The 71860-nt window shown below is 34.3% G+C and overlaps 6 protein-coding genes across 9 annotated transcripts; 5 read left to right on the top strand and 1 right to left on the bottom strand.

The window, feature by feature from the left end:
- The first annotated feature begins 36768 nt into the window (after positions 1-36768).
- LOC109147198 (magnesium transporter MRS2-11, chloroplastic-like) lies at positions 36769-44626 on the top strand. Its single transcript, XM_019294834.1, has 3 exons — positions 36769-37143; positions 43950-44022; positions 44303-44626. The coding sequence occupies exons 1-3, from the start codon at positions 36769-36771 to the stop codon at positions 44353-44355; spliced, it is 501 nt and encodes a 166-aa protein (XP_019150379.1). The 3' UTR covers positions 44356-44626.
- Positions 44627-45704: 1078 nt separating this feature from the next.
- On the top strand, positions 45705-48725 carry LOC109147187 (GDSL esterase/lipase At5g22810-like). Its single transcript, XM_019294823.1, has 5 exons — positions 45705-45979; positions 46488-46618; positions 46848-47081; positions 47499-47757; positions 48319-48725. Exons 1-5 carry the CDS (start codon positions 45736-45738, stop codon positions 48510-48512), a joined length of 1062 nt encoding a protein of 353 aa, XP_019150368.1. The 5' UTR covers positions 45705-45735; the 3' UTR covers positions 48513-48725.
- Positions 48726-49986: 1261 nt separating this feature from the next.
- LOC109147270 (magnesium transporter MRS2-11, chloroplastic-like) lies at positions 49987-51875 on the top strand. Of its 2 annotated transcripts, none has more exons than XM_019294922.1 (3): positions 49987-50505; positions 51197-51269; positions 51550-51875. In XM_019294922.1, exons 1-3 carry the CDS (start codon positions 50131-50133, stop codon positions 51600-51602), a joined length of 501 nt encoding a protein of 166 aa, XP_019150467.1. In that variant the 5' UTR covers positions 49987-50130; the 3' UTR covers positions 51603-51875. The 2 variants fall into 2 exon arrangements, with proteins under 2 accessions (XP_019150467.1, XP_019150466.1); XM_019294921.1 differs by lacking the exon at positions 51550-51875 and adding an exon at positions 51424-51543 and having other exon boundaries at positions 49991-50505.
- Positions 51876-52953: 1078 nt separating this feature from the next.
- LOC109147269 (GDSL esterase/lipase At5g22810-like) lies at positions 52954-55940 on the top strand. The gene is made up of 5 exons (XM_019294920.1): positions 52954-53228; positions 53737-53867; positions 54097-54330; positions 54748-55006; positions 55568-55940. Exons 1-5 carry the CDS (start codon positions 52985-52987, stop codon positions 55759-55761), a joined length of 1062 nt encoding a protein of 353 aa, XP_019150465.1. The 5' UTR covers positions 52954-52984; the 3' UTR covers positions 55762-55940.
- Positions 55941-57288: 1348 nt separating this feature from the next.
- LOC109147267 (magnesium transporter MRS2-11, chloroplastic-like) lies at positions 57289-64194 on the top strand. Of its 2 annotated transcripts, none has more exons than XR_002048615.1 (14): positions 57289-57756; positions 58448-58520; positions 58675-58745; positions 58968-59053; positions 59147-59237; positions 59349-59417; positions 60037-60117; positions 60208-60387; positions 60479-60524; positions 60979-61059; positions 62398-62480; positions 63057-63100; positions 63206-63320; positions 63837-64194. XR_002048615.1 is itself a non-coding variant. In XM_019294919.1 (14 exons), exons 1-13 carry the CDS (start codon positions 57382-57384, stop codon positions 63299-63301), a joined length of 1362 nt encoding a protein of 453 aa, XP_019150464.1. In that variant the 5' UTR covers positions 57289-57381; the 3' UTR covers positions 63302-63320; positions 63837-64194. The 2 variants fall into 2 exon arrangements, 1 of the variants encoding a protein (XP_019150464.1); XM_019294919.1 differs by having other exon boundaries at positions 60208-60373.
- LOC109147266 (SRSF protein kinase 1-like) lies at positions 64152-67596 on the bottom strand. 2 transcript variants are annotated; one of them, XM_019294917.1, is made up of 4 exons: positions 67259-67591; positions 65920-66903; positions 64871-64918; positions 64152-64762 (listed from the first exon to the last, which is right to left on the bottom strand). In XM_019294917.1, exons 1-4 carry the CDS (start codon positions 67472-67474, stop codon positions 64346-64348), a joined length of 1665 nt encoding a protein of 554 aa, XP_019150462.1. In that variant the 5' UTR covers positions 67475-67591; the 3' UTR covers positions 64152-64345. The 2 variants fall into 2 exon arrangements, with proteins under 2 accessions (XP_019150462.1, XP_019150463.1); XM_019294918.1 differs by lacking the exon at positions 64871-64918 and having other exon boundaries at positions 64152-64565; positions 65918-66903; positions 67259-67596.
- Between the last annotated feature and the right edge of the window lie 4264 nt (positions 67597-71860).

Here is a 71860-nt window from a genome sequence, read left to right as displayed (position 1 = left end):
AATGGTATTGTCAGGTAACATAGTTACTTTATCAATCAATTTTGATTTATTTGATTATTATTAGATGTTTGATTTGGTTAAACAATCAATATGAGTGTTTGATTAATTGAGACAGCTTATTGCTCCGAAATGTCAAAATTCAAAAAGTTGTTCAAAATAACTTTTTCGATCATTTTTTTAAAAAAGTCCTTTTGCATGTAATCAATTATTAGCTAACAGTTAATTTACTAAACACTTTTCTACAACCAGCTAATGTTATCAAGTAGTCAAACCCATTAACACAATCAGCTAACAACTATTTACCACACACTCTCAATATTAAGAAAATATTTTCATATTAGAATATAATATTTTGAGTTTTTAAAATTTGTACTACGTTGTGGATTATTTAGTCACTTTTTAGTTTTTTTTTTTTTAGTTTTTTAGTTTTTTTTTTTAATGATTTGTATTTTTAAGTCATTACAGAAGTGATTTTTTAGTTTAAAACTTTGTATTCATATTTGTTTAAACTATGTAAACTATTTCGTATCCAATTATTAATTTTTTAAATTAGTCTTTAATTAAATTAATTTTAAAAAACTATGTAAACTTTGTATTCATATTTGTTTAAACTATGTAAACTATGGGTTAATTGGCGCACTATGGCATGTGGATCTTGATCGGACAAATTATATTGTGGACCATGGTCTGAAATTCACGAGCATTGTGAATCTTAATTCAAATTATGTACATATTGTTAATATATTATGTACTTTTAATTAATAAATTATATACATTTAGTTATTATGTTCATAGTTAACATATTATATTATATATATCAAATAATAACTGAATATACTTAATTTATTAACTAAAAATACATAATATATTGACAATATGTACATATATAATTTAAAACATGTTTAACAATGTGCATGGTAAACCCTAATCAACGATATAATAACTGCCTTGGTATGGTGAAGCGGGCTATCAATTTTTAGACATGCGCGACTAGCCTATTTTGATAACTATAGTTAATAAAAGAATTTTAAAAATTATTTTTAAAAAATAAATATTATGTAGTAATTTTTTTTAGATCAATAAGGGGAACACCTACAAATCCAATTATGTAGTAATTTTAAGAGAAAATACCTAAAATATTTCCTCGACAATAGCTAAATTCACAAATTGGTCATCGACTTTCAATTTCAACCAATTAAGTCCTTAATTTTGCAATTTTGACACGATTTGGTCCTTCATCTATTTGACCATTTATTGACCGTGATCTACGATCTCCAGAAGAACCTTCAGCTCTCGCCGGAGCACGTAGAGGCCTCCAGGATGACGTTGCACCGGTTCGGGAACACGTCGTCTTCTTCGTCCTGGTACGAACTCAACTACATTAATCCAAAGGGAGGATGAAAAAAGGCGACTGGATGGTAGATTGCTTTCGACAGTGGATTCAAATGTAACAGTGCGGTCTGGAAATGCAACCGGAACCTTAAAAACTCGACGATGGACCATGAAATTACATATATATCCTCAAAAATCGCAGTCAACAAACGGTCAAATAGACAGAGGACAAAATTGTGTTCAAATTGCAAAGTTAAGGACTTAATTAGTTGAAATTGAAAGTCGATGACCAATTTGTGAATTCAGCTATAGTCGAGGGACCATTTTGGGTATTTACTCTAATTTTAATTAGAGAAAATGGTCAAATAGGTCCTTAAATATTTCGCTAAAAGTCAATTAGCCCCATGAACTTTTAAAAAGTTCAATTGAACACATGAACACACGATTTTTAGTCAATTGACCTTATTAGCTTGTAACTTCTCCAGTAAAATGACACCAAAATTGAACTCTCATATGAGAGGTTGTGAGTTTGAACCTTAATGGATATGGTATTGATTTTTTGTGCTTCAATAGATTGAGAAAGTAGTTATAAACAAATTGGGTTATAAGAAAGAAATAGTGTAGTAAATAAAAAAGGAGTAAAACAAGAAAAGAAAAAACCATGCGGCTAAAACCGACAGTTTAGGACTTTACCCATGCCGGACAAAAGAGAACAGGCAAATAGCGAAATACGCAGTACGGGGGTAGTACTCTAGTATGAACTGAAGACTAGAACAGAAACGTGTGATTTCCAACGCTCCTTTAAGCGCGTGAGACTGCTGTCAATCCATAATAACTTTGTAAATTCCCAGACGGGAGCGCAAAATGTCAGCTCCGACGACCGACAAAAACTTGCATGACGCCGGGCCCCACACCGACACACATGTTCTTTGCTTGGAGCGGCACGCAACCGCCAGCAAATCTGCTCCCACTCTTGGTTGTCCATTACTCAGCAAACACCATTATATTATTTCATTCAAATCTTTATATACATTTAATTTGCTGGATAGATACAGAAATAGATTTTACTAAAAAGTTCAAAACAATTACATAAACCATATCCCCGAATTGGAACTCCCAATTGGAAGTCCCACTAAGGAGTTGAGGGGGTGTTTGGTTGGAATTAGTTAAGATAATATGGGAAGTTTGGTTCAGGTTATATAAAATAATTGAAAATATAATATTTTTAGAGTTAATACCTAAAATCGTCCTCGACTATAAGGGTTTTTCTCAATTTCGTCCTAAACGATTTTGGTGACCTAATATAATCCCAGACTTTTGTGTTTCGCTCAATTTAGTTCCAATTTTTTGTGTTTTTGCTCAATTTAGTCCTTCATTTGTTATTCTGTCTATTTGGTGTTAAATAAATAGACAATTCAGTAATTTTAATATTGGCATCTCTTTACACATAGACATGTGAACTGCGAAATCCCTTTTTTTTTTTTTTTACGAATTACTCCCAGAATTACTCCTAAAACTACAAATATAAAATTTGATTTGCAGGTCCGGGAGTATTTATGGGTGTAATTCGTACAAGAAAGAGGAATTTCGCACTTCACAAGTTGAGAGTAAAGAGAGATCAATATTGACATTACTGAATTGTCCCTTTATTTAACACCAATTTGACGAAATAACAAATGGAGGACTAAATTGAGCGAAACACAAAAATCTGGGACGATATTAGGTCACCAAAGTCGATCAGGACGAAATTGAGAAAAACCACTATAGTCGAGGACGATTTTGGGTATTAACTCTTTCATATTTGGTTAAGTTATACAATTTATTTTTCTGGTAATGTAACATAACCTTCACATAAAGATTTTTTTGTAGTTATTACAAGGGATTGTGAGATATCTTTCCCTTTCTTAAGTATTCCACATTTCATTGTCTTATTGCTAATTTTGTCATTTTAGTCAATCGTCTTAGTTAATTATTGTTCAAACTCTTAGTTAATTAATTTTAAATCATTTACTTCTATATTTTAGTTTTTACCATTGTCTTATTTTTTTGAATACACCATTGTTGTTTACAAAGATTATGTGGTCCAATGGTATCCGGGTTGGACTTTCTTTTGGAAGGTTGTGAGTTCGAGCCTCAGTGGATGCTTTGTTAGCTTTTTGTGTTTCAGTAGGTTGAGAAAGTATATGACCAGATACTACATTGTAATAGAGCTAGTATCATTCTAAAAAAGAATACACCATTGTTTTATTTATTTTATTTTAAATTTATTAAAATACATAAAAATAGGTTAATAGTATTCAAGTAAAAATAATCATCATATCATAAAAAAATAACTCTTCAACCAAACAGATTTATATTACATACCTCAATTTTAAACCAAACACATAACATTCACAGTAATCTAACATTCGCAGCAATCTAACAATCTCTGAGGTAATATAATATTACGTGAACCAAACACGCCTAAGGGTTATATTTGATTGCTATATATGGAGTAATATTTTTATGGAATAAGGTTCAAATTGGCCACTGAACGTAACCTGAAAGTGCAATTAGGCCACTGAACGAAAAAAAAGTGCAATTAGGCCACTGAACACTCCAAAAATGTGCAATTTCACCTGATAGCAGGTTACCCTCAATTTTAGCAGGTTATCTGCTTACGTGGCAGCTGAGTTGGCATTTTTAATAAATTTTAATTAATTTTTAATAAATTTTAATAATAAATTTTTATTAAATTTTTTTTTAAAAAAATAAAAACGACTTTATTTTATTTTTTATTTAATTTTTTCCAATTTTTTATAAAATTTATTATTAAAATTAATTATTAAAAATTATATAAAAATTATTAAAAATGCCAACTAAGCTGCCATGTAAGCAGGTAACCTGCTAAAATTGATGGTAACCTGCTATTTGGTAAAATTGCATACGTTTGGAGAGTTCAGTGGCCTAATTGCACATTTTTTGAGTGTTCAATGCTCTAATTGCACTTTTTTTTCGTTCAGTGGCCTAATTGCATTTTCAAGTTACGTTCAGTGGCCAAGTTGAACCTTATTCATATTTTTATATTTGATTGAAGTAATTGATGTAATATATTTATAGAATAAAATTTATCTTCCACATTTTTTAATAGACACAATGTGATACTCTTGACTTTATTAAGTATTATCATATTTTCTTGGTTGTTTTGCTTATTTTGTCCTTTGTTTTTTCTTATCTTTCACAAAACATATTAGTTTCTCAAGTTTTGACATGACCATCTTCATCTTATCTTAATCTAAGATTCCTATCTTCTCAATCTCACAAGTAATACTCAAATACCATTCTTCTTTTGTTTTCTATTTATTCACAAATTTGAGGATTGTGCTAAGAATCTCAAAAACATCATTACTATTTGAAAATTAATTTTTTCCTTTGCTTTTTATCTTCCTCAAAACACACACGGTTTGGAGCAAAGCAAGAATAAAGATTAGAATTGTTTCATTTTTATGATTTTTGATTCGATGCATGACTTTGATGGTTGTCATTGTTATTTTTTGGAAATTGGCTACCATTAGAATAATGACATTATCTAATATAAATGGTTTAGAAATTAGGCTTTTTTTTTTGTAAATTAAAAAGAAAGTTGTCAATGATATTTTTTGTTTAGTATTGGTGACATTTGTATAATAAGTATATATGTATAGAAAACATGGGACTAGGTGATGTCTTTTTTGAAACTAACTGCTATTACCAATAAATGGAATTTTGCAATGAAGATTGCTAGAAAGGAATTTCCAACTTTTGACTTTTCTTTAAATTTTGACTGTCATAATTTGATTTGTAAGATGATATGTAATTTGAGTTGTCATAATTTGATGATGATGTGTAGAAGAATAACATTTTTTTTAAAAAAAAGGAAAAGCAACACATTCTAATTAAATTAAATCAAATTCGAAATACAACTAAAGAGTAAGAGTCCCACACCTCAAGAATAGAAGAAAAATTCGTCACCTGTGCAAGCACATGAGCCACGTGACGTGATTCATGTATATAAAAATAACAAAATTGCATATTGTTAAACAGTCTAATAAAAGACAAGAACCCAAACTTAAACCAACCCCTTTTGTCAGATAATGCATGATATGATGCTTGGGGTTAAAAGTTAAATGCAAAAACTTTACTGATTAGAGTAATGCAACACAAGAAGATTCTTGCAATCCTGTTGTACAGAAAACAAGGTAGATCTTCAATTTAGTTATCATATTCTCCAGAGACAAATTAAAAGGACCACCTTAGGCTGTCCTTACCCCTGCAAATATGGTATTGACAAAGTGAAGTGGAAAATGACATGTCATTACTCAAGTTATTTTTCTTTTGTTTTAATGCCAACTGGCTTGCAAATTTGCAAGCCAGTCTTTTGGCAGCTTTTGCTGAGCAAAAGCTGCGGAGCAATTGACTTTTTATTTTTTGTTTAATTTTTAATTTTGTTTATTATTATATTTATAATATAATATGAATGTGGGACCTATTTTTTAGAGTGAGATGAATTTGTAGGGATGTAGTGTGAATAGTAGATGATTTGCAAATGGAATGATGTGGAAGTGGGACCCATTTTTTAGAGTGGGAGATGTTTGCAGGGATAAGGACATCCTTAGTTGGTTAAAGAGGACTGTGATATTGTCACAGAAAATAGAATAGAAACCATTAGAAGATTTTTCTTTCACAGAAGATGGCAACCTAAACTTTGTGGACAAAAGAAATAAACTACAACATTTTGAACTTCATACATTGAAATTCATCATCAAATATGTTGAGGGTATTAAAGTAAACTAACCATTATAACATAAATAACCCCTCAATGAAACATGTTTATATTACATATATCTCAGTTTTAACCAAACACATAATCTAACATCTCAACAATATAATATTCTCTAAGATAATATAACATGCATCGAGTGAACTAAACGATCTCTAAAGAGTTATCAAACAAGTGAAGGGCCAAGATTTCTATGCCCACAATTTATTTATTTTTTTTAGAACTCAAATTTTATGCTTCGCTATCTATATCTTAAACCCTATAATTTCAGTTTCAAGCTCAAAATTCATACCAAATTGTATCATTCTGCACACAAACAACCTAACACCAACAGATTCTACCTCTGATCTCACCCTATTACTGAAAGAAAATTTCAAGACTAGTTGTTTATCTACTAAATCACTGCTTTAGAAGGTAAATGCCCAAATTTATTGTACATCTATTTATCTCATGATGACAAATCTTGATACTGCATTGCTAACCCTTAGCTTCTCCATAGTTCCTAAAATGGCATTAGATAAGTAGAGGTATGGGTCCTTATCATTAGCTCCCCTTCTCTATTATATTGCAATTGTGAAGTCACTTCTGAACTTCACGCTTTTGAAGTCTTTATTTCCAACATAGCAAGAATTCATGATAGTTTGCCCACAATATAATTATGTAGTCAAGCTCGTGGTTGTACCAATGTTGTAGTGAAAACCATACATCCAATCCTCATTCTCCCTTAAAATTAAATACCATATGATGTCACTGCACACTACTAGCCATGGGCGGATCCAAAAATATTGTTAAATAAGGACACAAATTTAAAAAAAAAAAAATTAGAACACCATAAAAAAATATTTATGATAAAATATGAAATAGTTAGATTAAGTTATATATCATCTCTATTAATATGATATTCATAAACATTTTTTATTTTAATTACATTAACTCTATGTATTTCTAAATTAATATGAATATGATGACGCACAATTGAAACTTTTACAGGGCGTTTGGTTGGAGAGAGGGAATTACGTGGGAAAGGATTTGCAATTCTGTGGGAGATGAATTACTGGGAATAAAGTGAAAATTTAAATTTCAGTGTTTGGTTTACGGGAATAAAATTACTGGGAATTTCAATTCCAATGTTTGGTATACATGGGAATTGAAAGGGAATAAGTAGTATAAAGTCAAAAATATCCATTGTTGTTGTTAGGCATTAGCTTTAGGTTAAAAAAGGGAGGGGTAATTTTGACTCATCACTATCTTTTTTTCTTCCTAAAATCCCACCCCCCCCGGGGGGGGGGGAGGGGGACATGGGATTTTAATCGCAAATTATGCTGTGCAATCGTGGTGCACACAGTTGCAAAAACGACATCTTTTTTACTAAAAAACGCGCGTCACACTTTAAAAAAAAAATCAAGTTCGATTTCCGGCAATAGCATTTTTTTGTGCATAATTTGAAATATATATCCACAAATTCATAACTATATATCCACAAGTTTATGACTATATATCCACAAATTCATAACTATATATCCATAGTGAATGAATAACAGAAAATCCACAATGAATGAACTAAATATCCACAATGAATGAACTAAATATCCACAAATTCATAACTATATGTCCAATAATTCATAACTATATATCCACAATAATGCTGTTGAGGGGAATCGAAACTGATTTTTTTTTTTTTTTAAATGGGACACGCGTTTTTAGTCAAAACGACGTCGTTTTGCAACCGTGTGCACCATGCATGGTGCACACAGTTGCACAACATAACTATTGGATTTTAATTCCATGAAAATGGGGGAATTGCAATTCCATTCAACCAAACAAGAGAATTTTGTGACCTTTGGAATTAGGTGGGAATTAAGTGGGAAGGGAATTTAAATTCCCTTCAACCAAACGCCCTGTTAGAGTACATTAATTAGATAATTCACACAAATATTACATTGTGCTTATATGGCATGTAGTGACTCTCCCATATGGGAGGTAATGAGATCGAAGCCTTAATGGAGGCGGTGTTGACTATTTGTGCTTCAACAGGTCGAGAAAGTAAAGATGAGCAAATATTACAACCTAATAGAGTCAGTAGCTTAAAAAAAAAAACTAGATAATTCACACAAAGTATATTTTCTTTTATAATCGAATTACAAAACATATTTTGTATAAATTAATTAATCAATTTAAATAATTATTACCACACATAACACATTATAAATTCTACAATTAATATAAAAATGAAGGAATTTACAAAATGAAAAATATAATTAAAGTACAATCAACATTTATCCTTTTACACTTATTCTTATTAAAATTTTGATGATGACACTTAGGTACGGTAACCTTTCTCATTTAATCAAGATCTTGTACCTTGAGCACAACACATACTTTCCCAAATCCTTCGTAAATCTTTTTAATCACTTAAGAGTAGCACATTGTGTTAATATTTAGAAAAATTTTAATAATAATATTTTTTTGTTTCATTCTTTATTCTTAAGCTAAGAATACAACAATCAGAAAACCACATCAACTAACTTGGTTGGACTATTGACTTAGTAATCACAAAATTACAAGTTTGACTCCTAACAAGATCGGTCTATTTGAAGTAATCAGATTACCTTAATTAGAAATATTATTGCTACATCAGTTTTATTAATATAAGATTACCAAAGTAATGATATTTGAACCAAGCAAGTAATATAACATTATCATATTCACATTATATCTCTAAGTTAAAGTCATTTAATAATGTGATCTAGTTAATTAATGTTATATTCTATGCCATTATGGATGAAATATCTTATATTCTAAATACAGTAAGATACTAAAATTGAAAAGAAAAACGGGGATAGAAAGAGAGAAGATATTTGCCCAGAATTTAAATGCCTCTCGGGCACATGTCCACATAGATGTTTGTCACATTGATGCATAAGTTTTAACTAATTTATTAATTTCATATGTCTCATTTGCTGTTTATTGAGCATTCAATGCTTCATTTTATAATTATATATATATATATATACTAGTATTTGCCCCGTGCGCTGCACGGTATGTAAATTAAAAAGTATTAATTATGTGGTTGTTATATTATAAATTGTGTGAAATAATGCGGTTATAATTTATAACATATAAATGAAATATGTGTGGGAATTCAACAAAAATAATATATAAATGGTATATTACAAATAGTTGCAATTAATGTTATGGTATTAAAAAAAAAAAAAGAAAACTTATCAAAATTACAAATTATTGAAAACATCATGATATACAACATTAGTAATGTATCTAATTACATGATTTCAATAAATATTAGAACGAACTTAATTTTGTATACAATATAACTTATAAAATATAATGTTATAAGGATTTTAAGTACATAATTAAACAATTGAATGTTTATTATATAATTTATTAATTTATTATTTGGAACTACATTCGATGATCCTTATGTAAATAAATACTATGTATACATATAATTTAACTATATATATAATTTTTTTTTTACCATATTTCGAAGTTGGGTAACTATATATATACATAAAATATACGGAGTATAATATTATATATTATATATTACATATAATACATACATATATTGTGGTTGGAAGGAGTTAGACTGCGATTCTAGAAACCACGCCACCTCTGCTCTCATTCTTTTGCATTTTTACTTGCAAGCAAGTTGACTTCTCAGACACATTTATGGGCCGGAGAAGTTCTATTCGAAGCTCTGTCGCGCATCAGTACACTCCGTCATTGATTAAATTTTGTGTTCATGTTAGCCTAATTTGAACAATAAAAATTTATGAGTGTTGAATGATTATGCAAAAAGAAATTAACAGTATAAATATTAAACACTATATGCATATTTGAACGCTAGTTATATAATTTGAACGCTAGTTATCCATCCCCGCTCCGGTGAACAATATGTTGTTATTGAAGTAAAGTAAATAATTGTGCAATATGTTATGTAATAAAATACACATATTACATGTTAAACACTATTCAAGTATATTGCAATTTACACATAAAGAAATGATTAAATTGTAAATTGGTATTTTATTTACAAATTATTGAAAACTCCATGATACACAACATTAGTTGTTGAAGTACAACTCTTGTTAAGCTCATTACAAATTATAATCTTTAGACCTTTAAGAGTGTTAACTCTAGATGCAACAACATACAATTGGTTATGTACAAACACTGATTTCTTCAAGAGCAACCCAATATGAGATAGTGTTTGACCTTGACTTTTATTTATTGTCATTGCATATGACAATATTAATGGGAATTGTCTCCTTTGAAATTTGAAAGGCAATCTTGTATCCGATGGAGTCATGACATTCTTGGTATCAACATGAACTCCCAACATTGTCACCCGTCATTATTTTAGCCTCAATAACATGCTCGGACAATCTTGTAATGACTAATCTCGTACCATTACATAAACTCAATGAGTGATCTATATTGTGTAACAAAATATATTGCAAATTTGGTGGCCAAAAATTAGAACTCGATTTGCTATAAAATTAATTGAGATTTAACTTTCTATATATGTTATTAGCAATAAGAACTTACCAATCGTATAATTTGTTATTTGAAAAATATTTGATCTGCCAATAATACCTTGCGATTAGATTTTCTTATACTTGTGTGATATGATGTGTAATTAAATTGATATAATATCACATTCATATCAACTTAGATAATTTAAACAATTAAAACAATGAGCATATACAATAGATATTCGTTTATAAAAATTTGACAAAATACAATAAAATGACAAACTCATATTCAATACTAATGTTAGTAAGTAGTAAAAATATATTATATCCTAAATATTATAAATTAAAAATATTATCCATAAATAGGAATTAATAATCTCTAATCTCTAATAATAATAATAATAATAATAATAATAATAATAATAATAATAATAATAATAATAATAATAATAATAATAATAATAATAATAGTAAATAATATGAATAATAATAATAATAATAATAATAATAATAATATAATAATAATAATAATAATAATAATAATAATAATAATAATAACCCTAATAATCGGATTTCTATTACTATGGTTGCCTAATCAACGTTGTTGACTTCATCGTCCTCTACCTCTGTCTCTATCGCTCTCGGTTTCCAGCAGCTTCCACCGGTGGATTCTAGCGAATCCACCAGTTATTCTTCTACATCTCCATCTCTGCTCTATCACTCGCTCTACCTACACCTCTGCACTGTGAGCCTAGATCTTTTATATAGAAAGCTTAGAAATCCGAGAGGCCATCTGGGAATCTGAGTGTAATTTATACCTCTTAAAGTCCATTTTTTTGGTTATTTCATTTCGGAAAAAGGCTTTCTATGGTTCTTTCTTTCATCTTTTTATGGGAGTTTTGAACACACCTAGAAACACCTTCACGATGAAGATGATGAAGTTTTGATCACAAAATTTCGACATGCAATACTGTACGATTCCAACTTCAATCTGAGTGTAGGGTTACAGTGAGATCAAATCGCCGAGGTCCGATTCTTGACTGAGATCTACCAGAGGTTGGCGATAAGCATGGTAGAAGGTGGAATCGTAGATTTGATCTCAAATCAGTTCACTTTTTCCCCAAATTTTGAGCTAAGTATTCAAACTACTTATTTTATTATTGTTTTATACAGATTTGTATCCATGTCTCCTACTATTTTTGTATTTAATTACAAATCGCAGGGTTTAGGGTTAGTGTTGATATCATTTTTGTTGTTGTTATTGCAGTCTAAGAAATCTGGAGGCCACTGTTCCGAATAAACTCAATTTTGGCATAGTCCAGACTAAATTTTGGCCCAAGATAAGTTGTTTCTAACCCTAAACTTTGATGTAATCAGTGTATTTAAGCATTTTGACATGAGAAATACCTTTGTTTTGATGATAATGCTTCCTCTTTGCTCCAATGGTGCATGAAGATGTAATCTTCCTCACTGTCTGTAACCCAAATGCTTGCCCTTCTGTGGTTTTGATAGAAAGATTTCTTTGTCTTCAGAAAAATAGGTGTAAATTCAATCCTGTTGTTAAGGTTGTGCTATTTATTGAGAAATTCCTTTGGCTTGTCTTGTAGAACACATCTGATGCACTTAATTATTCATGTTTCCAATTACCTCGAGAAGTTGAAAGGTTTACTTGTGTTCCTTGAACCTAATCATAAAATAGGTTACACCTAGAACAAATTCTGATATACCTTTTTGTGGTTAATATGTCCTCAAATATTTTGGTAGACTAAATTTTGGTATACCCTAAACCACTACTACACCTCATTTGCTAACCATTCTGTTTGTTATTACATGATCAACACTGCTAGTTAAGCTCTGTTAGTGTAAATTGGTTACTTGAATTGAATTTTAATTACTTGAAATTAAGTTTAGCATAGATAACCTCTTTGAGCCGGTGTTTAACTAACTGTAATTTATTTTTGCAAGACAACTTGGATATTTATACTCAAGCTTAATATGAAATTCCTTTGTAAGGATTACCCTTCTTTGGATTAAGCTTGAGAAACTTATAATATTACTTATAACTAAATTATTTTTTATTTTGCAGCAAATAATAGGTTCTTGAAGATTTGTTTTTCATCTCAAATCTACCTATCCTTAAGGGTATGTATTTAATTTCAGTGTGTGACATTACAACTGATTTTTGATTACTTGTATTACAACTGATACTGTGTCCAATCTACCATTGCTAAGAGGAATACATTTACATTTTAAACTTCATTGCAGTTCACACAATTATTATTAGACAATAAAATTCATCCCCTACACTATTCTATAGAATATGAACATTTTTTTTTTTATCACATGGCCTACACTATTCTATAGAAAAATAGAAACTACCAATTAGCACTTGCTTATATTTTATTGGCCTATGAATTTAACTGATACTATATATTAAACTGTGATATTAAAACTGTTATTTTTATTTGTTTTGAAATTCAGATATTTGGATAGACATAGGAATACACACTTGGAAACATATACTATGAGGATGATGCCCAACTGTCTAAGCAGAAGGAAAGCGACATGCTTATTTTAAAAGACAATTAAGGTAACAATTCCATTTCAGGAGAGATTTTTGGAGTATTAAGGAGATGGTTGCATTCTTATGATTACTTTATAAACTGATGTGATGTGTTTTTTTTTTTTCTGTGCTAAGGGTATTACATTTTCAAAACTTATATACTTGCGTCATGTGTTTTACATGTTATATGAATAGAAAGTATTTTATAAAAACAACTTTTTTACATGTATTTTTACATTTTAAAGAAACAAAAGTATCATTCGGTTTACATGCACTAAACTACTCTCTAGAAAAAAATACAATCTTTTATATCTTCGTTCATGATATATGTTGCTTATGCTTGGTTGATTCCATATGTTTGCAATGCTACTATTATTTGTGTTGTGTGATTACTTCTTATATGTATAGGCCAAATCCCTGAAAAATAGAAAAAAAAATACAAAGTTAAGGGAATCTGAGTAGCCCTCTAATTTAATTTGCAGCAGAATAGGCATAGTCTGATGCCTTATTCTTTGTATATATCTGAGTATGTAAGAGGAGAATTTTCAGGGTGTCACCTGCAATTTTTGTAGACTCTTTACGTGATTACTCATTATATTTGTAGGCCAAAAATATTTGTAGGCCAAATATCTTACAGAAATTTTTTTTTTAGGCCAAATATCTTACAGAAATTTTTTTTTTTTTTTAAAAAAAAGGACTGATATTTCAAAATAGGAAATTAGGATTAGCAATAATTTGGAGCTGCTATATCTGTTCTGAAGCCCTCTGATTTACTAAAGAATAGACAAATGATGATGATGCCTTGTTAGGTGAATTTTCGTAGGGTCACCTGCAAATTATTCACAAAATACCATAGAAAGTAGTAATAAAAACCAAAACCGGCATTAAATTTGTCTAATCACATTTCATCCACACAAGTTAGAAAACCCGCATCAAACCATTCGATTGTTTAAATTAGCTAACACACCATCAGCTCTTTAGCAATTCTTTAGGTGAATTTTCGTAGGGTCACCTGCAAATTATTCACAAAATACCATAGAAAGTAGTAATAAAAACCAAAACCGGTATTAAATTTGTCCAATCACATTTCATCCACACAAGTTAGAAAACCCGCATCAAATCATTCGATTGTTTAAATTAGCTAACACACCAACCACCTCCTTGCTCTTTTTGAAACTTTTGAGTACTTCCCTCTTGACTGCACTGCTTCATATCCTCACCAGTAAGATTTACTATGCATTTAGGAGTTCTGGGCAGTGTTCCATCACCAGGTTTTGAAAATGATTAAACTGCTCTTTCCTTGCTGCAATCCTGAATATTATAGACATTGCATCCAATGCTAAATCCTTTTGTACATATAAAAGTATGCAATGACAAAAAAAATCTTGACACAATAAACATTTTGCTCTTGGGAATAAACGATCAAACTATAGGACTTAAATATATGATAAATCTGGTTTTGTGTTTCACAGTCTGTGAATACCAATTAAGAAATACACTGACTAAAGCTTGATTGTGAGATAATACTCCTCTTGGAGTGTGCTCATGACATAGACTGTGAGACAAAGAATAAAAACACAGATTATGGAGTAATTTAGAAAACTTAGAAATAATTTAGTTAACAAATAGATGATTTAAAATATACCTTTCTCTGAATTCAAAGAATTCAGGAGTTTCGTGGTTGGAAAGAAGTTGTGGGGCATCATAGGAACTACAAATCTTGATCTCCCCAGCTTCAAAAGGTCACGCTTTGTTGGTATAAGAATACAGACCATAGAATACAGACAATTAGTGATTATTATAGATGGTGATAGGCAGTGTTACAACTACAGTTTAGGTGTGATTGGTGCGTGCAAGAAGGTGCCATGTATATGTAAGAATATGAGATATAGTATACGATCCAATACCAAAATAGTAGAGTAGTATTTATTCATGAAACTCACCTCCTGGTCATGAAACGACCTATTTAGATTTGATTTGCGATGAAGCTTTTTTTGTTTGATTTGCGATGAAGCTTTTTCTGTCAGGTATGTCGTATACTTGTGTTCATTGGAGAAATCCGAGTGGCAAGAATGAGCATTGTTCTTCAGTATACGCAGGGATTTAATCTTGGCAGAGTTTGTATTGAATATTGAGACTTGTTAGTGTTTGTATTGAAGAGAATGTGATGTATATATAGGACTTTAGATCTGATTTCTGCCCTTTCGTTTACTAACAAAAGGTTTCAAACGATTAGTTGCAATTAATTATCTTGGAAAAAAGAATCCGGCTAATGGGTTTAATTATGTAAATAAATTTCGTATTGGAAACTGAAGAGTATAATAGGTTTAATAGAATGCTTTAATATCATTGGCTTAGAAATAAAAAAGATTGGCTAAAATCTAGGGAACTGATAAGGTAACACGTTTTTTAACACAAAGCCTAATAAATTTTCGGCCATCTATGGAACGGCGTCGTTGGGTTTGGGCGGGAAGTTTTTGCTCCCTTTATTTTGCTTTAATATATATATATATATATATATATATATATATATATATATGTATGTATGTATGTATGTATGTATGTATGTATGTATGTATGGATTTGATCAAATGAGAACAAGTCCTTAGTCTTTTGGAGAGAAATAAGAACAAATCTCAGCCTTACATCTGGAAAAATCGGACGGATCATATCAATTTTTTTTAAAAAAACGCAGTGACATTTTCATAATTATCACCAATACTACTATGTAAACTTGAACACTAAAATATGCAATTCTCGAACTTTTTTCAAGTTTGCACATTTAGTATTAACGTTTTGCATATTTAGTATTAAAAGATTGCACTTTTATAAATGCGAAAGTGCATTGCACTTAGGGTTTCGATTTTAGAGTTTATGACTGAGTTTTTTGTTTTATTTGACTGGTTCACTTTTACTGCTTAAGGTCTACCATTTATGGTTTAGATTTAAATTTTAGCTCTTTCTTTGATTTTATAAAATTTACCAAGTTTATAAAATTTAACAACTGAATATGCTAACCTAGTAAATTTTAAAAAATCAACGAAAAAGTTAAATTTTAAATCTAAACCATAAATATTATACTTTAAGCAGTAAAAAGTGAACTACTAAATCAAATAAAACAAAAAACGCAGTCATAAACTCTAAAATTGAAATCCTAAGTGCACTTTTGCATTTGTGGAAGTGCAATCTTTTAATACTAAATATGCAAAATGTTACTACTAAATGTGCAAATTGTTAATACAAAATGCACAAACCTGAAAAAGTTTGAGAATTACATATTTTAGTGTTCAAGTTTGCTTAGTAAAGGTTGTGATAATTATGAAAATGTCACCGCATTTTTTTTTTTTAAATTTGATATGATCCGTCTGATTTTTTTTTTTTTTTACAGATGTAAGGCTAAGATTGGTTCTTATTTTTCTCATGAGAACTTGTTCTCATTTGATCCAATACATGTGTATGAGTGTATAATTTGAATCAAATAAGAACTTGCGCGCATGAGAGAACTAAAAACCAACTAGAGCTGTCCATTTGAAAAGATTTAATGTCTTTAAAACATGGAGAGGTGAAAAAATGTGATAATATTTTTGTAAATAATTTGAACTTTAATTTAAATGCAAATAATAGCACTATGGAGTGCACTTAGCAAGTTAACAACACCATGGAGTGTTACTTTTATAGGGTCTAGACCCCTTATCTTTATTGCCAAGTGGGTGGTGGTCTTCATTTGCTTTTAACTTTGCTTATCCACGTGTCTTGCTTTCCATACCCACACCTCCATTACATACCTATTCCTCAGTCCTTACATCGCTCCATCACCCATTTTACGCACCCCATTCTTACCCCCTACGTATCACGCCCAACAACCCCGCTTGACCCTTATTAGCCACGCCTCGACCTAAGGTGTTTGGTGAGCCCTCATCGGTAAGGCGATGGCTGATCATGACCGTACCCCTTCATCTCACTTAATAAGTATAGCCGACTATCCCTTGATACACAATGTGTAAGGTGTTGGGAACATTTAAGAGTTAAGCTTTGTCCCACATTGCTTATCTATCTCACTTTCTCTCACTATTTATACTACCACTCAATTTAGAAGGCTTGAAGTGTTATGGAGAGGAAACAAGGGGAGATCTCGCACGCCGTCGCACGCGTGGTGGGGTTAAAGTTTTGTCCCGCACATCTTTTTTATTCCCCTAATTTTAAGGGGTTTTGACCACCTTGTCCGCACACTATTCACAATCTGTGAACGTGCTTAGAGTATAAGTGGTACTCCTTCCCTTGCTCTCCTTAATTCTAGCATTTCATTGGATGGGGTGTCTTATACTCTTAGTATATAAAACACACTCCTTCTCTGTCAGAAAAATACACTGAAATCCTTCTTTCCCTGAGAAACTCTGAACTCATACGTTCATAGCAAATCTGTGTTTCCTGTCGAGAGCATGCGATACCCTGGTCGCAAATGCTTTTAAGGGAGTGATTCGTATACACGCCACAGATATATTATTGTTATTCTAAATTATTATTCTAGTTGTTCAACAATGCTTCAATCTTGTTCGAAATCAAGGTTACTGCTATGCCATAATCATTGCCATAATTATGCCATAATCATTGCCATAATCATGCCATAATCATTGCTGCATGCTGAGTCAAACCAAGGCTGCCACGCACCATTTGTTGCTATATTGCGAAACCGAAGCTGCTTGTTTATTATTTGTTGCTACTGTGCTAAACCGAAGCTGCTTGTTCATTTTTGTTGCTGCTGTTCAAAATTGAAGCTGCTACGCACTTCATTACTGCCATTCGAATCATTGTTGCTATCCAGGTTGGTTCATATATACGCAATCAATATTCAACAATTAAAAGCATTTGCGTTAATCAACAATGTCGAACACTCACTCCAACATCACGCCGGTTGAACCTCTCACTGGGGGCTTGAACTACAAGCGATGGGCTGGTAAGGTGATGATGATTCTTGAATCCAAAGATGTAGATTATGTCATCTTTGAGGATTCTGAGAAGAGTACGGAAACAGTGGCGCAAGTTCCTGCTCAAACTGACAAAACAGCTGCAACGGAAAAGCAAGCATCCTCTGCAAACTCAACAGCTGAAAAAACAACTCAGGTTCAGGTCACTACAGCGTTACAGACAACTCGAACAAAATTCGAGAAAGATAATAAAACTGCACGGGCAGAAATTCTTCAACGAGTAAGTAATCCGCTTTTTGACATTTACTCGCCGTACCGGTCTGCTAAAGTGATATGGGAGCTAATGAAAGCCAAGTTTGGCGTTGATGATGTTGGAAGGCGAAAATATGCTGTGCATAGATGGCTACACTTCGTGATGACGGACGACAAAACCGTTACTGAACAGGTACACGACTTTGAAAACCTGGTAGCTGACATGAAATCTGAAGGAGCACTGGTGAATGATGCATTTCTGTTGGACGCATTGGTTGATAAGCTGCCTGATTCGTGGCTAGACTTCAAAAACAAGACGAAGCACGAACTGAGCTGATTAACATTGCATTAATCATCTCCTTGAGAGTTCTATTTTTCCTCTCAGCAATGCCATTTTGTTGAGGAGTGTATGGTGCTGTTACTTCATGAATAATCCCAGAAATTTCACACAGAGATTTAAGAGAATTAGATTCATATTCTCCGCCTCTATCAGATCGAAGCCTTTTTATCTTTTTGTCTAACTGGTTTTCAACTTCATTTTTAAAGACCACAAACTTTTGTTCTGCTTCGTCTTTTGATCTCAACAAATAAAGTTTAGTGAAACGCGAAAAATCATCTATAAACGTGATGTAATAACGTTTTCCACCTCTACTTTCAGTGGTTTTAAAATCAGCTAAGTCCGTGTGAATTAGTTCTAAAACAGATGTCTTTCTTTTACATACTGTAGAAAACGAACTTCTAGCAAATTTAGATTCAACGCAAATTTCACATTGTGTGCATGCTTCTCTTGCCATTGTAGACACTGTTTTGCGCAACACTGATGGCAGTTTGTGAGTCACAGTGTATAGGCACTGCAGGTGCTGGATACCCCCACAACGGCACGTCTGCCAATAGGTTTCTCAGCCACTCTGCTTCCTGACTTGCTAGATCTAAAGCTATAAACTCAGCTTCCATCGTTGATCTGGCAATGCAGGATTGTTTTGATGATTTCCATGAGACAGCGGCTCCACACATAGTGAATACATATCCACTTGTTGAGCTTGCATCATCGACACCGTTTACCCAGTTCGCATCACAATACCCTTCCAGCACAGCTGGAGACCCTTTGTAATATAGGCCCCAGTCTATTGTGCCTCTCAGGTATCTCAGTACCCGTTTTAGTGCATCCCAATGTGAGACACCTGGGCTGTGGGTATAGCGACTGAGTTTGTTTACTGCGTATGCAATGTCGGGTCTAGTGTAATTCATTAGAAACATCAGACTACCGATTATTTTTGCATACTCTTCTTGTGACACACTATTTTCCATGTTCTTTGACAATTTTACACTGGGATCGTAAGGGGTTTTGGCTGGAGTTACATCATAACTCCCAAACTTCTTTAGAAGTTTCTCTGTATAATGACCTTGAGATAAGAGGTAACCCTCTTCGGTTTTTGTGACTTTTATCCCAAGTATTACATCGGCCTCCCCTAGATCTTTCATGTCAAATTTGTCACATAGACTTCTTTTTGTGTCGTTTATAGCCTCAATATTAGGGCTAAAAATCAACATGTCATCTACATAGAGACAGATGATTACAATGCTAGACTTTATCTCTTTAGTATATAAGCAGGCATCTGACCGGTTTGTAGTATAACCCAGGTCTAATAAAGTTTTTTGAAATTTTTCATACCACTGCTTGGGAGCTTGTTTCAAGCCATACAAAGATCTCTTAAGTCTGCATACTTTTCCTTCTTGGCCAGGATCTACGCATCCAGGAGGTTGTTCCATATAGATTTCTTCTTCTAGTTCACCATTGAGAAACGCAGTCTTCACATCCATTTGGTGAACTAACAACCTGTGTAAAGAAGCCAAAGCAAATAGAACACGAATGGTTGCTATTTTTGTTACCGGTGAATAGCCTAACTAGTTAGTATCATATTGCACGTTACGAGTTTGATTCTTCCTAACCGCTCCTTAGCAACTCGGAATATTTAACTAAATCATGTGTGTGTGTGTGTGTGTGTATATATATATATATATATATATATATATATATATATATATATATATACACACACAAATAATAATAAAAATAAAATTATTATTATTATTATTATTATTATTATTATTATTATTATTATTATTATTATTATTATTATTATTATGCATAGATACACACATGTATGTTTGTTTATATTTGTGTTATCCTTAATTAATAACTCTTTAATATAAATATGTATTTTATTATAATATGGAGTAATAATAATAATAATATTTATTATTATAATTATTAACGTTGTTGTAGTTGTTATTCTAACTCTCTCACACACGCACGTACATGTGTGTGTGTGTGTGTGTGTGTGTGTGTGTGTGTATATATATATATATATATATATATATATATATATATATATATATATATATATATAATTACATTCAAGTAAAAACACCCCTTAAAATAAAAACATGCGGATTTGATGAGACCGTTGGATGATTTGGTTGGGTGGCTAGGATTTGTTGATGGATTTTGCGTGTGTTTATTTTCATTTTGTTAAGTTTTTATGTTAAGGGGGTAATTGTGGTATTTGCCTCAATTAATAACCTAGTCAGGCTAGTCTTTCAGTTTCATGCGCCCATCTTTTTTGCTTCCTATGCCATTCTCTCATTCTCCATTCACAGAAGGTGAGACGTCAATATCCAGCACTCGCGTCGTCTGGGGTTCATTCCTTCGTCATTCTCCTCATCCATGTAGCAATCGGTGGAGACCGTGGCACAGCGAAGCGTCGGGGACCACCTGTTCGGGGTATCAGCCATGGTATTTTTTTCCTCTATGACCAGTGTTTCGCATTTCTTTTGGGGGTTCTTGTGTTTTATGTGGGTTTTGTCATTTTCGTTGGGGGTTTGCTTGTTTGTAGACATCTTAGTCGACTTGTGGGTTGAGGGGTGTGGTTGGTTGCTAGATTTTGGCCGGAATTTCTAGCTATGGCGGTTTTTTTTTTCTTTAACCTGTTCAAGGTTTTGTGTATTGTTCTTTGGTTTGTTGCTTCTATTCACGGTATTGGGCGTCCGATTTTTGACAGGGGATGCAGGTTTGTTTTTTCTTTTCATTTTTATATTCTAGTTAGGGATTTTGTTTGGAGGCTTAGTTCTTCTTCTACCTGTTGTTAACTTGGACTTTATTTTCATCATTTTTAGGTTTCAGTAATGTTCTATTTTTTTTTTCCAGTTTTGTGTTTAATTTGGTATTGTTTAGCTATGTGATGTGTTCTGTTTATGTGCCTTTGCATTTGTTTTGTCCAATTATTTTATCTCCATTTTTAGTGTGTGTGTGCAGTTCCTATTGCTTTTAGGCTGTTAGTTGCCGCGGGGTGAAGTGTGTGCAAATATGTGTCACCGTGGCTGGTTGGTTGGGGTAGTTCCCTAATATGTGTGCATATGCGTGTAGCACTGTGTGCATTATATTGGTGTGTCATTTTTTCCACACCTCTTTGATTTTTTTGTTCCAGAGCCTGAGTGTTTGTGACTCTGGATAGGTGTGTGCATGTATTGGTCGGGGTGTGTGCTCACCATTTAGATGATTTATGTGCCTTGTGAGAGTTGTGCGCATGTTTTGGCCTAGGTGTGTGCTCGTCTTTTTTCTCAATCAAGTTATTGTCGGGTGTTGGTCCCAAAAGAGGTAAGGTGAAAGTCTAGGGTGGGGTGAATAGACTTTCAAACTTTTTCGCACAGCACAACAATTGCTAAGGTGGCTGATCCAGTGGAGTAGAATCTCTGAAATTGCTGAAAATAAAATAAATAAAACACTCATTTATTTTTGAATATATTTTTAAATCTTTTGTTAAAATATTTTTCACCTCACTTATGCCACAAAGACGATCCTTGAACCAACACACTACACCACAATTTATAGCACTCAAGAATTATTTAAGAATTTAAAAAAGGTAATATAAGGTGAAATCAACATATAAACTATTAAAGAAAATACATAAAACATATAAGGGTATTTGTGATTTTGCAAACTCTAATTATGATATCTTTTTGTTTTTGTCTTTTTTTTTTTTTTTTTTTGGTTTTTTTTTTTTTTTGGTTTTTTTTTTTGGTTTTTTTTTTTTTTGGTTTATTTATTTTTTTTTTTTTTTTGATTTGACAAGGATATAAAATTAAAGAAATTAACAACTAGTCAAAAGCAATATACACACTAAGAGTTGACAAAAACATGCATTATTTCTATCAGCGAATATTTAAAAGACTCATAGGGGTAAAGCTCAAGCTAATGCTAGAATTTTAAAATAAAAAAGTTTAAGAAAATATACATAAGAAAATTAAAAAGTTTGAATTTTTTTAATTTTTTACGATTTGTGGGTAGAACCCCTTCCCCACACTTATTTTCAACATTGTCCTCAATGTTGTGAGAGGAAAGAAAAGAAGACAAAGAGAGTCCTCCTTTATTAGATTTTGTTTTTGTGCAATTTTCATTCAGCCAAGCAGTTTGAAAATAACAAGAATAACATTCTTCATTATCAACGTCATTTAAAAGATTCTCCTTTTGGAGTTTATTGAAACCCAACTTACCATCCTCAGCAAGATTCAACCCCTTAACGACAAAAACTAGGTTAGATCTAGCAGACAAATTCATAGATGTAAAAATTGAAAACTCAGCAGTTTCAGCAAGCACATTTTTGGTAAATTTATCTGCTTGAGAATCAAAAGGGATTAGGGGCAAATCTTTTTGTAACTCTGCACCTACCATTTCAGGCACACAACTTTTGAGCCTATTTGGAAACGGAATTGGGGGCACATAAAGCTCGAGAGGCTCATAACCGTTATCAGATTTATGCAATTGAGGCTCATCTTTTTCAACAACAATATCATCAACATCATTATTCAATTTTTCAATCATTTCAGTTTGTTGACAAATGATATTATCTTTTAACTTGTTTTCATCATTCAGAGCATCCTCAGGTTGATTAGGTAACTTACCTGGCACATGCCCTTGCACAAATTTAGCAATTTTCTCTAAATGTGCTTCCAATCTTTTAAAGCAAGTCTCATTTTGTTGCAATCGTTGTTCATCTTCTTCTTGTTGCATCTGGTGCTCATAAGCTTCTTGTTGCATTTGGTGCTCATAAGCTTCTTGTTGCCTCTGGAACCATGAATCATGTGCTTCTGATCGCCTATTGCAAGCCTGTATATAATCATTCAAGGAGTCCTCCAAAGATGATTTTTCAAGTTGGGGTGGAGTTAATTGAAAATCATTTTGATTATTAACAAAATAAAAATTGGAGTAGTTTGGTTGAAAATCATTTTGATTATCAACCCAAGAGGGTGGAGGAAGTGCATCTATGGTTGTAGTTGTTTCTTGCGGTTCAAAAATTGGGTTTTCAAAAAGTAATATTTTTTGCGGTTCAAAAATTGGGTTTTCAAAAAGTAATATTTCTTTCTTTTTCCTATCAATATGATCGTCTAAAGGCAACAACTTATGATAGAAAGAACGACGACCCTCCATCAAATAAATAAACAAAATAACAAAAATAAATAAATAAAGAAGTAAATAAAATCAAACAAGTAAAGAAATAAATAAACAGGATAATCAATAAAGAGTAGTAAAAGGAAAATGGAGAACATTAAACAATTATTAAGCACTTCTTTTGTTTTTAAGGTAATATTAAGAAAAAGGGAAAACACAAACTTGAGTAGGATCAACTCAAACAAATTATTTGGAATTCGGAAAGTGGAAGAATTGAATTGGAAGGAAGGAAGAAAAAAATAGCAAACGAAAGTAAGGGAAAAGAAATTAAGATAGGGAAAAATAAACAACGGGAATAGGGAAAGCAAAAACAAATAGTAAGCAGTTTTTAAATGAACTAATGACTTGAATAAATACCAATATTAAAAAGGTTAATCAAACGACAATAATAATAAAGTAATAGAATTAAAGAATCAAGCAGTTAAAGGAATGAGAAAAATAAAGAGAATAGTGAAAGTAAAAACAAGTATAAAGCAATTTTTAAATGAACGAATGAATTAAATAAAATCCAAGATTAAAAATGAAAGAGAAGACAATAATGAAGGGATAGGAAAAAAAAATATCAAGCAATTAAGGGGAAAAAACAGAAAATTAAATTGCAAGTTAAACAATTCCCCGACAACTGCGCCAAAATTGATGGACAATTTAAATATATGTCCTCGCAAGTGCACGAGTCACTGTAGCAATAGCGTGCAAAGGCAAGGGTCGATCCCACAGGGAATTATACGATGCAATTTAATAAATTGAAAATAAAACAATTAACTTTAATGATCCAAAAGTGCTAAAAGCGAATATAAAAGATCGATCAGCTTAAATGCAAACTAATATTAAAAGATAAAACTTAATTTGATTAGCAAAATTAAACAAATTAATACGAAGTTTTAATAGCAAAAAGTATCGTATTCCTAGAATAAAATATTTAGCAAAACATAAAGAAATTTGCAAAAATTATCTTATGCAACATCATCTTTCAAGAATTAAACACAAAAATAAATTAAATAAATAAACAGGACACAAAATAAATTAAACAACTAAAAAGAATTAAAGAGATCTAAGCCAAATGAAATTGTTTCATGCAATTGCAGCTTCCAAAGAGTAATCCAAAGTGAAGTGTGCTGCTGCCGAGCAGAATGACGCCACTAGAAACAAAGTTGTCCAAAACTGCTACGCCGAAGACAGATTAGCCGAGAGCATAAGTTTTGACGCCGAACCAAGTTCGCCGCCTTCGTCTCCGGAATCGCTCCGGGGTGAATTTGATGATCTTTCTTCTTCACAAAAGCCTTCCATTTATACTGCTTCCTTAACTGAACTCCACCGTAATTTTTGTTCTAAATCTTTGACTATAGCCGATGAAGAACCTCTTCTCTCGCAGTGTTGTTGACGGCTTCGGTTGAATCACCGCATAAAGAGCTTCGACCGAGACTCAAAAGTAATTATTCTTTTAACTTAAATAAATTAGAACTCAATTATAATTAGTCTTATGTTTATTAAAACTCCTATTATACTACTAAGACTATTATTATTAAATTAGGACCAAGGAATTATTTTATTGATAGAATTCAAATAATAAAATAAAATTAATAAAAACAACCTACAAATGAATAATATTAACAAAGTTACTTAATCAAAATAATAAATAAAATAGATATAAAATTAATCAATTATTGAAAATTAACTATAAAAATATCATTAAAAATAACACTAAAATAATGTTTATCAGCTACTATCGCAGGATTTCACGACTCCGCGTTACTTTCCCCCCCGTCTTCCACACTCCGGTAGAAACATATCCCGTGACCTAGTGCTTTGATCACAAAGCCCGCACTAATCACGCCCAGTGCCTCCGACACTACTACTTCGGATCTCACAGCTCTGTGTGACAATCCAGGATTTCACAACTCCGTGCTACTTTCCTCCCTTTTCTTGTTTTGCTCCAAAACAAGTTTTTGTCTTGCTTCCAACTTCAAGACTCTGTAGTTGATCTTCAATGATGCGCTTAGTCTCTTGTAGATGATGAAGATTCTAACACTCTTGGATATCTCTTTTGTAAGCTCTGTATCACTCTGAGTGTATATCTCACTAAGAATATATCAGTTTAAGCTCTTGAGATGGAAAACTTTCTTGAATTTTGTATGCTCTGTTTAGCTCTGTTTTTTGCTCTTTTGTATTCTTGCTTCAGCTTTCCTCAGCTTCAATCTTCATCCTTTTATAGCTGGTAATGAGAATCTGTCCGTTGGAAAGAAACGATCTCATTTTTGAATTCTTGTATCTTTTGTCAGAGATCTTATCTCATCTTCTGGCAAAGTGTCAGAAGAGATAAGCTAGCCGTTGGTAGAGCTTCAACTTCATGCAAATGAGTTCCCAAACTTCATCCGATATTCATCTGGTCTTCTCACGTTTCTTGGGAATATCTGGGTCTCAGTTTTGTGTAGAATGACTTCTCTGATCCGCTCTGAAGTGGTTCTTGTGATTTAAATACTTCAAAAATATTCTTCAATTTAATCCCATACTAGTTAGACTAGTATTTTTCTTTCTGAGAAATTCTTCACTGTAAGTTTTCTCATCTTCTTCGTTTGGGTGTTCTGATATTTCAAACTGGCTTTGAACTTCTTCCCAATTTGAATTTCTCCATTGTAATTGACACCCAATGAAGTATGAATCTACAACGATTGATGTAATGGAGTTAAAAAGGATTGTTGAAAGTTTAAGAGATCAAGTTGTGGTGGTCCAAACAAGATTGGGGAGGATTGAATAAGCCACGAAGAAAATTGGTAGAATTGACCATCATAATTGTTTTAAGATGGTTAAACTTGTAGGTGTTGGAGTTGTAATTGTTTTAGCTGCATTTGTATGGTTTAACCTGTTAGGTTAAAAAAAAAAAAAAAAACTAGACTTGCTTGTATTATGTAGATAATGTGTTTATATCTATAAAAATTGGTTGTTTATTCATTTGGATGTGTTCACTAGGGATGTGTTAAATAATTGGGATGTGTTAAATGGTTTATGAATGTTTGTGTTCACTGGTTTAACCATACTGTAAGCCATTCACAGCCACTCAAAGCATAAAACCAAACAAAAGCATACTGTAAGCATAAGCATAAAACCAAACTGTAAGCATAAGCATAAAACCATATCCATACTCAGAGCACTGTCCACTGGTTTAACCATATTGTAAGCCATACTCAAAGCTAAAACCATAAACCATAAGATAAAACCATAAGTCAAACTCGAAGCTAAAACCATAAGCCATGAAGTCAAAAGATAAACCATTAACCATAAACCATTCACATGTGTTCACTGGCTGTTTACATCACTGTCAAAAAATGAAAGCATTAACCATATACATTAGGCCACACACAGTTTACTAAGTTAAGCCATTCACAACCACTAACAAAAGATTAGGCCACATGCAGTTTACTAAGTGAAGTCATTCACAGCCACTAACAAAAGATTAGGCCACAGCCAGTTTACTAAGTTAGGCCATTCACAAGTTACTTAATAGACAAAAACAACTCTCAGGCTTAGTTGAACTTGTTTTTCCCAGGCCATTCACTGTTTCTTCTTGGCAGCAGTTGCACTTGTTTTCCCTCGTACTGATAGCACTTGTTATCCTCTTCTTCCAGGCTACAAAATGCAAACAAAAGGTTAATACATTATGCATGTTATTTATAACCATGAATAGTACATAAATTTCAGAACCATGGATTAACTTATTTGTGCTCCAGTATTTGGGTTTATGTATACACAAAATCCACCACCAGATGTTTTCCTTTGTTTAATTTTCCTAGTAGTTGATGCAGAACCAGAGGCTGAAGCACCAACAGAGGTTGAAGCAGCAACAGAGGCTGAGGCACTAGCTGGAATAGAAGTTGAGGCAGCAACAGAGGCTGAGGCACTAGCAGGAATAGAAGTTGAGGCAACAACAGAAACTAAGGCAGTAGGTGGCATAGAACTCTTTGCAGGACAAACTTTCTTTTGATGTCCCTTTTGTTTACAAATCGAACATGTCATCACTCTACCTTGCCTTGAAATTTTCCCAATTCGAGGTTCTGTAGGCCCTCTGGTTCTTTTTTTCTTGGGCCTACCAGTCATTGGCCTTGGTAAGGGAGCTAAGATTTTTTCACAATTAGTCCTAGGCCAGCTGATTTCCCCATTGAGAGGCTGGATAGTATGACTATAAATTCTCTTGTAAACTTCCTTGGAGTAGCATTGATCAATATACTCTTCTGGATCTTTGCCTAGATCAAATATGTCACAACATGTAACACCCCGAAATTTTTCAACTTTTAAGACTTATATAATAAAGGTAAATTCTCATTAAATCCCAAAACATAATATAAAGAGTACGGGGTGCTATGCCACACCTGAGCTAGAGAACTCAGGTGCACAGGCTAACTAACTAATATCCTCAATAATGTAAATGCATAAGCGTGGCACGCAGGCCGAAAGGGAAACTATCTACTTCTACGCTCCAAGACTCTAGCGCGCTCCAGTGTCTACCCCTCTGTGCCTGAAAGCCAAATATATCTGTTCAGCGAGAGATGCTGGTAACCCACTCCAACGCGTTTGAAATACAATACATATAGGCATATATATATATATATATATATATATATATATATATATATATATATATATATATATATATATAAAAGAAAAACCATTTCGAAGCATGAAGATATATCCTAAGAGACTCTAGCTTTTAAAACAGGGAACAGACTCGACAGACAGGGATAAGCACAGTCAATAGTCATATAATTCACAAGCATAGGGAACAGACTCGACAGATAGAGATAAGCACAGCCAATAGTCATAACCAAGCATATACGGTTTACTAGCATGTATCCTATGGTCACACTTTCATAACATTCGTAACATCAAACCATCCATATCTCATCACATCGCACACTTTGTTGGCGCCACAGGACCAATCGCATGCCCATACATGAGGGTCAGCGCATATAGCTCTGACACGGCCCCGCAGCACCCTGCCCCGTATCGCAACACGGAGGGGTCGATCGCAACCGACCGATGAACCGCAGCTCATCATAATGTTTGATCGCAACCAAACAGTGGACCGCAGCCCAAGAGTAGTCATCTGACCGTAGCCAGGAATATGAACCGCAGCTCATGTAAAACGTTTGATCGCAACCAAACGGTGGACCGCAGCCCAAGAGTAGTCATCTGACCGCAGCCAGGAATATGAACCGCAGCTCATGTAAAACGTTTGATCGCAACCAAACGGTGGACCGCAGCCTGAGAGTGTAAATCTGACCACAGCCTGAGAGTGTAAATCTGACCGCAGCCAGCTTCTGAACCGCAGCTCAGGAATAACCAATTTGATCACAACCAAATTGGGGTATCATGCACACATAACACATAGCAAGCACATGCAGCCCATATTGACACATTGGGAAGGGGGAGAAATCGTATAACGAAACCTATGCGTGATTATCCACATACTAAGAATAATCTTGAGGGGTTCATACTTCTTACACCTAGGCCAACGGGATACCAATTCAACTAGCATGTAATATATAAGACTCGTTCATCCTACGAATGGCACCCGAAACATCAAACTAGACATAGGCACGATAGACGGAGTCCGTTGGGACACCACGGGGGTCGGGGGAACATCAAACGGGGAAGCCGGGATCCCGAAGTGGGACAATTTCCAGCGGGTAGCCGGTGGGTGAAGGGTCACCCGCCGGCGACGAATTTCCGGGCAGTCGCCTGCCCGCCGGCTGCCCGCTACCGGCGACGTCAAAACTGGCCGCGGGTAGGTGGCGGGTCCCCTACCCCACCTACCCCCCACTGACTCTTTTTCACAAATAACGCCCTGGGAACCTTTGTGGAACCCGAAACCATGCTTAGACACCTTTAAACGTAATTGATGATAACACGTAGACAATTAACGGATCAAAAGTAAGAAACATACGGCACATATCCTATCATGCTTTCTAAACATAATTAACACCCAAACATACAAATTCCCACCCAATATATCAAGAATAACACCATACGAGTTTCACGATACATCCTAGGGCTCTAATTATATTTAAATCATCAAGAACGTAATTCATCTTTTAACACCAAGAAACAATACGATTTATCAAGAATATCACACAATCATTAGGAATCTAGGTTTATCAAGAATATCACACAATCATCAAGAATCTCTTTCCTTGGCTATGAAGGGTCTTTCTCTAAGTCTTTCTTCTTTCTTGATTTCTCCTAGGGGAATTCTTGGAATTCCTTGTGTGGTGAGAGATTATTGTGGTGGGGGTTCTAGGTGCCTCCTATGTCCCCTATTTATATATCTAAGAGTCCTAATTAGGGCCCAATTACTATAGGCTTGCTAACTCTATTCCTTTTAGGACTAGGGGTTGGGTTTAGAGGTGAGGGCCCACGGACTATGGTGAGCCTCTTCCTAATTAATTACTGTAATTTAATTCTTTCTTTTGGGTAATTGGTTAAATGATTAATTGGTTTTAGGGGTCGTAACACGGGGTGTTACACAACATGCATGTGCACAAGGTATACCTGTGAGGTCCCAAGATCTACATGAACATGTTTTTCCTTGTAGCTTCACCTTGAATTGCTGCCTGTCGTTCTTGATCTCATAGCTATCATTCCCGTTGAAGTCAACATGCCAACCTATACTTTCAACTATGTTCTCATTCAGTTTTTTCATTATCCTAGGCCCAAAGTTATCAGGCCATTTCTCTACTTGTTTTCTACACCTTGCAATCCTTGTCATGTTAGCTACCCTTATATATTCCAACATCTTCACTATTGGTTTGCTCCTTGCTTTAACAATTGTTCCATTAAAGGCCTCACACATGTTGTTATCCACTGAATCGCACTTCACTTCTGTTCTCATAAAAGCCTTGCACCAGAATTTTGCTGGGTAGTTATCCAAATCTGCTTTAGCTTGTGCATCCTTTAACCCCATTTGGTCAACCATTGCATTGAATTTCTCTGTAGTGGTTGTATTAGCACACATCCAAAAGTGTTTTTTCAGAAGTTTTCCTCTATGTTTCTTGCTCCAATTTGCATGTATATGCCTTGCACAATTCCTATGTTCCACATTTGGGAGAAGCTCCTGGATGACACTGACTAAACCCTACAAAAAACCAAACAGAAACTGTGATTATTGTCCAAAATCAGCTAGTATATAAGTATGTAAATTAGTAATGTCTTATCATTTTAAAATTACCTTTTGTTGATCTGAAATTATTGTCCAATTCCAGCTATTGTTAATACCCAAGTCTTGAATCAATAACAGTAAAAACCATCTCCAAGACTCTGTATTTTCTATCTCAACCACTGCCCAAGCTATTGGATACATCTAGTTATTAGCATCCCTCCCAACAACAGCTAAGAGCTCTCCCTTCATAATCCCTTTGAGAAAACAACCATCCAAACCTATTACATGCCTACACCCATCCAGAAAGCCAGTTTTCAATGCGTGGAAGCAAACATATATCCTCTGAAATGTACAGGGTGCTGTTGGAACTGTTTTAGCAATATCGATCAATACATTGCTTCCAATGTTAGAGTTTAAACACTCCTGAGCATAATCTCTTATTCTCTTGAACTGTTCTGAGTACCCTAGATTCACCCTGTGTAGAACTGCTTTCTGTGCCCTTCTCACCATACTGATTGTGAGGTTAATTTTCAAGTCATGGATATGTTCCCTAAGCTTTGTATTTGGCATGGTTGGGTCTTTCACAATTACATCTTCATATTTTTCTTCCAACCATTTTTGAGTAACCAATTTCAGCGTGTATTTGTTGTTGCACCTATGATCAAGAAGGCATGTCTTTAACTGGAAACACATATACCTTTCTTCCCAACTACAGTGGCAAAGAAAAGGACATCCCTCAACACATTTCACCCTCACCTTCATATTCTCATTTTTGTAAAAGTAAATATCCCTTTTAAAGTGGACTGCATACTTGATCATGGCAGTCTTAAACTGCCTTGCATCCTCAAAAAGCATCCCTTTTTCCAACTCAGGAAAATCACAATCTGGATTATAAGATGGCAACCTATATTTCTTAGATGGAGGCGTGATATGTTGTGTAACTTCCTCTTCTTCAGATTCTTGAGTTGGTGGGTCTGCTGAGTCATAATAGTAGTCATCACTACATGCATCTCTTTCAGTTTTTTTTTTTTTTGGTACTCTCATCTAGGTTAGCTTCAATTTCTTTAGCTTTGGTGGTCTTAACCTTTCCCTTAATTCCCTTCCCATTTCCCCTAACAGTAGGCTCAGCTTCCCCTTTCATTCTCTTGTGTAACTCCTCCAATATCATTTTCCAAATCAGTAAAGTCATTGTCCTCACCCTCATAGTCATTATCTTCTCCATCACCTTCATTGCCTTCATCACCATTCCCTTCATCATCAGTCCCTTCATCACCATCTCCTTCATCGTCAGTCCCTTCATCACCATTCCCCTCACACCCAGGCAACAGGTAGCTTGGAATTAAATCAGTCTCATCTATTCCATGATCCACATATATATCACATGACTTAAATCTAACTGCTATGCCAGTAAGGTCTAACACAGTTGCATCATTCCACAAAACTCTTAGTTTGTCTAATGGCTCATGGACTGCTTTATAATATAGTGTCTATATTTTTCCATACTGCCCTTCTTTTATAAACTTAACTAACAGCACGTTTGGTTCACGGAATGAATTTTGAGGTAATAGGAATGATATTCCATAAGGAATGGAATAGGCAAGGAATAGAATAAGAATTGTATTCTATTGTTTGGTTCACATAAGGAATACACTTTAGGAATTATAGTATAGTGTTTGGTTGATTTAAGGAATAGAAATGAAATATGTTTTAAAAGACATAAATACCCTTATAAAATATGTGATGGTTGCGATGATGGTGGTGGTGGTGGCGATGGTGGTGGTGGTGGTGCTGGGTGGTAGTGGTGGTGGTGGTGGTGGTGCTGGGGTGGTAGTGGTGGTGGTGACGGTGGCAGTGGTGGGGCGGCGGTGCTGGGGTGGTAGTGGTGGTGGTGGTGGCGATGGTGGTGGCGGTGGCGATGGTGGTGGTGGTGCTGGGGTGGTAGTGGTGGTGGTGGCGGTGGCAGTGGTGGGGGTGGCGGTGGTGGTGGGGGCGGCGACGGTTGTGATGGTGGCGATGGTGGTGGTGGTGGCGGCGGCGGCGGTGATGGTGATGTGGTTGGCAATGGTGGTGGGGGCGGCGACGGTTGTGGCAGTGGTGGTGGTGGTGGTGGCGGCGGTGGTGCTCCTGGGTGGTGGTTCTGGTGGCGGTGGTAGTGGTGGCGGCGGCGGCAATGGTGGTGGCGGTGGCGGTGATGGTGGTTGTGGTGGTGGTGGCGGCGACGATGGTGGTGGCGGTGGTGGGGATGGTGGTGGTGGCGGTGGTGGTGCTGGGGTGGTAGTGGTGGTGGTGGCGGTGGCAGTGGTGGGGGCGGCGACGGTTGTGGCGATGGTGGTGGTGGCGGCGGCAGCGGTGATGGTGGTGGTGGTGGTGGCGACAACGGTGGTGAAATAGGATAAATTTATATATAGGATAAAAAAAATTAGGTTAAAGAAAGGGTAAAAAGGGAAATAGATTCTAAAATCTATTCCTGAGCGTTCAGTAATAGGCTAATACCAGGGGGGCCCTAGTAATAGCTATTACCTTATTTGAGGTAATAGGCTATTACCAGGAATATTATTCCTGGTAATAGAAATGGTTACCAAACAAAGGAATAGTCCTATTACTGGGAATGCTATGTCATTCTCGGCCTATTCCGTGAACCAAACGGGCCATAAGTGTGGGAATGAAAGCAAATCAGGGTCTGTGTCAACATGCCGAACATCCCCATTTATGTACTGCAATTGTGATGAATCCTTAACAAAATTTCCCCCATGGTGTATTATTAGTTCAACGCTGCCCATCACTACAGAACCTAACAACAAACAACTCATTCTCAGCATTTAAAATAGCAATTGAATTAAACAAGTTATCCAATTAAATTAAACATAATCTAACCACTTTTCTACTTTTTTTCTGGGTTTAGGGACCAGAATGCTAACTAAATATTCCATTCAACAATGCAAGCAATTTTCTACTTTATTTTTAGAGTTTAGGGACCACAAATCTGACTCATTGTTCCATTCAAAAACAAAAGCATTATTTAACTGTATTCTTAGGGTTTAGGGACCACAGAAATTACTATATGCTACATTAACATTTCTGTACAACAATCCTCACCAAACGACAATGATGGACCACATAATACAACAACAAAATCATGTTCAGGGTGCAAACTCAGCTATCACCTAATACCACTGAACAAGTTATAGTAAAATATTACATGTGCAAAAGCATAATCAAGAAGACAAGCTTCTTTGCATATCATTCTGCAGAGAGTTACTAACCAAAATCGTCTTGGACTATGTCATAATTTATAAATTAATCCTGACTATCAATTTTACCAAATTAAGTCTTCAAGTATTCAATTCTTACGGTACTTAATTTATTCAATTCTTACTCAATAAGGTCCGGCCTTAATTTGGTAAAATTGATAATGGATGACTAATTTGTCAATTATGTCATAGTCGAGGAAGGATTTTGGTTATTAACTCTTCTGCAGACAGATAGTTCTAAAGCAGTGCAACTGTGCAAGTGGATTAACAATGAAAAAGAGTACTTGAAAAACAGCAGCATCAAGTTCATATACATCAACATAATAAGATAGTTAATACTAACTATTTTAACAGCCAGGCTGCGATTTCGAACCAAAAACCAAAGTTCATATATTCGCATGCTTTTCACAAAAACCCAACACCACCCAACTAAAAATTAACTCAGAAAAACATACCTACAGTCCACAAATTGAAAAAGGCGCAGTAAAAGGCTAGAACGTCTTCAAACAACGAATCAGTTTCGCTTCTTCAAACTCTGCGATTTGGAGATTTCGAACATTGGATTTGAGAATCGCTCACAAATTAGGGATTGCAGTCGGCTTTGTGTCATTTTCATTACATGACAAATTTGGAGATTTCGAACATTGGACTATTTTATTACACACTGGAAGAGAAAAAAATTAAGCAAAATACAGTAGTTGTCTACTAATGCCAAGTGTACTGCCACATCAGCGCTCAACCGGGAAGAAGGTGTGAATATCGGCTGGCAGTGAAATTGGACGAATTTGGGCTGTTGAATAGGCTAATTGACCTTTTTTTAGGTTGAGTGGCCTGATTGCACAATTGCGTTACGTTCAGTGGCTAATTTGGTCCTTATTCTATTTAAATGAAGTGGTAACGGAAAAATTTTTAACATTGAAAAATAATGGAAATCAAAAATATATGTGGTGTGGAAGCAGCTTTACCAGAGACGTTAACTGACGGAATGCACCAACCATTCACAACCACCAGCTTCATGGCCTGGTACACGTGTTTCGTTTGATCAGAAAAAGCACAGAGAACAGGAACGGAAGCAGCTGCCCCCACTGCCCAAAATTATACAGCCCAAAACGACGTCATTTTAGAGTTGTTATATATAAATATATATATTTTTTTTATTTTCTTTTTACCTTCATTTCCGGATGCGACGCGAGACTCCTTCAGGGCTCGTTTGGTTCGCGGAAAATATTTTAAGGGAAGTGGAATTGGAATTCCATGGAAAAACAATTACTAGGAAGATGAATTTCATTGTTTGGTTGGTGGAAAAAGAATTACTCGGAATACTAATTCTATTGTTTGATTAGATTTGGAATTGTAAGGAATAATGAGTATAAAGACCTATATGCCCCTACAAATTAATAAGAGTAATATAATTAAAAAAGAAAGTAAGGGTAAAATAGGCATTCCATCTCAACTTTTCTTCCCATTCTCCATGGAAAACAAAATCCTTGGTCCAACCAAGGATTTTGTTTTCCTCAAATTTGAGGAATTCATTTTCCATTGGAAAATGAATTCCATGAACCAAACACAAGAAAACTACATTTTCCTCTACTTTAAGGAAAATGTTTTCCTTTGGAAAACATTTTCCATGAACCAAACATCCCCTCAGTATCTGTGAGACTGCGACTTCGGACTTCGTCTTCAGCCTTCGCCACCGCCCACCACTCGCCACCACTAGTCCACAAGAGACGAGACCAGACGAGACCAGACGGTGCCTCTTCCTCGCCGGTCGCCACCGCCTCTACCTCGCCACGCCACGCCACGTGACCGTCTTCTGCCTCAGTCCACACCGCCTCTGCCTCGCGAGTTGCCAGGTTCATCTTCTCGTCTTCTCAATTCTCACCCCTTACCCCTTGTTCAATTTGTTGGCATGTTTGCTTAATTTGCTTAATTCATGCCATTGCCCAAGTTCACCTAATTTTGCTCTAATTTGGTTTTTCCCTAAATCTTAATTTTGCATTAATTTTCTTTGTTGACGAATTGCTGTGCTGCTTTAATTTGAATTGTTTGTGGTGCTGCGTGCTGGTTTAATTTGAATTGTTTGTTGAATTGCTGCCTGCGAATTGCCCTAATTTGGTTTTGCCCTTTATTGAATTGTTTCTTGAGTTGCTGCCTGCGAATTGATGCCTTCCGCCTGAGAAATTGCGAATTGTTTGTGGAATTGGTTATTTGGTTTTACCCTTTAGACAAATAGTAATGTTTAATTAATAATTTAATATACTGCTTACTAGCTTTGTAGTTATTTTATACTAATTGTTTGTTGAACTCCTGCTTAATGAACTTTAACAATCGTTTTTGTATTTAAACCTTGTATTGGAACATTTTATAATTTATTTTCTCTTTGCTTCTTTGCCCCCACTGAAGATAATTTCTGGCTCCGTCCTGGCAGAGAGGACTGCAAAATTTACCCTTCTGATCTCTCACATGAACTCCTCTGCTTCCGTAATCTGACAATGGCTGCCGCAGTTCCGACGGTGAATCTCCTCCACCTGCCAGCTAAGTCTTCTGAGTTGCGGCTCTTCGTTGCCAGCGCATACTCGATTCTCTGCCTCAGAAGCTTAGGATTGTGGTCGCCTGAGAGCCGAGTGGTGGCTACGAAGCTGCCGAGTATTGAAGCCGTTAGGTGTTTGACGAAGCCTACGGAGGAGAGTGAGCCGGAGAATTTGTCTAGTGATGAGGAGGAGGTTAGGGAAGGTGAGAATAAGATGGAGTCGCAACAGGACTCCCTTGATGCTACGGCTCGTCCTGAATTCTCCAACGGTTCCGCTGTCTCGAAAACTCTCGCCGGAGATTCTTTGTCCCTCGGCATTCGTGAACCTGTTTACCAGGTATGTTGTAGATTTTTTTTTTATTTTTTATTTTTTTTATTTTACTTTTTTATTTTAATTATTTCTTCAAATTTACACAAATGAACAACTTTTGCTTAGAGAACACTGCCTGTGAACAAAAAAAATTGAATTACATATTAAAATTCAAAATTCTTGGTTATAAGGTGGAGTGTCATTGTGTCAATAAAGTATGGGTAGTGTTATAAATATATTATTGAATGGCCATTATCATTGAGGCTTTTCATTTGTCCTATCTTCAACTCTCTCATTATGTTAGGAAATGAAGGGTTGTATTATTTTGTATATATATACATGTTGAAGGATGAATAAGATGAGCCTTTTTGAAGTTCTTATATCATGTGTTCTACTATTCTCTCTACTCTCCCATTCCATATTACAATATTATTTATACATATAATTGGCGCGTTACCGTACAACAATCCCGGTAGATTGAGCTAATTAGTAGGCCGAATTACAACACGTTATCAGCACGAGTCTCTATTGTAATCTCCGGTGAACGGTACTATTGGTTCATTTTTACTATGCACTTTTGTTTTTGAATCATATGCCATTGTTTATATATAAATATTATGTGTATATATGGCTATGAGTTTGGTTTGAAACCTTCAATTATTGTTTCTATGAAATGAGTGATAATTCTTCATATTTGTTAACAACTTTTGAGTGATGAACCCCTCATCAAGACATTGTTAAGAATTTGGGTAAATACATGAATTTGTAAATACATATTATTTTTATTTATTCTCTCAATTCATGTATATGAGTTAGGTTCTACATATGCCATGATGCTTTGAAATGGTAAATACATGTGGTTATATGTTAAATTGTATGTATGTACGTGCAAATGTAAATGTGTTCATCTGTATATATATATATATATATATATATATATATATATATATATATATATATATATATATATATATATATATATATATATATATGGGTTAAATATACACATGTTTGATATTTACCAGGGAAACAATGATTCTTGCACTATTCTCCATTATTGGAATTTACTATATTCACTTAAAATGACTTCATGCCTTAGGAAAAGATAATATTTACTATATTGATAATGTAGATTGATTATGTACTATTCCCCATTTTTGGCATTTATGCTTCTTTTGAAAAATATATATATATAAACTGACTACATGGAGAAGTATGAATCTATATGAGAACATGTGAAATATTTCCTTTTCACGTTCTATTGGAAATCTGCTTACAAGACATGTTTTTCACATGAATATCAACTACTGTTTCTGTAAGTATAAGTTGCATCAAATGATGATCTTGTAGATCATACCTTTCATTGAAAATGTGAATTTATTAAGATCACTTATGAATGAAGCAGTTAGTTAGCTTGGGCTCTTGATATTGAAATATATTCGGCATCTAAAGAATTGAGCCAAGTTTTTTGTTGCTAAGTCACAGAGCACTAATGCCTAGAAGGCACAAGCTCTCATTTCCATACGTCACCACGACCTTAAAAATGAGTATCTGATTGATAAAGAACCCCTTGAATTAATGGAAGTCCTTGAAGGACTATTCCGACCAGAAGTCATCAAATCTTCTTCCTTAGACACATTTTGACTAGTTTAATCTCATGTTTAATTTTGAGATTATAATATAAGTAAGTGATTAACTATAATTCAGCTATGTACAAAATAGTCTCGCAAGTGAAACTCTAAACAAGAAGTTTCAGAGAAATATTTATTTGGAAAGACATTGCCAACTTTTCATGCGAGTAATTGTACTCCAGCAGTAGTACAAGACAACAAATTATGAGAAGCATTCTAAGCTGATTTTAGCACTCTTTGTGGCTAAGAAACATAACTAGTTGTTGATGAAGAATCAAAATGCATGTCTGGTCGGTTTTTGCACAGGTGCCTGAAGCACATAATGTTACCCAGTTGAGCAACTTTATAAGGGGTTGCAGTCGAAATTATAACCGGTGTGATATGAGTTTCGAGCTCAGAATAAGAAACAAAGTGGTCAATATATTCAAGGACGACCAAACTCATCGAGGCAAAATTCTAGCCAGAAGCAGGTTTGCTAACAATGTGGGTGCATTTGGTCGTCGAAGAATGCGCATCATCTTGATGATTTTAAGTAATTTTTCGGAAGCAAATACTGTGATACATGATGATAATGAAATGATGAGGTATTGATGAAGAAATGATTGGTGTCATGATAATGTTTGGGTAATTCATGAAAATATATTCATGGATAAAAAGGTTAGTTTATGCCTGAAGCATGAAGCATCTGAGAAGTTAACTCATGTTTGAAGCATCTGAGAAGTTAGTTTTTGCCTGAAGCACTCGAAAAGTTAATTCATGGCCGCAATAACTGATTGCGTAACCGAGTAGTATATACACTCCAAATGTGTTTTGAGTGTAAAGTTATTGTTTTGGATGCAAATTATTATGAGGGCAATGTGATTTTACTTTGCTGATTTTACTACTTGGATTAAATATTCGAAATTTACTATTCGGGAAGTTTACTCCTCAGAGTTACTTCTCTTAGTTTGCATGCTTATTTATGGAATTTTTTTTCTCATGCATGCAACATGACTCTCATATGGAATTGACTGATTGCTAATTCAAGATTGAATTATTATCAATCCCGGAAGGATTGCTATTATCAACAAATTATGAGAATATTCTTTTGACTAAATTTATGATGTCAACATGACTAAATTCTTTCTGAATATGGCTTAGTGCAATTCTGTGTTGTTTAAGGAGTGGTATACTCCTTTATAAAAATGATCTTTGACTTATTGTCATACATGATATGATTGATTTAGATGTTATTGGTTTGGAAGATAGAAGCAAATTATATCATATCAATTTGCCCGAAGCAAACGAGAGAATGAATTATATCATATCAATTTGCCTGAAGCAAACGAAGGAATAAATTATTTCATATTAGTTTGCCCGAAGCAAATGAGGGAGTGAATTATATCATGTGAATTTGCACGAAGCAATTCTCAAACCAGTGAATGAACTAATGTAAAGTTCAGGATAAGGATTTTTAGAAGATCTTGAAGATCTATTTTATTTGACAAGCTTCAAACTTCCTTATGATTGTTGTGTACCCTTATAATGTCATTTGTTATGTACGCTTTCATATCTGATTATATATGTTACTCTTAGATGATTGCATATATGGTTTGGGTACTTCATATGTTGCGATATATTTTTAAAGTGCGTCACCTTGGGCAATTATATATTTTCTTGTTGGGGACATCAGTTTTATATGTTATTGTGGTTATCACAATCTAACCTACTGCATATCATAATTATTCCCCCTAGAACCTAGTACGTGGTATAAAACCAAACGTTTCCCATCTGCGTTTTATTCACAGTGTGCAGTCTTTTTCCTATATCACCACCATAGCGTACCTTTGTGGCCATATATATGTTGATTATAAACCTCCGTCTGTTATTTAAATTCTTAGAGCCCATGATAAGGGATCAATATATAATTAGGTACGCTGATTGCACACTTTATGAAGATCATTTCACGGCATTAGGGGGAGATAAGAGTTCAAATTTAATAGAATGCCGAGAAATTCTATGGATGATTGATGAAAAAGATCTTCAATATTTAAATCCACGTACTAGGTAGACTGAACTAGAAGTTCAGAAGAAGTAAACTGAACTAGAAGTTCAGAAGATAATTAATCTGCCAATATATATATTGATCATAAAAAGAGTGACTAGGTCCTACAAATTTTCCCCAACTTGGACCATATGTATCTACCAATGCTCCTTGACGCCAGAAGTGTGGAAACATGTTGGTATAATTCGCGGAAAGCTAAATCTAGTAGAAAATGGTGTCACTCTTGAAATCGCTTAAAGAAGTATGTCCTGAAGACATTCGTCCAGAAGGCGAAAACCCCAGTAAAATTTTAGGTGCACCCAAAATCATAATACTGGGGATGCGGAACGACCAGATAAAAATATCTTTGGGAAATGTCTAGAGTCTGGTTGAATTAGAAATTGCCATTATTTTATATATATGGGAGAAATTTATGAAAAATGTTATAGTTGTCGACAACAGAATTGCCTTTACAAATTGTTCTCGTTATATGAGAATCTGGATCCAGAGCTAGGCACCAGTTGTGCCTTGGTATTTTTTATGTATAACGGAGCAATTAAGGCATGTACAGCTCAGCTCGCTAAAACTGTATTCTCTTTATAACACGTACACCATTTAATGTTAACCCTGTAGGTTACAAATGGGTGTTTGTACGAAAGAGAAATACAAACAATATGGTGGTCTGATATAAAGCGAGACTGGTAGCTTAAGGGTTTTCGCAGAGACCCTGAATTAATTTTGATCAAATATTCTCTCCCACAACATATGGCATTACATTCCGCAAATTAATATTATTGGCAGTGAATTATGAATTTAGATATGCAGTTGATGAACGTCATGACTGTAATTTATTGGTCATTAGACGCTAATATTTATTTGTAAATCCCCGATGGATTCAACACTTTTGGAATGTGGAAAGTGAAAATCGCAACGTGTATCATTAAATTACAAAATTCTTTGTAAGAATTGAATATTATTGACTGAGTGTTTTTCCTCCTGAAGAAGGAATGCATATTGAATGATTGAGTTGACAGTGTATTTTTCGTCCCGAAGAAGGAATATGCAAATATGTACCATTACGTGTTCGTTAAAGAATTGCTAATGGAGTTATTTGTTTATTATCATAGTCGATATTGATGGTTTAAATATCATTGAAACACATAGAGAGCTTGGTGATATCAACTCATGCCGAAAGACGGAGTTTTTGAAATAAAAGACTTGGAAATCCAAGTATTGTCTCGACCTAAAGATCGAGCTTCTCCTTAAGAAGTTTTATACACCAGTTAGCCTATTTGAAAAATGTCTTGAAGATGTTTTATATGGATAAGTATTATTTACTTATCACACAAACGGTTGTCCAATAATCTCTTGAAGTAGATAAAAGACCATTTAGACTCGAAGATGATAATGAGGATATTTAGGGATTGGAAGTCCATTACTTCATTCCTATTGGAGCACTATTATTGAACTAGAAGTTCCATAATCGCATCAGGCCTGATATTGAATTTGCGATGAAATTGCTAGCAACATTTAGTGTTCCCCCTACAATGAAAATTGTAAATGATATTTAACATATCCTCCAGCACCTTCGAGGTACAAAGTTTTTGACGTTTATGTGAGAAACCCATATGTGGTTTTGATGGGCAACTTGGGCACTGGTTCTTTTATTTGATCCATATGATGCCAAGTCCAAAACTGGTTATGCTATATTTTTACCCCTAATGTCCCATATGAGGACAAATAAGATTGTGTTGCACAAGCAAGTAATAGTTTTGTTAAGCGGAACCTTACAAAACATGTTGCACCTAAATCCTTCTACACACATGAACTCTAGAAGAGTTGTAAAATTCTTGTTGCGAATGTTTTCCCCACTGAACAATCTTGCAGATATGTTCACTAAGTCTGCCTACATCCTCTTTTGAGTAATATGTTTATAAAATTGGGATGCGTAGACTTAGAAGATTGTTATCTTCAGGGGGAGCGACAACCCCTAGCTGTGCTAGAATGGACAATCTAGAGGACTTTTGATATCCTGAAGATTATGCTACGAAAGCATATGGTTGTACTCTTTTTCCCTTAGCTAGGTTTTTCCCACGGGGTTTTCTTAGCTAAGGTTTTTAATGAGGCAACCAATGTTGGTGCACTTGAGTGGTTAGTCCTGAAGACCCTTGAAATCTTGAAGATTATGCCCGGAAGATTTATGGTTGTACTCTTTTCCTTAGCTAAGTTTTTTCCCCACTGGATTTTCTTAGGCTAAGGTTTTTAATGAGGCAATCAATGCAACACATGGTTTGACATACTTCATGTACTCTTTTCCTCGTCTAGGTTTTTCCCACTGGGTTTTTCTAGCGAGGTTTTTAACGAGGCATGAGTATTGTTAGATAATGGCCAAGGGGGAGTGTTATAAATATATTATTGAATGGCCACTATCATTGAGGCTTTTCATTTTCCCTATCTTCAACTCCCTCATTATGTTAGGAAATGAAGGGTTGTATTATTTTGTATATATATACATGTTGAAGGATGAATAAGATGAGCCTTTTTGAAGTTCTTATATCATGTGTTCTACTATTCTTCTCTCTACTCTCCCATTCCATATTACAATATTATTTATACATATAATTAGCGCGTTACCGTACAACAATCTCGGTAGATTGAGCTAATCAGTAGGCCGAATTACAACAAGTAGAGCTTAGTCCTCTAATTTTTCACTTGGATGTCTTGAACACTCCATTGAAGTGCCTCCAGAATTAAGTGGCTTGATCGAGGTTTGGATCAACATGCATGGCATTTTCAAAGAAGAGCTTATGGCAGATGGAGGGCTTTCATTTTCAGGATTGATCTCTGAATAATATTTTCAAAAATGTTTTGATTTCTAGGATGAATGAGAGATATAGTTAGGATGAGAAGAGTTTTGATAAGTTAAAACTCTTTATGATATTATTTAATTAAACAAATCAGATAATATCAATATTATCCAAAATATATTCAAATATTTTAATATTATCTTTATCAAATTTTCAATGTCAATCCTAGCAGCAGTACAGCCTACAGCATAAACTGTGTTTTGAGCTATATGATTGAACTTTGATGGTCATGCAGCAGCTTTGTATATTTTTCCATTCTTATTTAAATGTGATTAATGGCTAAATATCTGCAATGGTTTGATTATTCTAAAGGTAGTGGAAGTAAAGTCAAGTGGGATGGTTTCAACTAGGAAAATCAACAGACGGCACCTACTGAAATCTAGTGGTGGGTGAAGTTTGCCTTGTTCAATTTCATATTGTTTGTTGTTCCATTCAACTATCATTTCAACAAAACTTCTAGACCAATATGTTCTTCATTGATATCCTTTCCCCGTCTCTGGGTACATGTCATCTAAATTCAAGAATGTGCTCTTTCACAGGTCTCCGCCCTAGAGATATAAGAAGTGTTGATCCATCATTGTGGTTAACAAATTCCATGCCATCTTTACTGGTATGGGAATAGTTGTGTGTAGATTCTAAAAATCACTTTTGTTCTGAAATTTTAGGTGCCTTGCATTCACGGATACAGAGATTGGATACAGACTATGAAGCTTCCTAGAGAGAAGGAGGAGAATCGTAATTGTAGAGAGAGAGAGAGAGAGTCACTCTCACTTCACATGCAGAGCTGTTTCTTATTATGATGTTGGTGGCAGCACAGCAATTCTACCAAAAGCTTACAATTTAGCATTTACATAAGTCGAATGTGTGACACAAGCCATCACAGCTCAATGAGAAACATAAGCAAGACACGCTAGTCAATTGTAGTTGGAACTAATGTACATTTTTTACACTTTCCCACTTAAAAAAAAAAAAAAAAAAAAAAAAAAAAAGACAAGGGAAACCAAGTTAATTTTCACTTAGTTAACTTTAGTTTGGTGCCTTTTAAGGGGATATTTTTCTTCCTTTTTTTTAATTGAAAAAATAAGTTATAACAATATTTATTTGTACAATTTACATATGATTAATCATAACACTTATATTTATGAAATATGACTTGAACTTGAGACATTAATTGAAACAAGGGGCCATAAATGTTGTTCAATCACATATACTGTAGTTGAATTGGCTCCTTTTAATCTTTTATTCAATCACTTATACCTGATAGAGTTTATATTTTGTTAGTGGTAGAGATGTAAATGAGTAAAACTATTCATGAACCGGGCTGAATTTGATTCTATTACTATCAAGTCGAACTCGAGTAATAAAACAAGCTGATTTTGAGTCTCTTAATACTTGGCTTGAGTAGCTTGCAAGCCTAATCAAATTATTATTATTGTTGTTGTTGTTATTATTATTATTATTATTTTATATATACACACACAAAATAATTTAACTAATATATTTATATTTACATGTTATAAAATGCTATAACTGAGATATAATATTGAGTTTTGTTATAATATTTGGTTGTAAAATATTTAATATTATAATTTGTGTAAAAAATATAAATATAAAAATCGTTGTTTAGTATTCAAATCAAGTTTAAATAGCTTGAACTTGAGCTCAAAAATTAGAGTTCAGTCGAACTTGAGACAACCTCGAGTTTTGATTTTTTGAATCGAGCTGAATTTCAACCTTAGCTTTGACTATTCGAGCTCTGCTCAACTCAATTACACCATTAGTTGACAACTAATACTATTAGCGTGATTTAACCTAAATTTGTGTACTCGTTTAGTCGTTTCTAATTTGTACTTTTCTACCCCTAGTGTCCCAAAAATAAATAAATAAAATAATATAACAACCTAGCTATAAACTAAGTTTAATTCTTTATTGGCATTAGTTGAGGAATAACTTAATCATGAGTTGGTAAAGTCCCAATCTTCTATCCATTTCAACCAAGTAGGCTCTCAAGCACAATTTCAATTTCATATACTATAAATATATGCCTCACTTTGGTGCATCCCAAAACACATAACTAAAAATTGTAGCCAGCAATATAATGGGGGTTTCATGTTTTTTGTTGGCTTGCTTGTTTTTGCTATCTTTGGGGCTCATTCATGTGATCAATGGGCAGCCTCTAGTCCCTGCATTCATCTTGTTTGGGGACTCCATAGTTGACCAGGGCAACAACAACAATCTTGAAACCCTTGTCAAAGCTAACTTCCCTCCCTATGGAAGAGACTACCCCAAACACATACCAACTGGCAGGTTTTGCAATGGAAAGCTTGCCTCCGACTTTACTGGTATTCCGATGTTACTTTTGATCGCTCCATTTTTGTGATGTTACTATATATGATTACGTGACATGATTCCCGATTATTATTTTTTTTTTTCCACTATTAGTCTCTGGACTTTGAATTATTATTCAGTATTTCCATCAAGTTTAATTTTTAGTTAAGTACCACTTGAAAACTCGTCAAAAAACAATTAATTCATCATGTGATGAATGACCAGAAAACTTGCTAGAATGATTAAAAATTAATCAAAGTCAAAGAACTAGTAATGAAAATATGATAGAAAAATGAAAATGCAACAAAAGTCGAAGGGCTACAAGTGGAAATTCCCTATTAACGTTGACAATAGTGGTGTTGTGATAATATAGACTACTACCTTAAAAACCATCTCAAACATTAAAATTGTGTATGCATTGCAAGCCTGGTCTCCCAAAAAGGAAACTAATGAAAAGTATCATTCTCCTTTTTCTTTACCAAGTTCTTTAACTACTAACTTATAGTATACATTGCAATGCAGCTGAGAATCTGGGCTTCAATTCATCTCCACCAGCTTATCTAAGCCACGCAGCTAAAGGGAAACATCTCTTGATTGGAGCCAATTTTGCATCAGCTTCCTCTGGTTACTACGATCTTACAGCAAAACTATTTGTAAGCAAATACTTATACCCATCTATCATCGCATTGGAATAACCGCAAACAGGGGACAACGTAACCCCAACCAAGTTGGTCAGATGACATTGACTTGATGATAACCACGACAATGTGACTACCACGGAGCGGAACAGCCTATTGGCCTTCTTTTCTGCGGGTTTTAATTTCCTCGTCCCCTAATTAAAAACAAATTGGAATAAATTTTTTGTGGTTTTTGGTGGTGCAGAATACAATTCCACTGAGTACACAGTTGGAGTACTACAAGGAATATCAGAAGAAGGTGGTGAAACTTGTGGGAAAAGTGAATGCCACTTCATTCATAAATGGCTCAGTTCACTTTGTCAGTGCTGGAAGCAGTGATTTTCTTCAGAATTACTTTGTTAATCCTCTGCTGTTCGAGGCTTACACTCCTCACCAGTTCTCAGACATCCTCATACAATCCTATGCCAAATTCGTGCAGGTCCAAAAAAGATATATCAGTTCAATTAGTTTTTTGCCACATAAATGTCCTGTTCGGTAACATAGTTAGCTTATCAATCAATTTTGACTTATTTGAATACTATTAACTGTTTAACTTGGTTAAACAATCAATATGAGTGTTTGATTAATTAGTCTTGTGTAACAGTTTATTGCTCCAAAATGCTAAAATTTAAAAAGTTGCTCAAAGCAATTTTTTGATAAAGTTAATCAGCAATCAAGTAACATCTAATTTATCAAATATTTTTCTACAATCAGCTAATGCTATCAACTAGTAAAACCCACTAATTCTATCAATTAACAGCTATTTACCAAACACCCAAAATCCAGATCTCAGCTACTTTAGTTGTTGATTGATTAGTGATCTTGAAATATGGTTTTTCTTTGTTTTTACTGATAGGAACTGTATGAGCTGGGAGCAAGGAAGATTGGGGTGACAACACTGCCACCAATTGGATGTGTACCGGCCGCCATTACAATCTTTGGTGGTGAAGGCAGCAATAAGTGTGTGGAAAAGTTGAACAAAGCAGCCATTTATTTCAACAGGAAGCTCAACGCTACCTCTCTCAAGTTGCAGCAGAAGCTCTCCGGCCTCAATCTCGTCGTCCTCGACATATACCAGCCCCTCCTTGACCTTGTCACCCATCCAACTGATCACGGTAAGTCAACTGCTAATACAATTGCACGCAGGCTTTTAACTAGGTAGTATAATGGCATATTTTGTAGAGAGCAATTACAATCCCTTTTTCCACTTAATTCCAGGAAGTGAAAAATTCTAGAGTTTTGTCTGGAGGAATTGCAATCCTCAAATTTGATGATTTGCAAATCTCACCTCTCCTAAGAATTGCAATTCTAATACATGGAAAAAAAGTTTGAAGTTTGAGGATCAAATTGCCCATCTCTCTATAGAACACAGATATTTTAGTCTTTATACTATTTATCCCATCTCAATTCTCATATATACCGAACGAACACTATAATTGAAATTTTCACCAAATGTCAAGGTTTGATCATTGGAGGTATGGAGCAGCCTTAAATTTTCAAGTCAATTGTTCCACCTAATAGAAGTGTCTACAGTTCAGTAATTCGATTTCTGTCTACCAAACAATAAAATTTAAATTCCTACCTCATTTCTACCCGCGTTATTTTTTTAATTTCTAGATAATATAGAATTACAATAACTTTCTCCAATAATTCTCTCATTGCAACCAAACGAGTAGGGTTCTTTGAAGCAAGAAGGGCATGTTGTGGCACAGGGCTGGTGGAGACATCTTTTCTGTGCAACGCAGAGTCTCCGGGGACGTGTAAAAACGCGACGGAGTATGTTTTCTGGGATGGGTTTCATCCCACAGAGGCAGCCAACCAAGTTTTGTCTGATGACTTGCTTGCCGCCGGCCTTTCCCTCATCGGCTAATTAACTTATTAATTGCATATATATACACTAAGTTTAACTTCAAGACAAATTAAGGGATTTCTCTTGTCTTGAATTTGTGATTTGTGATTTATTGTTGTCATATTGGTATTGTAATCAAATAACAGAGAGATCAGAGTGAGTGTATTCAACCCATGTTTATGCAATTTCATATTTTTTTTGTAAGCAATATGAAAAGAAACAAAGTTATATATGGCCTTCTTCTGTTTTTTTTTTTTTTTTTTTTTTTTTTTTTTTTTTTTTAAATAAATGTTATTATTATTATTATTTTTTTTCCATTTGAGTTGTGCTAGAATTTGATTCTATACTCTAAGAAAGTCTAACTCAAAAATTCTTTAATATGATGCATTATTTACAAGATTTGAATCATCTAAGACCTTATAGTTACATTAGCAGTTCGCTTACCAACTGTCTCAAACTAATGAGTTTAGTTATTTTAGATGCAAAAGAAACAACACTATCAACAAATTACATACAAAGTAATACTAAGCGCGCATATTTAGTGATTATTAGGAGAAGATAAATGTGTATTTTTTTCTTTCTATTTTCAATTTACTACATTACACTATAAAGATTTATGCAATTTCATTTTTTTTTTGTAACCAATATGAAAAGAAACAAAGTTATGTATGGAGTATTCCGGCCTTCTTCCTCCTCTTTTTCAATGTTTTATATGATACATTGTTTACCAGATTTGAACCATATCAGGTTACATTAATAATTCACTTATCAATTGTCTTAAACTATTGAGTTAATGTTTTATTATTTTAGATTAAAAAAAAAAAAACTATCAAGAAATTACATAAAACTTAATCATTCTAAGCCCACACATTTAGTGATTAGAAGAAGATAAAAGTGTACTTTTTTCTTTCTATTTTCAAATTACTACATTACACTATAAAGTTTTAGGAGTTTGCAAATCTAAAAATTATATGTGTCATTATTATTATTATAATAATTATAATAATAATAATAATAATAATAATAATAATAATTTTATTATTCCCCGTACAAAAGTCAATTGCTAAGCCATCGTAATCAGTAGTTATTTTGGTAGAGCTGTTACTTCGATAACAAGTTCTAAGATTGACTCTCAATTGAAATGGTTTATTGATTTTCTTGACTTGACTTAATCAAATTACCCAATGCACACACTCAAATAGTAATGTGTTTTGCTTTGTAAAAATTGTGTTAAAATATATCCAAAAATTAATATTTCCTACCAAATAGAGAAATCTCACCTGGCATGAAAAAAAAAATATATTTATTTTATTTTTGAGTGTAGTCTACTTCAAACGAATTTTATCTATCTATTTTGAAAAAGAAAAAGAAAAGGAAAAAAAAAAAAATGAAGGGGTAACGGAATATAACTGCCGGAATAATTTTTAACACCGTAAAATAATGAAAATTGAAAATATATGTGGTGTGGAAGTAGCTTTACCAGACACGTTAACTGACGGAATGCACCAACCATTCACAACCACCAGCTTCATGGCCCTGTACACGTGTTTCGTTTGATCAGAAAAAGCGCAGAGAGGACTGCAAAATTTACCCTTCTCATCTCTCACATGAACTCCTCCTCTGCTTCCGTAATCCGACAATGGCTGCCGCAGTTTCGACGGTGAATCTCCTCCACCTGCCAGCTAAGTCTTCCGAGCTGCGGCTCTTCGTTGCCGGCGCATACTCGATTCTCCGCCTCAGAAGCTCAGGATTGTGGTCGCCTGAGAGTCGAGTGGTGGCTACGAAGCTGCCGAGTATTGAAGCCGTTAGGTGTTTGACGAAGCCTACGGAGGAGAGTGAGCCGGAGAATTTTTCGAGTGATGAGGAGGAGGTTAGGGAAGGTGAGAATAAGATGGAGTCGCAACAGGACTCCCTTGATGCTACGGCTCGTCCTGAATTCTCCAACGGTTCCGCCGTCTCGAAAACTCTCGCCGGAGATTCTTTGTCCCTCGGCATTCGTGAACCTGTTTACCAGGTATGTTGTACATTTTTTTATTTTTATTTTTTATTTTTTTTATTTTACTTTTTTATTTTAATTAGTTCTTCAAATTTACACAAATGAACAACTTTTGCTTAGAGAACACTGCCTGTGAACAAAAAAAATTGAATTACATATTAAAATTCAAAATTCTTGGTTATAAGGTAGAGTGTCATTGTGTCAATAAAGTATGGGTAGAGCTTAGTCCTCTAATTTTTCACTTGGATGTCTTGAACACTCCATTGAAGTGCCTCCGGAATTAAGTGGCTTGATCGAGGGTTGGATCAACATGCATGGCATTTTCAAAGAAGAGCTTATGGCAGATGGAGGGCTTTCATTTTCAGGATTGATCTCTGAATAATATTTTCAAAAATGTTTTGATTTCTAGGATGAATGAGAGATATAGTTAGGATGAGAAGAGTTTTGATAAGTTAAAACTCTTTATGATATTATTTAATTAAACAAATCAGATAATATCAATATTATCCAAAATATATTCAAATATTTTAATATTATCTTTATCAAATTTTCAATGTCAATCCTAGCAGCAGTACAGCCTACAGCATAAACTGTGTTTTGAGCTATATGATTGAACTTTGATGGTCATGCAGCAGCTTTGTATATTTTTCCATTCTTATTTAAATGTGATTAATGGCTAAATATCTGCAATGGTTTGATTATTCTAAAGGTAGTGGAAGTAAAGTCAAGTGGGATGGTTTCAACTAGGAAAATCAACAGACGGCACCTACTGAAATCTAGTGGTGGGTGAAGTTTGCCTTGTTCAATTTCATATTGTTTGTTGTTCCATTCAACTATCATTTCAACAAAACTTCTAGACCAATATGTTCTTCATTGATATCCTTTCCCCGTCTCTGGGTACATGTCATCTAAATTCAAGAATGTGCTCTTTCACAGGTCTCCGCCCTAGAGATATAAGAAGTGTTGATCCATCATTGTGGTTAACAAATTCCATGCCATCTTTACTGGTATGGGAATAGTTGTGTGTAGATTCTAAAAATCACTTTTGTTCTGAAATTTTAGGTGCCTTGCATTCACGGATACAGAGATTGGATACAGACTATGAAGCTTCCTAGAGAGAAGGAGGAGAATCGTAATTGTAGAGAGAGAGAGAGAGAGTCACTCTCACTTCACATGCAGAGCTGTTTCTTATTATGATGTTGGTGGCAGCACAGCAATTCTACCAAAAGCTTACAATTTAGCATTTACATAAGTCGAATGTGTGACACAAGCCATCACAGCTCAATGAGAAACATAAGCAAGACACGCTAGTCAATTGTAGTTGGAACTAATGTACATTTTTTACACTTTCCCACTTAAAAAAAAAAAAAAAAAAAAAAAAAAAAAAAGACAAGGGAAACCAAGTTAATTTTCACTTAGTTAACTTTAGTTTGGTGCCTTTTAAGGGGATATTTTTCTTCCTTTTTTTTAATTGAAAAAATAAGTTATAACAATATTTATTTGTACAATTTACATATGATTAATCATAACACTTATATTTATGAAATATGACTTGAACTTGAGACATTAATTGAAACAAGGGGCCATAAATGTTGTTCAATCACATATACTGTAGTTGAATTGGCTCCTTTTAATCTTTTATTCAATCACTTATACCTGATAGAGTTTATATTTTGTTAGTGGTAGAGATGTAAATGAGTAAAACTATTCATGAACCGGGCTGAATTTGATTCTATTACTATCAAGTCGAACTCGAGTAATAAAACAAGCTGATTTTGAGTCTCTTAATACTTGGCTTGAGTAGCTTGCAAGCCTAATCAAATTATTATTATTGTTGTTGTTGTTATTATTATTATTATTATTTTATATATACACACACAAAATAATTTAACTAATATATTTATATTTACATGTTATAAAATGCTATAACTGAGATATAATATTGAGTTTTGTTATAATATTTGGTTGTAAAATATTTAATATTATAATTTGTGTAAAAAATATAAATATAAAAATCGTTGTTTAGTATTCAAATCAAGTTTAAATAGCTTGAACTTGAGCTCAAAAATTAGAGTTCAGTCGAACTTGAGACAACCTCGAGTTTTGATTTTTTGAATCGAGCTGAATTTCAACCTTAGCTTTGACTATTCGAGCTCTGCTCAACTCAATTACACCATTAGTTGACAACTAATACTATTAGCGTGATTTAACCTAAATTTGTGTACTCGTTTAGTCGTTTCTAATTTGTACTTTTCTACCCCTAGTGTCCCAAAAATAAATAAATAAAATAATATAACAACCTAGCTATAAACTAAGTTTAATTCTTTATTGGCATTAGTTGAGGAATAACTTAATCATGAGTTGGTAAAGTCCCAATCTTCTATCCATTTCAACCAAGTAGGCTCTCAAGCACAATTTCAATTTCATATACTATAAATATATGCCTCACTTTGGTGCATCCCAAAACACATAACTAAAAATTGTAGCCAGCAATATAATGGGGGTTTCATGTTTTTTGTTGGCTTGCTTGTTTTTGCTATCTTTGGGGCTCATTCATGTGATCAATGGGCAGCCTCTAGTCCCTGCATTCATCTTGTTTGGGGACTCCATAGTTGACCAGGGCAACAACAACAATCTTGAAACCCTTGTCAAAGCTAACTTCCCTCCCTATGGAAGAGACTACCCCAAACACATACCAACTGGCAGGTTTTGCAATGGAAAGCTTGCCTCCGACTTTACTGGTATTCCGATGTTACTTTTGATCGCTCCATTTTTGTGATGTTACTATATATGATTACGTGACATGATTCCCGATTATTATTTTTTTTTTTCCACTATTAGTCTCTGGACTTTGAATTATTATTCAGTATTTCCATCAAGTTTAATTTTTAGTTAAGTACCACTTGAAAACTCGTCAAAAAACAATTAATTCATCATGTGATGAATGACCAGAAAACTTGCTAGAATGATTAAAAATTAATCAAAGTCAAAGAACTAGTAATGAAAATATGATAGAAAAATGAAAATGCAACAAAAGTCGAAGGGCTACAAGTGGAAATTCCCTATTAACGTTGACAATAGTGGTGTTGTGATAATATAGACTACTACCTTAAAAACCATCTCAAACATTAAAATTGTGTATGCATTGCAAGCCTGGTCTCCCAAAAAGGAAACTAATGAAAAGTATCATTCTCCTTTTTCTTTACCAAGTTCTTTAACTACTAACTTATAGTATACATTGCAATGCAGCTGAGAATCTGGGCTTCAATTCATCTCCACCAGCTTATCTAAGCCACGCAGCTAAAGGGAAACATCTCTTGATTGGAGCCAATTTTGCATCAGCTTCCTCTGGTTACTACGATCTTACAGCAAAACTATTTGTAAGCAAATACTTATACCCATCTATCATCGCATTGGAATAACCGCAAACAGGGGACAACGTAACCCCAACCAAGTTGGTCAGATGACATTGACTTGATGATAACCACGACAATGTGACTACCACGGAGCGGAACAGCCTATTGGCCTTCTTTTCTGCGGGTTTTAATTTCCTCGTCCCCTAATTAAAAACAAATTGGAATAAATTTTTTGTGGTTTTTGGTGGTGCAGAATACAATTCCACTGAGTACACAGTTGGAGTACTACAAGGAATATCAGAAGAAGGTGGTGAAACTTGTGGGAAAAGTGAATGCCACTTCATTCATAAATGGCTCAGTTCACTTTGTCAGTGCTGGAAGCAGTGATTTTCTTCAGAATTACTTTGTTAATCCTCTGCTGTTCGAGGCTTACACTCCTCACCAGTTCTCAGACATCCTCATACAATCCTATGCCAAATTCGTGCAGGTCCAAAAAAGATATATCAGTTCAATTAGTTTTTTGCCACATAAATGTCCTGTTCGGTAACATAGTTAGCTTATCAATCAATTTTGACTTATTTGAATACTATTAACTGTTTAACTTGGTTAAACAATCAATATGAGTGTTTGATTAATTAGTCTTGTGTAACAGTTTATTGCTCCAAAATGCTAAAATTTAAAAAGTTGCTCAAAGCAATTTTTTGATAAAGTTAATCAGCAATCAAGTAACATCTAATTTATCAAATATTTTTCTACAATCAGCTAATGCTATCAACTAGTAAAACCCACTAATTCTATCAATTAACAGCTATTTACCAAACACCCAAAATCCAGATCTCAGCTACTTTAGTTGTTGATTGATTAGTGATCTTGAAATATGGTTTTTCTTTGTTTTTACTGATAGGAACTGTATGAGCTGGGAGCAAGGAAGATTGGGGTGACAACACTGCCACCAATTGGATGTGTACCGGCCGCCATTACAATCTTTGGTGGTGAAGGCAGCAATAAGTGTGTGGAAAAGTTGAACAAAGCAGCCATTTATTTCAACAGGAAGCTCAACGCTACCTCTCTCAAGTTGCAGCAGAAGCTCTCCGGCCTCAATCTCGTCGTCCTCGACATATACCAGCCCCTCCTTGACCTTGTCACCCATCCAACTGATCACGGTAAGTCAACTGCTAATACAATTGCACGCAGGCTTTTAACTAGGTAGTATAATGGCATATTTTGTAGAGAGCAATTACAATCCCTTTTTCCACTTAATTCCAGGAAGTGAAAAATTCTAGAGTTTTGTCTGGAGGAATTGCAATCCTCAAATTTGATGATTTGCAAATCTCACCTCTCCTAAGAATTGCAATTCTAATACATGGAAAAAAAGTTTGAAGTTTGAGGATCAAATTGCCCATCTCTCTATAGAACACAGATATTTTAGTCTTTATACTATTTATCCCATCTCAATTCTCATATATACCGAACGAACACTATAATTGAAATTTTCACCAAATGTCAAGGTTTGATCATTGGAGGTATGGAGCAGCCTTAAATTTTCAAGTCAATTGTTCCACCTAATAGAAGTGTCTACAGTTCAGTAATTCGATTTCTGTCTACCAAACAATAAAATTTAAATTCCTACCTCATTTCTACCCGCGTTATTTTTTTAATTTCTAGATAATATAGAATTACAATAACTTTCTCCAATAATTCTCTCATTGCAACCAAACGAGTAGGGTTCTTTGAAGCAAGAAGGGCATGTTGTGGCACAGGGCTGGTGGAGACATCTTTTCTGTGCAACGCAGAGTCTCCGGGGACGTGTAAAAACGCGACGGAGTATGTTTTCTGGGATGGGTTTCATCCCACAGAGGCAGCCAACCAAGTTTTGTCTGATGACTTGCTTGCCGCCGGCCTTTCCCTCATCGGCTAATTAACTTATTAATTGCATATATATACACTAAGTTTAACTTCAAGACAAATTAAGGGATTTCTCTTGTCTTGAATTTGTGATTTGTGATTTATTGTTGTCATATTGGTATTGTAATCAAATAACAGAGAGATCAGAGTGAGTGTATTCAACCCATGTTTATGCAATTTCATATTTTTTTTGTAAGCAATATGAAAAGAAACAAAGTTATATATGGCCTTCTTCTGTTTTTTTTTTTTTTTTTTTTTTTTTTTTTTTTTTTTTTTAAATAAATGTTATTATTATTATTATTTTTTTTCCATTTGAGTTGTGCTAGAATTTGATTCTATACTCTAAGAAAGTCTAACTCAAAAATTCTTTAATATGATGCATTATTTACAAGATTTGAATCATCTAAGACCTTATAGTTACATTAGCAGTTCGCTTACCAACTGTCTCAAACTAATGAGTTTAGTTATTTTAGATGCAAAAGAAACAACACTATCAACAAATTACATACAAAGTAATACTAAGCGCGCATATTTAGTGATTATTAGGAGAAGATAAATGTGTATTTTTTTCTTTCTATTTTCAATTTACTACATTACACTATAAAGATTTATGCAATTTCATTTTTTTTTTGTAACCAATATGAAAAGAAACAAAGTTATGTATGGAGTATTCCGGCCTTCTTCCTCCTCTTTTTCAATGTTTTATATGATACATTGTTTACCAGATTTGAACCATATCAGGTTACATTAATAATTCACTTATCAATTGTCTTAAACTATTGAGTTAATGTTTTATTATTTTAGATTAAAAAAAAAAAAACTATCAAGAAATTACATAAAACTTAATCATTCTAAGCCCACACATTTAGTGATTAGAAGAAGATAAAAGTGTACTTTTTTCTTTCTATTTTCAAATTACTACATTACACTATAAAGTTTTAGGAGTTTGCAAATCTAAAAATTATATGTGTCATTATTATTATTATAATAATTATAATAATAATAATAATAATAATAATAATAATAATTTTATTATTCCCCGTACAAAAGTCAATTGCTAAGCCATCGTAATCAGTAGTTATTTTGGTAGAGCTGTTACTTCGATAACAAGTTCTAAGATTGACTCTCAATTGAAATGGTTTATTGATTTTCTTGACTTGACTTAATCAAATTACCCAATGCACACACTCAAATAGTAATGTGTTTTGCTTTGTAAAAATTGTGTTAAAATATATCCAAAAATTAATATTTCCTACCAAATAGAGAAATCTCACCTGGCATGAAAAAAAAAATATATTTATTTTATTTTTGAGTGTAGTCTACTTCAAACGAATTTTATCTATCTATTTTGAAAAAGAAAAAGAAAAGGAAAAAAAAAAAAATGAAGGGGTAACGGAATATAACTGCCGGAATAATTTTTAACACCGTAAAATAATGAAAATTGAAAATATATGTGGTGTGGAAGTAGCTTTACCAGACACGTTAACTGACGGAATGCACCAACCATTCACAACCACCAGCTTCATGGCCCTGTACACGTGTTTCGTTTGATCAGAAAAAGCGCAGAGAGGACTGCAAAATTTACCCTTCTCATCTCTCACATGAACTCCTCCTCTGCTTCCGTAATCCGACAATGGCTGCCGCAGTTTCGACGGTGAATCTCCTCCACCTGCCAGCTAAGTCTTCCGAGCTGCGGCTCTTCGTTGCCGGCGCATACTCGATTCTCCGCCTCAGAAGCTCAGGATTGTGGTCGCCTGAGAGTCGAGTGGTGGCTACGAAGCTGCCGAGTATTGAAGCCGTTAGGTGTTTGACGAAGCCTACGGAGGAGAGTGAGCCGGAGAATTTTTCGAGTGATGAGGAGGAGGTTAGGGAAGGTGAGAATAAGATGGAGTCGCAACAGGACTCCCTTGATGCTACGGCTCGTCCTGAATTCTCCAACGGTTCCGCCGTCTCGAAAACTCTCGCCGGAGATTCTTTGTCCCTCGGCATTCGTGAACCTGTTTACCAGGTATGTTGTACATTTTTTTATTTTTATTTTTTATTTTTTTTATTTTACTTTTTTATTTTAATTAGTTCTTCAAATTTACACAAATGAACAACTTTTGCTTAGAGAACACTGCCTGTGAACAAAAAAAATTGAATTACATATTAAAATTCAAAATTCTTGGTTATAAGGTAGAGTGTCATTGTGTCAATAAAGTATGGGTAGAGCTTAGTCCTCTAATTTTTCACTTGGATGTCTTGAACACTCCATTGAAGTGCCTCCGGAATTAAGTGGCTTGATCGAGGGTTGGATCAACATGCATGGCATTTTCAAAGAAGAGCTTATGGCAGATGGAGGGCTTTCATTTTCAGGATTGATCTCTGAATAATATTTTCAAAAATGTTTTGATTTCTAGGATGAATGAGAGATATAGTTAGGATGAGAAGAGTTTTGATAAGTTAAAACTCTTTATGATATTATTTAATTAAACAAATCAGATAATATCAATATTATCCAAAATATATTCAAATATTTTAATATTATCTTTATCAAATTTTCAATGTCAACCCTAGCAGCAGTACAGCCTACAGCATAAACTGTGTTTTGAGCTATATGATTGAACTTTGATGGTCATGCAGCAGCTTTGTATATTTTTCCATTCTTATTTAAATGTGATTAATGGCTAAATATCTGCAATGGTTTGATTATTCTAAAGGTAGTGGAAGTAAAGTCAAGTGGGATGGTTTCAACTAGGAAAATCAACAGACGGCACCTACTGAAATCTAGTGGTGGGTGAAGTTTGCCTTGTTCAATTTCATATTGTTTGTTGTTCCATTCAACTATCATTTCAACAAAACTTCTAGACCAATATGTTCTTCATTGATATCCTTTCCCAGTCTCTGGGTACATGCCATCTAACTTCAAGAATGTGCTGTTTCACAGGTCTCCGCCCTAGAGATATAAGAAGTGTTGATCCATCATTGTGGTTAACAAATTCCATGCCATCTTTACTGGTATGGGAATAGTTGTGTGTAGTGCTATTTATGCTGGAAGAAGTTTCTTTTCAGTTTACTTCCAGCAACCTAGTTTATAGGATATGGATTTGGTGAAAGTCTATCCTACTTCACTTTCTGACATGTTCTTTAGTCATATTGCCATGTTATTTTTGCTGAAGTCTGGAGAATCTAGTAGCTTCTTTCATGGACATTAATTAAGTACTGATATTCTGGTTCCAGGTCCGCGAGCATGCAATTCTACTGAATTTAGGCTCTTTACGGGCCATAGTAATGCAGGAAAGTGTTCTTATATTCAACTATAACCGGTACTTCCTCCTTGTGCCAGATGTGTAGAAAAGTTTTGTTTAATATGGAATAACTGCTCTATGATCTTACACTTTAGTTTTCAATGTTTACAGTACAGGAGGAAAAGCTTTCATTGATGCATTGTTACCCCGGCTAAATCCTAAAAACATGAATGGAGGCCCATCAATGCCATTTGTGCTTGAGGTTGTCCTCCAATTTAAAACTTTGATGAAACTATCTACAGCTAACTGAAGAAACTGGGCTATATTCATGTGTTGTAGATTCTAAAGATCACTTTTGTTCTGAAATTTTTAGGTGGTAGAGGCAGCCTTGCATTCACGGATACAGAGATTGGAGCAAAGACTATGGGATTTAGAACCTCGTGTGAGTGTAGCATATTATGTGTGTTCATTCATCAATCATCACTGCTACTTTGAGAAATACATTCATTGAGATAATGGGGGTGTTTGGTAAATGGCTGTTAGCTGATTGGGTTGGTGGGTTTGACTAGTTGATAGCATTAGTTGATTGTAGAAAAACGTTTGGTAAATTAGTTGTTAGCTGTTAGCTGATTACATACAAAATGACTTTCTCAAAAAGTTGATCGAGAAAGCTACTTTGAGCAGCTTTTTGAATTTTAGCATTTTGGAGCAATAAGTTGTTACAAAAAGCTAATTAATCAAACACTCATATTGATTGTTTAACTAACGCAAACAGCTAATAGTGGTCAAATAAGCCAAAATTGGCTGATAGGCTAACTATTTTACCAAACAGGGCCAATATCTAGATGTATTTATCCAATATGTCTGCTCGTTCTAACCATTTACAAATGAACTTTAAATACTTTATGGATTACACGTTGACAGATCTGCATGTAAAGTTATGATTCTTGTAATATATAGGCACTGGAAGGAGTAAATTGTACGGAGTAGCTTCCATAAGCACTCAATAACTTGCACAACTGTTGGGATAAACTGTTATAATTAAGTTGTCTTTTATGCAGGTGCAAGCTTTACTCGAGGTTTTGCCTAATAGATTGACTGCAGACGTGTTGGAGCAGCTCAGAATTAGCAAACAAACATTGGTATGCCATTTTACTATGACTTCTACAGCCTAACATTGACAGAATTAATGCACACAATTTAAACCTTTTCGACAAATCCTTGGATGAAAGGTTGAATTGGATTCTAGGGCAGGTGATCTAAAGCAAATGCTGCTTGATATTCTCGAGGATACCCATGAAATACGTCGCATCTGCATCATGGGTAGAAATTGTACCCTGACGAAAGGAAATGATGAGATGGAATGTGCTGTTCCTCTTGAAAAGCAGATTGCAGAGGGTACGGGAATTCAGGTTCTCTTTACTGCTAATAGTACTTGCAACGTAGCTTATGTCCGCTAAACATATGCATCTAATACTCCTTAAATGAATTCATAATTTGCAGAAGAAGAGGAAGAAATTGAAATGCTTTTGGAGAACTATCTTCAAAGGTTATTTCTTGGCTCCATTTCAATTTTATGCTAAGCTCATTTGCATGTGTAACAAATCATTTTTTGTGCACAGATAGAAGACTACATGGTTTCAATGATATAGACTTCAATTTAGGCCATCTGGAGCCACTAAACTATGGAGATATATATTTAACCAATCTAATGTTTTCAAGGAATCAATTTTGCTTGAATTTGTTAAAATTGAATCCCTTAATTAGACTTCAATTTAGGCCATCCGGAGCCACTAAATTGTCCTTGTTGAAAGTGAGATATTTTCCTTTGACCAAACAGTCATTTTCCTTTGACTCCTCATATTTTCCACTCTTTACCAAACACTGAAATCATTTTTCGGGTTTCCAAGCACACTCTAACTGTAATATTTCCCTTTGATATAACCTTTCCATTCAGTCTCAATTGTATTCTACTTAACCTAATTATTTTATTGTAAATGCAGATGTGAATCTTGTCATGGTCAAGCAGAAAGGCTCCTTGATTCTGCAAAAGAAATGGAAGACTCAATTGCTGTTAACCTAAGGTTCATAGATACTTTCTATATTCTTGATTCTTCATGATGTTACAAATAAATTTGATTTGACTTGTCCGCAATATATAATGAGCCTGACCATCAAGTTAATTTAGGCCAAGTAGCAGAAGCCAAACAATAAGCCAATTTGTTGCTTTCAAAACCAAACTCTTGCTACCATCCTAAATGGTTGGTAGCAAGAGTTTGATTTTCCAGCAGAAATTTCAATTACATATAATAAATGAGGGAATAGCTCATTATTCCACACTTCAATTCCCCACAAAAAAAGAATATGAAGAAAATAAAAAAATTTGGACTCTCCAACAAACCTTGTGCTATATTAGTCTGACCATTGATTTTATTTAAGCCAAGTAGTTAGTGGAGAGGTAGGACACTAAACCCTAAACCCTACCTGTTTACCAAGCAGTACAAGTTGCTAGAAGACTCTATGAGATGAAACTTGTAATGCGATATTTTAATCTTATATTTCAGTTATATGGAAGATCCATTAAGTGTATTTTCTACTTGGTTGGGGATGGAATAAGAGAATTATTATATTGTGGACCAGGGCCCACCATTTTATGTACTTGCAGTTAATATATAATGTACCTTCAGTTAATAAATTATGTACTTATTGTAATTAACATATGGAAAATGCTTATTTTCTCTCCTAAATTTCACCTCCAATATTTTCCCTCCTGATGTGGCTTCCATTCATTGGTTTCATGACCCCACCAGTCCCACCACTAATTAAAAATATAATTTAGTTACCAATTAGAAGTTGTCACGTCATGAGGGATGGATTGGAGGGAAAATGTTAAGAGGTCTCTAGTATTACTCTTAAAATATTATATACCTACAGTTAATAAATTATGTACTTATTATGATTAACGTATCATGTACCTACAACTAACATACATATTATGTACCTTCAATTTATTTATATGTACATAATATGTTTACTGTATATACATAATCTGAATGTTATTTTGAACCACGGCCCACAATGCAAGGTGGACCATGGTACTTGGTATTATTTGCCCGAATCAGAGAGTTGGAAAATCTTCATTATTCATTTATTCAGCTGAAGGGAGAGGGCAGCAGGCATAAGAGGCAAATGCCAAAATGAAATATTTTCCCTCTTACCATTTTGATTTTTTTCTTTCCAACTTAGCAAACGAAGGAAAATGAATATCTCCATTTTCTATGCTTCCAACCACCAAGCATGGGAAATGAGATTTTCCCCTTCATAGGGTGAAAATCCAATCATTAGACTACTTTATTTTTAATTTTTTTAATAGAGAATTCTTGTACTAATTCATGGAAGACATTTCTTCTTGTACTTGTTAGCTCAAGGAGGCTTGAGGTAAGCAGAGTGGAATTACTACTGCAGGTTGGGGCATTTTGTGTAGCTATTGGTGCTCTGGTATCAGGTAATCCATCTGCCAAACTATTAATGTTTATATGTGGCTAGAATCTATCTTTGAGTGTTAGTTCATTAGTAATGCATGGGAACTATGAAATTTTCCAACTGAATATTTTTATTTGATGTTTCATGTTTGTACTCTATAAACATTGGATTTGAAGTTTGAACTACATGATTCATGTTTGTAATGTTTGAACTTTGAATTTTGGATTCTAATTTCTAAGTATGTGATGTTTTGGTAATTAGATTGCTATTAGTATGTGATGTTAGTATTTACTATTTAGTAGTATGTTTAAACTTTGAATTATTATTTTGTTATATAACGTTTATATTTTAGATAGTGGTGTTTGTATAGCTATATATCACATGAATTTGTGCACATATTATTTTTATCTATAGCCCTCTAGCATAGGTCTACAAGATTTTATTTGATGTTCAATAGCAAAAAACTAAGCCTCGACCCAGTTCTTTTCACCCAATGATTTTTTTTTTTTTTTTTCGAGTTCTTTTCAACCAATGATGGATCTGAGTATCTCACAACATATGGTGTTTATCCTACTTTTGTATTTGTTATTTTCTTTAGGTATATTTGGCATGAATTTGAAGTCCTACCTTGAAGAACATGCGGTTTGTAACCTCCATTCTCCGGAACTACTTTCTGTACTCATCTTGCAGAAATATACTGAATTTTGATACATATCTTCTCATTCTCTCTTGTTGACCTCTATGCAGTTTGCGTTTTGGCTGACAACAGCAGGGATAATGGTTGGCGCTGCTGTGACATTTTTCCTCATGTACAGATATCTGAGAAGAAGAAAGATACTGTAAACACTAGCCAGTTTATCAAGTAAATGCATCACCCTTAGCTATTAATGATGGTTTTATACTTTTTAGGAAAAAAGGTCAAATAAGCTCCTAAATTTTACCTGAAAAGCCAATTAGGTCTCTAAACTTTTTAAAAGTGCAATCACACCCTTTAACATGTTATAACATGTTAAATTGAGGCAATGAAGCCCAAGTACCGGTAAATGACCTGCTATTCTAGGTCATTTCAATTTAGGCAACATATCCGGCAAAAATCCAGTTGGTCACCTTCCGCCGGGGAAGGTGACCGACAACGGTTCGGCCGTCGCCGGATATGATGCTTGGACTAATACCGATTCTTGGGCTTCATTGTCTCAACTCAATTTTTAACATGTTAAAAGGGTGTAATTGTACTTTTTAAAGGTTTAGGGACCTAATTAACTTTTCAGCTCAAAGTTTAAGGGCTTATTTGATTATTTTTCCTACTCTTTATCCATACAAATTGTAGCTGGAGTTGCCTTTCTCATCCTAATTCTGATACCAGTTTGTTCTTTGATAGGTGAAGTATAGAAATGAGGAGGTTTGGCTGCCAACTGCATGTAAGGGCATGATTGCTGGTTAAATCCTAGAGTTTGCATTTACCAGAGTGTATAGATGAAACTCGCGGAGCAATGTCTGATCCAAGCAAAGGATGCTGATTGCTGAGCATCGTTAACTTGGATGTCGCAGAACTGCTCCCAAAGGATTCCAATGCTAATTTAGCTTCATTATTAGGAGGGTGATTTTCACTGCCTGCCACCCCCGACTAGCGTGCACTCCTGGGGAAGGATAAACAGAGAACACTTGTATTTTCAATGTACAAGTTAGACATCTGTTTTTTGAAAAAAAAAATAATAATAATTGATATTTCACATTTCGGTCACACAAATGAGCATCACAAAAGAATGATAGTGGTATTGCGCTAACATACATTTCTCAGGTGGAGCAAACAAAACAAACAACCAAGAGCTTTTAAGGGGCCAAAGAAGGTAAATGAAGAAAGAAGGGAAAAGCACATAATTGGCTAAGTTACAAAGTTTGTTTAGGTCGGTTTACTGTCAATTGGGAAGCTTTGACTGGCTTTGGAGCTCCATCAATGGATATATTCCCCATTCCCGCTTCCACTGCATCCCTACCATCCTTCTCCACCTTTTCTACATTACCATTTTCCATTGCTTGTAGGAGATGACCATGAGGTGGCACAAGATGCCGAGGGCCTCCAGTTATCCAAGGATGATTCAGACACTGTGCTGCAGTAGGTCTTTTGTCAGGCACATAATCAAGTATGGGAACAAGAAAATCCGCCATGTCATTTGCATCTTGCTCGCTGAACTCGTATTTCTCCATAAGCACTTTATTAAGAGGCCAGAATCGCAGCCGTCTTATATGCCTCAAGTCTCCATACCTGTTGAAGAAATCCCTTGAATATCGTCCACCCAATGCAATCTGCATATAAAACTCAAGTCAGCTGCATTATTACAATTTTGTTTACTTGAATGACTGAGAATTAGTATTCTAAGTTGCAAGTCTAAAACTGCATGAAAAGAGGCTGACCTTACGCGGCATTGTTCCAAGGACCTCCATCATTAATGCCAAGTGATCCTGTGAAATGGAGGCATGAATCAATAAACATTGAACTATACCATAAATGCTAAGTAAAGCACTATTATTCAAAATAAATATGGATCCCCAAAATGCTCAACCAGGATTACCCCAAAAAAATAAATAAATAAAAACAAACAAACAAACAAACAAAATTTTGATCATTTTCGAGGCTATTTTATACAATGGTCATACTTCAACTAAAATAAGATTATCTTGTGCTCTCTTCATGGAAATTGTTCCAATCCAATTCACTCATTGGTGTTTTATTGAAGATGTTTGTCTAGGGAAATACAGAAAAGCTTCCAAACTCATAATCTGAACTCAATGGATAAGGAACATTAATGGAATGAAAATAATGGGTGCCATCACCACTATAAAATTTCACTTCAAACGTAGTACAGAGATGTAAATAAGTAAATAGCAAACCATAACACACTTTCTTAACTTTAATCATTTCTATTTAACTCTTCATGATGACTGGTATTGTCAATCAAACAGAGATTTATCTTTCAGCTTCAACCACATCTTCCTCGTAATTGCTTGTTAAAATTAGGAGTATGCAATTGCAGCTCCCATGTCTTATAATAACAAACTTCTGGTGGAAATGAATAGGTGGAGAAGAAGATAGGGAAGAAAAAAAAAGAGGAACCCGGAAGAGGACAATTTGAGGCAAAGCAAACTCATGCTAAAATCGCATCGACTCCAAACAGAAAATGGGGGAAAGGCAGACTAAAAACAGTAGGAAAGTTTGATGGTAAATGAATTGGTATTGTGGGAAAATTTTCTCAAATATCCCGACGGAAACCACAATTCATGTACTGGATATGAACTATGTATAATTGTCCCCATAAAGCAGAAATCAATTTTAGAGAAAAATTTACCTAAATCATTTGTGCAATTATTCTTTATTTTATTAGTTGCATGACAAGTTTTACATTCCAAAGGTTGGCAGGAGGTCAAATTTATAATAAAATCAATAAAAGGCAGAATTACAGTACCTCATCCCTGTTGTAATTGTCACCACTATGAGGGTCAAAAAGAACATCTCCTGTTGCAAGCTCAAAGCAAATGCAACCAAAGGACCAGAGATCCACTGGAGTTGAATATTTAGAGCCGAGGAGAACCTCTGGGGATCTGTATTGTCTAGTCTGAATATCACTTGTAAACTGTTTATAAGTCCAACATGCATTGCCAAAATCAACCAGTTTGCACTTGAGCTCAGCTTCAGCCAATAGCTTCTGCCTTGTCGAGCGGTTGCCTCTCTTATTACTTTGACTTCCTTGGTTCCCATTTGAGACTCCATCTGTTTTAATTGATGCATCTTTCTGGAATTTAGTATCACTTTCTCTGTCAGTGGATCCTTGATCTCGTTTTTCATTGTGACGAGAATTGTCAGGAGTACTAGCTTCGGTATCCAGCTCAGCTTCCTCAGTAGCATCTTTACCAAAACATTTTTGAGCTGCCTGTTTAGCTTTTCTCTGTATTTTCTTCTCTTGGCTCTTGGACAGATCACGGTTTGAACTCTTGGCATCCTTTGAAGGCCCTGTCTCTGAGACACTCTTACTTTTATCATTTGGGAGGATGAGAGATGCACCAGACTTCCTTGGATCTTTGGATGGATCAATCATCGATAAAAGCAAGATATTTTCTAGCTTCAAGTCTGTATGTATGATCGAGAGTTGGCGATGTAGATAATCGAGACCTACTAAAATGTGGAAGCAAATTTCTTTAACCTTGTGAAGCGGAACTCCTCGATAGTCTGAATACTTAATAAGAGTCAGAAGATTGTCCCCCAAGCACTCAAATACCATGCAAACATGCTGCCCATTTGGTCCTGAATGCTTAAAGTGATCCAACAACTTCACGACACACTTCTTGTCATCTGGATCTCCCTCGGCAATCTGCTTTAGTATTGTAATTTCATCCATTGCCGCTTCAGTATAATCCTGATCACTCTTTTGAACTTTTAAAGCTACATATCTCTACTCTCCACAGAAACAGAAGAAACAATTAGCTCCAGAACACCTTAAATTTGAGACATAACAATAAGGCACAAATCCATCCCACCCTCTCCTCTTATCACACACAGACATATTGGACTCACAGCTATGAAAAAGAAATGAATGGAACACTACATTTTGCTCATCTCTACTCAGAATTTGACACCAAGACAGACATATATCTATGGAACTCCAAATGTCCAAAAAACAGTAGCATAGAACTCCAGCACGCAATACATGTGCATTCAGACATTAATACAAACACATAGAATGCATTAAACACACGTGCATATATACAGTTTTCAAGTGTGGCAGAGGATAAAGTCAGAAAATTTACAGATTTCTGGGTGTCCCAGGCGAGCCAGACAGTGGAGAAATGTCCCCAGCCGAGCTTGCTCTGAACAACGTAACGTCCGTGCTTGAACGCGTCTCCTACGCGGACCGCATGGTAGCCTCCGCGTCTGTAGTCCTCAGTCCCCTCGTCCTCGGATGTGTAATCGCTAGCCTCACTAAGATCGCCACCGTTCCTGTCCTCCGCCGCCGCCGCCGCCATCGGCCACCTGTACGGCAACTCTGAGCTCCGAAAAGCCGATCCGGTTGACAAAGAATCGGCGATTGAACGCCCAGCACATAAAATTAGGGTTAACTTTATTTAATTTGATGAGATGATAAAAGAAGATAATGACTAATGAGAGTTTGGGTATTTTGTTTGATATTTTGACTACAATTTCCTTTCAGCTTTCGAGTCAGTCAAAAAGATATATAATACATTTTGGTACCATAGGCCTCATCATATGGTACCAATTATTTGAAATAAATTGATCAAATCATTAATGTCATTTAATGTGGCATTTAGTTTAGAGGGTGGGTTTGAAATTTTGAAGAAGGTTTATATGTTGTTATGAGGTTTTTGGAAAATGAGTTTGTATTATTTTTGTTACATTTTAGAATATGATAATATGAATAAACATACTTTTTTTTATCTATATAAAATATTAAAATATTAGTTTGTGTCTAGTAAACAATTATTAATACCTCCTTTAAAAAACAAACAATTATTAATACCTTGAATCAGACCACAAGGTGTTTAGCAAGGAGTTCACCTTGTAGAAATTCATATAGTCTGAAGATGAGTTTGGCCACTTAGTTGGAAGTCCTTTATTGTAAGAAGTTTATATATTTCAAATCCTATTCACAACATAAGAAGACAAGGGCTAACGGCTAAGCATGTGTCGCTTGAGCATATCGGCATAACATCTACATCGCAAAGCTTATAGAGATCGTGGAGACAAATAGACAGCTGCATAGGCATATAGTTATTGATGTTGTGCATGTCACTCCCTCTTATCCTATTGGCTAGGGCTAAAAGACAAACATGTTCTTTGTAAGTAAATAATGACATCTTACCCTATGGGACTAGCTCAAGTGGTAGACCACCTGACCTAAAGTCAGCATTTCAACAGTAGGGTAGGGTTTGACTCCTATCGATAACATATTGGAGCTAGGCCTCCCCAAGCTAGAGTTTGGGCTCTTGATGAACTAACTAGGAGGCTAGTAGTGGGAACATGGGGTGTGGGGTGTGGGGTGTCAACCTTGAAAGTAGTGGGAACATACACTTCATTGTAACAATCTTCAACTTTAAGCATCGAGTACTACAACTCTAATTATTACCACTTTTTTTTTTTTTTTTTGAAGAAAGTTATCACCACTTTGATCATAGCGTTTCGCTATTTTCTTGATCATCCATTGTTCTTGGATCCTTGGGCTCAATCTCTTTCCTTGATATTGGGCAACCAAATCCAAGATCCAACCTCCTATTTCATTTTTTTTTTTTTTGACATGATATATAAAAAATAATTTAAAAAAAAAAAGATAGAAATTACACAAGAAAGGAAGATCATGTTTTAAAAAAAGTATACCAGAAACAAGAAAAAAAAAACATAAAAATCTAGATCAACACCTTCATATGAGCAAAGATTGAACACCATCAATTTCTCAAACACATGCAATCCCAAATATAGTGAGACATAAAAAAAGAAGTCATTCAAGTAAGAGTTAGGCTCCCAAGCAAAGGTTTGAGTAAGGTGTGACTTAGACTCCTTGTACGCACAGTAACATAAAGAGTTGACTGAATGAAAGACTGCTCATGTGACTCTGATTTACATCCTCTAGTGACTCTTGGGATCGGAAACGAAAGAATATGATTAATATGACGTAAGTTGAGAGATCTGATCTATATATTTTAAAATAAAAAATATTTTTTAAAAACAAAAACCATCCAAACCAATAAACCTCAGACTAACATTATTCTTCCCAAACTAACATTATTGATTCATAGTTCAAGTGGTTTGAACTATGAAGCATGAAAAAGATGCATGCAAGAGGCATGCATGGCTTTCATAGTGTCCTTGCTCCTCAGTCCTCACTCCAACTTGAAGGATATGAAGTTTTATAAAATGTAAATGATAAAATCAATTAATACCTTTTACTAGCTTGCAAATGCCATTTATCTTATAAATATTGGTTTGGTGAAACTATAGTTACATATTCAAATTTTATTAGAAGAATTTTAAATAAAAAATTAAAATTAAAATTTTTCTTTTAGCGTAAAATTATAACTACTTTTTAAAAATCAATTAAAGCACACCACGTTAAACAAGAAAACATTTATTTTTGAAAAAACTTAAGTACATGTGATGTCATTCATTTTTTTAAAAAAATCTTTCTCATTATTTATCTTATTTGTGACTCCCTAAATTTATTTTTCTCTTTGGCAGAAAACAAATGAAAACAAACTCATATATACAAGTATAAATATTATAATTTATTTTCGCATTTTTTATTTGATAACTCACCAACAATCCTTACTAATGAAGTAATGATTTTATATCCAGAATTGCTTGTGCATTGTTGCTCTTTTAAATGAATTAAGAATTTTAAACTAGACATTGTGATAATTTTATTAAAAAGAAAATAAAGAAAAACATACATCAGCGAATACCATTGCTCCCACGAGTTGTTATACCATGGACCAGGGTCCACCTTACAAGGTGGATCCTGATCCTAAACTACGTATAAATTTGTGTATTTTTAGTATTGGAATTATGAACTTTTAGAATATAAATTGTGTTTTTAAGTCAAAACACATAACAGTTGTACTGTTGTAGAAGGGAATTTGTGTATCTGTTAATATTGTGTAATTGCGAAGGGAACTTGTGAATACAAAACAAAGTAATCAATTACATATATGTTAACATTGTGTGTTCGTAGTATACAAATTGTAAATTTTTAAAAGGTAGTCTGTAATTGCATGGTTGCAAAAATCGCGCTTAGGCGCCGATTAATCGGTGTCTAGGCACTAGGCTGCGGCCAGCCGCCTAGAAATTTATATCGTGGACCCTAATCCACGATATAAATTGTCATATTTCGATACAACAATTATACTGTGGATCGCGATCCACAAAGCTTTGCGGACCATAGTCCAAAACGGCAGACACTATAATGTATCTAAACTGACACTGTCTCACGTATTATTTTTATTATATTATCAAATGAAACTGCAATTGAATTGAAATGAAACTGTAGTTGTGTTAAACTGAAACTATAGTGTATACAAAATGAAACTGAATTAGAATTTCACATATTTGAGTCTATATTGTCTAGCGAAACTGTAGTTATATCAAAATGATACTATAGTTGTGTTGAAATGAAACTATAGTGCATATTTGATGGGCAATTTATATCCTGCATCAGGGCGCGCATTGCATTGTGCGCCCTGATGCAAAACGACGTCGTTTCAGATTTATTTATTTTTTTGAAATTTCGCTACCCTGTGTTGGCGGTTAATTTTATTTTTAAAAAAAATCTCATGTTCAAAAATGTACATAATTTTATACTAGAATACACATAATTGTATACATAAATGTACGTAATTGTATAACAAAATACACATACTTTTTTTTTTTTTAAAAAAAAATAATACATATAATCTAACATAATACATAATATACATAAACTTTTAACATAATAAACATCAACTCTTAACATAATACACATAAATTTCATGTTTCGGATGTACATAATTGTATAAAAAAAAGATGTACATAATTATATAAAAAATGTACATAATTGTATAAACAAATACACATAATTTATAAACAAATACACATAATCACGTCAACTCCCTACATAACTTACCAAAACGACGTCGTTTTGGGAGGCGTGGGGCGCACAGTGCTATGCGCGTCGTGGTGCAGGGTATAACGATTGTATTTGATGCCTCGACCACAATCCATTATGGACCGGGAACGGTATAATTTGGGCAATTATTGTGTGGACCATGAATATCAGGTACATTTTTAATATATTAAAAGTACATATTTTTGTACTGAATGTACATTATTTTTTTTACTAAAGGTACTTAATATATTAAAAATATACTTTCAAAAAATGTACCTTATGTACATAAATAATGTTCTCTTAGTATATTAAAAATGTACTTTTTATTTATGCTCCACACAACCATGGTCCATGCAATAATGATTCAATCGTTATGCGTTGGACCCGTGTCCAGCATGCTTGCTGGACACGGGTAACAGTGCCGTTAGGCACTGTTATCTCTTTTCCTTCTTTTTTTTTTTTTTTTTTTTTTTAAATTTCAGACTGCTTCGTTATATGAGTATATGTTCATAATTTTGTTACTATATGTTAATAATTGTACATTCATAACTCCATAACTGTACGTTCATAACTCTATAACTGTACATTCATAACTCCATAACTGTACATTCATAACTCCATAATTGTACATTCATAATTTTCGAAGCTCTATGTTCACAATTTTAGAGCTCTATGTTCACAATTTTAGAGCTCTATGTTCATAATTTTATCAGTATATGTTCATAATTGTAAGTTCATAATGTTAGAGCTCTTTGTTCAT

Source organism: Ipomoea nil, unplaced genomic scaffold (assembly GCF_001879475.1).
Source record: "Ipomoea nil cultivar Tokyo-kokei standard unplaced genomic scaffold, Asagao_1.1 scaffold1978, whole genome shotgun sequence".
In the NCBI taxonomy this organism is placed as follows: domain Eukaryota; kingdom Viridiplantae; phylum Streptophyta; class Magnoliopsida; order Solanales; family Convolvulaceae; genus Ipomoea; species Ipomoea nil.
The sequence above is the reverse complement of the archived record's forward strand: the minus strand, read 5'-3'. Positions and strand labels throughout refer to the sequence as shown.

Excerpts from the sequence above, each read along its gene's own strand:
- LOC109147267 (XM_019294919.1), top strand. The coding sequence starts at position 57,382 with ATGGCTGCCGCAGTTTCGACGGTGAATCTCCTCCACCTGCCAGCTAAG. Across the intron at positions 59,418-60,036 it reads TATGGGATTTAGAACCTCGT|GTGCAAGCTTTACTCGAGGT; the intron begins GTGAGTGTAGCA and ends TCTTTTATGCAG. Across the intron at positions 60,118-60,207 it reads GAATTAGCAAACAAACATTG|GTTGAATTGGATTCTAGGGC; the intron begins GTATGCCATTTT and ends CTTGGATGAAAG.
- LOC109147266 (XM_019294917.1), bottom strand. The coding sequence starts at position 67,474 with ATGGCGGCGGCGGCGGCGGAGGACAGGAACGGTGGCGATCTTAGTGAG. Across the intron at positions 64,919-65,919 it reads ACAATTACAACAGGGATGAG|GATCACTTGGCATTAATGAT; the intron begins GTACTGTAATTC and ends TCCATTTCACAG. Across the intron at positions 64,763-64,870 it reads TTGGAACAATGCCGCGTAAG|ATTGCATTGGGTGGACGATA; the intron begins GTCAGCCTCTTT and ends TTTTATATGCAG.
- LOC109147269 (XM_019294920.1), top strand. The coding sequence starts at position 52,985 with ATGGGGGTTTCATGTTTTTTGTTGGCTTGCTTGTTTTTGCTATCTTTG. Across the intron at positions 53,229-53,736 it reads GCTTGCCTCCGACTTTACTG|CTGAGAATCTGGGCTTCAAT; the intron begins GTATTCCGATGT and ends ATTGCAATGCAG. Across the intron at positions 55,007-55,567 it reads CACCCATCCAACTGATCACG|GGTTCTTTGAAGCAAGAAGG; the intron begins GTAAGTCAACTG and ends CCAAACGAGTAG.
- LOC109147187 (XM_019294823.1), top strand. The coding sequence starts at position 45,736 with ATGGGGGTTTCATGTTTTTTGTTGGCTTGCTTGTTTTTGCTATCTTTG. Across the intron at positions 47,082-47,498 it reads CCTATGCCAAATTCGTGCAG|GAACTGTATGAGCTGGGAGC; the intron begins GTCCAAAAAAGA and ends TTTTACTGATAG. Across the intron at positions 47,758-48,318 it reads CACCCATCCAACTGATCACG|GGTTCTTTGAAGCAAGAAGG; the intron begins GTAAGTCAACTG and ends CCAAACGAGTAG.
- LOC109147270 (XM_019294921.1), top strand. The coding sequence starts at position 50,131 with ATGGCTGCCGCAGTTTCGACGGTGAATCTCCTCCACCTGCCAGCTAAG. Across the intron at positions 50,506-51,196 it reads TTCGTGAACCTGTTTACCAG|GTAGTGGAAGTAAAGTCAAG; the intron begins GTATGTTGTACA and ends ATTATTCTAAAG. Across the intron at positions 51,270-51,423 it reads GCACCTACTGAAATCTAGTG|GTCTCCGCCCTAGAGATATA; the intron begins GTGGGTGAAGTT and ends GCTCTTTCACAG.
- LOC109147198 (XM_019294834.1), top strand. The coding sequence starts at position 36,769 with ATGGCTGCCGCAGTTCCGACGGTGAATCTCCTCCACCTGCCAGCTAAG. Across the intron at positions 37,144-43,949 it reads TTCGTGAACCTGTTTACCAG|GTAGTGGAAGTAAAGTCAAG; the intron begins GTATGTTGTAGA and ends ATTATTCTAAAG. Across the intron at positions 44,023-44,302 it reads GCACCTACTGAAATCTAGTG|GTGCCTTGCATTCACGGATA; the intron begins GTGGGTGAAGTT and ends CTGAAATTTTAG.